Genomic DNA, 72,089 nt, shown 5'->3' with positions numbered 1-72,089 from the left:
ACCAAGAACAATTTGCTTTTACCTGGGAAGGGTACCAATAAACCTTTTTTGGTATTGCCCTAGGGATATTTGCATAGTCCTACCTTGTGTCACTGCCTGTGGGCACAGGATTTGGTCTCCTGGCAGAAGCCTGAGACTCTATGGTTGTCCCATTGCATTGATGATGTCATGCTAACTTCTGATTTTCTTAAAGAATTAGGAGTAGCAAATGTAGTCTCCAAGCTGTTCTCCAGAGTGGGGGTGGTCTATCAAGGAAGATAAGGTCCAGGGACCTGGGTGCTCTGTCAGATTCTTGGGAGTTGTTTGGTTGGGTAAGACAAAGGTTATACCCAAAACACTAAAGATCGAATACAAGTGTTAGCAGTCAGACAATTACAAACCTATTTGGGTCTTCTGGGGTTCTGGCACCATTTATACCCCATTTAGCTATACTTATATATGCCCCTTACATAGTCTTGTCCATAAGGGGAAACTTGGGGTTGGAAACTTGAAGTAGAAATGGCTTTTATAGCCACCAAACGAGTGGTGGCACAGGCACAGACTCTGAGAGCAGTAGACCCTGCACTTCCTTTCCAGTTAACAGTCCAAGTGGATGACAAGGACTTTGGATAGAGGTTATGGCTGAAACAAGGCACCAGGAATAGCTCAACTAAATCTTGATCATAATTGTGGAAAGGGGCAAAGGCGTACTACTGTCTTGTTAAGAAACAGGGCAGTCTATGTTGCCTTCTTAGCTTGTGAGCCTGTTATAGGTACCGGGTGAGTGATGATTCATGCAGGCCACCTACTTCTACTTCTAGTAGAGGTTGGCTGAGGTCCTGGACTTGCTCTCCTCAGACAAGGGTAGCACAAACACCAACTCTGACCAAGTGGGGCACATATTTAGAGTAACAGGCATGATTTCCTAGTAGGCCTTTTTCTAAGCAGCTACAGACTCTGTTGGAGCCAATACAGTTCCAGGCAATAGCACTCTCAGAAACCACAGAAATAGAAGTCTCCCCAAGTCTCTCTGAGGAAGGGAGAGCCCCTGTACCCTCAGAAGCATGGTGTACTGATGACTCCTATTGTAGGCAGATACCCATATGGATGGCTATGGCCTTATAGCCTGCCACAGAGACTTTTTGGTATGGTTGATGCTGGATGCTGCCAATGGGCCAAGCTCCAGGCAGTTAGGTTAGTGTTCATGAAGGAAACTGGGCTTTTGCTTATCTGTACAGAGAGCTGGAAAGTCTATCATGGGTTAACCTTATGGCTTCCCTAATGGGCAGCATAAGACTGGTTAATCAGGTATTGCCCATTATGGGGTAAAGATATGTGGGAGGACCTCTGGAAACATCATGTTCCAGGGTACAGGCCTTTACAGAACCCCAGCAATAATGCAGCTGATGCTTTAGCACAAGTTCAGGTCCTCCGAGAACCCTTTGTACCCTTGTTGATAGCACTGAGGCCACATAAGAAGCTAGGACACACTGGTGCACATACTATGGGGCTAGTAGCCAAAAAATGGGCCTGCCTCTTATCTGTGCTCAGGCACAAGACGCTGTGAGGCAGTGTCCTTGGCACCATCCACAGTGATGTAGGGTTCCTACAACACTAGGACAGGCTTCCTGAGGTACTTAACCTTTACAGGAATAGCAGGTTGGCTCTATTGGACCACTGCCAACAACCCAAGGCTGTTGATACATCCTGATGGTTGTAGATACAGCTATGGGTTTAGGTTTTACTTACCCTGTGGTGCAGACCAATCAAAAACATAATGTAAACACCCTTATACAACCGTCAGTAGCCTATGGTCAGCCCTTGTTGGTGGCAAGTAACAGAGTAACTCATTTTACTTGCTAACAAGTACAGATCTGGGCTAAGGACAATAATATGCAGTAGCAATTGCATGCTCCCTACATGCCCCAAGCAACTGGAATGATGGAACACTTTACTTGGCTCTTGAAATAGAAGCTGAAGGCTTTGCCTCCACCACCACCACTAGAAGAGGTGGTAGACACAAATGCCTGTGGCAGTGCAGCTTTTAAATGAGTAACCTCACTGGGCAGGCCCCCTTAGACAAGGTAATAGCAGGAACGCCCTGCACTTTGAAGAAAACAAGGCATTCGGGAGACTTCCAGGTGTGACCAGAGGTGATAGAAAGCACCCTCTTACTTCCTGCACCTAAATCCTTGGCCCTATGGTGACAAGATGTCTGGAAATGGCCCTGGTACATGTAGGTTTCTCGGGAGCTATGGATTGCACTCCTAGAACTATGGGGACTGGGACAGAACACCCAGTTGCAGCTGCACTCTTGGATAGCTGCTTAGCCCTGCCTGACACAGGTCATGCTTTCCCCACAGGCAGAAGGTATGATTTTTAAAGATACTCATGTCATAAGACTATGGCCTATTCCATTGTATGCTATGGAAGATATTCCCAACCCCTTACCTCTTACCCAGTGTACTTTGATGTGATATCATCACCCTGGAGCAGGTATCATTCTGGCCATTGCTCTCTCACAAAATGAACATTTCACTTGCATCCTCCCAGAAGGGAAGGACTTACCTGCAATGGTTTCTTTTTCTGCAATGGTTTCTTTTTCTGCCTTGATCTACCATCCAGGTTAACAGCAGGGAACAGCTTGCTCTCCTAGGGATACACATTTGCAGGACTGCACAGCACCTCCCAATGCTGGGTCTGCACCGAGCTGCTATCAGTGGTGGCAGCTGAAGTTTGCTCCTGATGAACTGCCCCCACTATTATAGACAATTGGTCTATCTCATGAATCTGAAACCACAGCAACCCTGAATAGGATGAATGACATTATATAATAAAGGACTTGTTGCTCCATGACTGTAATAACGCCCCCCAATGGTTGGAATATGCTATAAAGAGGCAGGGCTGGTTGATGGAGGAACATATAGAACTTGTAAGCATAGCACCTTTGGGTATAGAACAAGTAAACTGGTCTGCGACCAATCAGATTGCTGGATGATTTCCCCCAAGAACTATGTCAAAATGTTACTCATTTACCAGATACCAAATTATGGAGGAATGAGCAGAAACTAATAGGAACCAAGCCCACTGATTTTTTTCTAGATATTTTTGAGTTTGCAGACATTATACCTTGCTGTATCTCCTTGCCTACTGGACAGAATGATGTATCTAGGGAAAGATGTATATACAGGGGGAGACATTCCCAACTCTTCCCCATGACTAATAATTGGGACCCCGTATATTACCGCTGGCAATGTATACATCAGGCTGCATGGAGGTTTTACCCATTAGCCTTGTTTATGCCAAGGAGTGGTACTATAGATGAAAAGCTGCAGGTGGAAGCCTTAGCCCAACATGTTGCAGAGGTTTTAAAGACATCCAACAGACTCTTTTCCTTGTAATGGACAAAGCCACCAGATGAGGAAGGTGCTTTTGCAGAATAAGATGATCTAAGGTGAAACGCATGCTCTTTTTCATGTAGAATGTCATGTGTACATTCCAGACCACCATCAGTGGGTACAGTAGAACTTAGAAGAAACAGATATGGAAGCACAAGCTATTCAAGCCTTACAGGAGGACCACTTACAACCTGGTATATCTCACTGGGCTCCTTTTGCAGACTAGTATTGACTATCATTGCCCATGTGGCTGGAAAAATAATGGCTAATGGTTGTGTCCCTTATTGCTTTTTTTATTGCTCCTGTGGGATGGGGTCCCAGTGTAATGCTCTCCAAGTCAAATCCCACAGCCACCCTGTAGGGGGTGGAGTGCAGGGCCCCAGAGAAAACACAGGCTGGCAGTGGGCACGTGACCACACCCTCAGTTTGCATATCTGCAGATGTGCACTCAGCCTACCCAGATGCAGATGTGCACCCAGCCCCTACTCAGCACATGCAGCCACAGATATGTATATATTTATGTAAGCATGACCGAGCAACATGCAACATGCCATCACATGCATACAATGCTGGAATGGACATGTGCTATTTTATACAGAATTCTATATAAGAAACCAGTTTATAGAATAAAGTTATCTGTATGGTGACTTCTTGTGCATTCTTTTGCTGGGGATCTCACTGCTGAAAGCTCCCCTGCAACTGCAGCTGGCCCACAATAAGGTCCCTGAAAAAATGCAGAAACAAAATTAACTGTTAGCTATTTACTTAGAACTCAGGATATTATTTTAGTTCTTTGGATTGAACTGCAAAAGGTATGAATATTTGTTTCTCATGACATTTTTCTTAATGAACAGTCCTTATGGTCTAACAGGGTAGCACTAAAAAAACTGCCATTCAACCAACCCTCTTCTGAAGTGGGGGATCCCATCAAGAGTCAGCCTCGGGTTCCTCTCGTATACCACTTCAGGAGCATAGTGGCTTTTCTCTTTTATCCAGTATTCCGCACAACCCTCACTTGGTCCTCTTAGATTCAGTTCCCAGGGATGTCAGACCTCTCTTGTGAGGTTCAACAAATGGACCAAGACATTATCTGTGTCTCTCTCTTGCTCCAGGACAGCTTTCTGCTATAAAGTTGAAAGATATAGGTCGGGAATCTTACATGCTACTTGTGAGGTTCTAAACTGCATGTGCGTAGTAAACATGCAAGTGTACATTGATACCAAAGACACTAATTTGTAATCAGAAATGATTCATAAAAGACTAATGCCTTGTTTTTTTTAAAATCTGAAAAGGTAATAAAGAAGCATTGGACATCACAGAAGCATGAGACCAGGTGAGTGTCTCTGCATACCAGCCTCGTGACCTGAGCAAGATTCAAGTTGGCTCTTAGAGTCTCCTGAAGACCTGTGTGCTATTCAGAACTCTCCATCTTAACTGTCATGCAAGCTGCGTAGGCAGGGTGAGAAATGCCAACTGCATGCCTCGTGTGATCTATCTGTTATGTTATCTAGAAAGTTCTTGGAAACTTACAGGCATTCCATTCCATTAACAAAGAAATGGAGCTGACCTGTCCTGCGTGACTTCAGTGTAGGCTCCGTTTCACAATCCATGAGGATGATGTAACCAAGAGCAGCTCATTAATCTCATCCTAAGTCTTAAATTCCAAGTCACAGCAAATCAAAATTACATGAGTTTCCAAAGAACAAAGCTAGAGAATGATTTTTATGGTGTATAGAACATTTTATTACTCCAGAAATTTTTTACAGTAAGCTATAGAAAACTTGCCTCTCCCTTTTTAAAAAAAATGGCATGTGCCCTTGATTGCTTATACATGAACAACAGCTGAGTTTCAAACTCAGTAAAGAGAATTTTAATCCCCCTTAACACACAAGTACAAGCTGTCAGTGAGGAAAGATATTTTTATGTGGTGCTATATTCAAACAAACTGAGAGTCCATCACTTAAAACTTTACACTAGTGCTGTGCAGTAGACTTTTCTACAATGATAGAAATGTTTGAATGGCTATGCTCTCTCCTCTGGTAGCCTCTAGACATGTGTAGCTGGTAACACTAGAAATGTAGCGAGTGTGACTGAACATTTGAGTTTATATTATATTATTTGATTTTATATTATATTATTTATTTTATATTCTTTATATTATATTATTTTATATTTTATTAGTTATTAGTTATATTAGTTATATTATTATATTAGTTATATTAGTTTATATTATATTATTTGATTTTAATGTAATGTATATTTCAGTAGCCGCATTGGCTAGTGGCTTCCATATTGAACAGAGCAACTTGGGACCACCCATTTCATGCCAATTGAAATAAAATCAAAATCATTATTTCATTATTAATAGTGATATCATTGAGCATGATATCACATATCTCAGGAACATTTTCAGACATGCTTACTCTTACTATTTTGCTTCTCCAGGTCGATGGGGAAACTACTATTATTTTCCCCTGATGTTCTTAAAATATATTAGGAGGCTGGGGTGTAGTTCAGTAGTAGAGCACTTGCCTAGAGCACACACAAGGCCCTAGATTCCACCCCTTACCAAAAAAAAAAAAGTAAAAAATAAAATAGCAAGCAAGCAAGAAAGTGTTGGTTTTGCATGATCTAAGTGACCCGTGATTCCAACCACTTGTCCTTCCCACCAAGTCTGAGAAACCATGAAAAAATATGGTGACTCTGATGGAGCTCACCAGTATGCTAATCTGAAATAGACTTTGATTAAGCTGAGAGGAGAGAGAGGAATGCGAACAAGGAGCCAGCATGGATGTTCTTACAAAGGAAGAGCTAGGCTAAATTTTGCACAAGTATGTACTATCCCTGCCAAAGCCAACTGAGGGAGGAGCCTGCATTGGTGGGGCCCAGCCTCAGAACCCAGAACTGTTGCTTCTGTCCATCCTCCGTGAGCCACTGGTTGTCTTTCTCTTTTTCTGCTTTTCATCTGTCTTGTTCTATCTGTTTTCCGGGGTCTGTACCACTTCTCTGAATCATGTGATCTCCAGTCAGAAACTTTCTTCTATTAAGATGGAACTTCTTACATACCAATTTAATGAAGCATTGGTAACAGTAACGGGTTTTCTTTGTCTTTGGAAAATGTGCTGGAACTCCTAAGAAATTCAAAGGTCCATCTTCTTCTTAAAATCAGCATAATGAAATATATTAAATTGAATATGTATGGTGGGTAATAGCTTAGAGGAAAGTGAATTGCACATCCTGCTGTCTAGTCAGTTTGCAGACATATGAGCAAAGACCCTATAAACCTGTCTTTGTGATAAGCCCGTGCAGCAGGCACTCAGCAAGAGACGAGATCCCTGTCACTGAGAAAGACCCCGGTACTGATGAACAGCTTATGTTTTATGCATTTACATTGGGAAGGCAAACGCTGAAATTGGCCCATCTAAAACCTCACCCTGTGGTTTCGTGGATTCTAGATAATTGAAAACAGAACTTCAGTACACTAAATCCACCTCTTCCAGGCTCGGCGCCACACCGCACTCCAATCTAAAAACACTTGTTTTAAAAGAAGCCCCCTGGACAAAGGCAAGAGAAAAAGAGAGATGGAGGGGAAGAAAAAGTATCATCATTATATCACTGCAAACATATTTATCACTTGCTAAAATACACTTTGCTCAGGTTCCTTGTCTGCTAATAATATTCCAGCTATTCAAATAATAGGGTTCCTAAAAGAGCCAACCTGCATTGCAAAGAGTAGAGGAAAAGAGCAGCCTGAGGATCTAGGACTGGGGCCACTAACTGCCAATTCCCCAGTGAACATAAATTCCTGAATCTCAGAAGCCTGGCTGAAGGAACTTTCTGCTGCAACCAAACCACAGTATCAGCAAGCACTGTTTTTAACTCAGTTGGCTGGTATGCACCACTGACATTGCAAAGGTTGTTGAATGCTGAGAAACATAATATAGAAAACAGTAGACAAAAAAGAATTTTTAAATATGCTTACAGGTGTAGGGGTGGAAAGGTGTAATACCTTTCTCCATCTATAATAGGGTCAACATTTCTATAACTTAAGACAGGTTAATACAAGAAAAACATAGAAAATTATTGAATTTTTAAAAAATATTTTATAGTCCTGGGTATTGAACCCAGGGGTGTTCTATCTTCAAGCTCCACCCCTACACTCCCAGCCCTATTTTATTTTTATTTGAAAACAGGGTCTCACTAAGTTGGTGAGAGCCTCGGTAAGTTGCAAAGGCTGGCTTTGAACCTGCGATCCTCCCAAGTACCAGGATTAGAGGCATGAACCACTGCTCCTGCCCATAAATCATTATTTTATGTGACACAGGAAACTTTAGACATAAAAACAGAAAAACTCACGAAAAAAATGTCTATTTTTATGTTTAGAGATTTGTTTTGGTTTGGGGTTTTGGGTTTTTGTTGTTTTGGTTTGGATTTGGGTTTGGGGGTTGAACCCAGGGCCATTCTACCTCTTAGCTACATACCCAGACCTTTTTATATTTTGAGACAAGGTCTTGCTAGGTTGCAAAGGATCTTGCTAAGTTGCTGAAGATGGCCTCAACCCTCCTGTCTCAGCTTCCCAAGTACTGAGATAGTTGTGCACCACCTGCCTGACTGTGCTTAGGTTCCACAAAGAATGGGCAATCATTTAGAAAAAGAAAGGGCGTGACCTGGTGGTAATAGACTGAGAGAGGAAACCCAGCAAGACATGTCTGTTCAGATTCTTCCTGGCTTCTCTGTGTAGCCCTCTCCCTCCCCAAAATGGGACAGGACCCTCTGGAGTGAGTCTCTTCATGTAAAAAGGGAGAAAGTGACCCTCCTAGTGTTTACAGCTTGCTCTGGGGGAGAGGGATTTTTATGTCTGTGATCTACCTTGACCAAAAGGAATTCTGGTTTTTTTATGACTCATTTCAGAAGAAGAAAAGGGGTAGGAAAGAAGAGGATGGGGGAAATCCGCAAGACCTTGCTTCTGAGGCCTCCAATCTCCTCCAGGTCCACACATGCCGTACAGCAAAGTGTCATGCTTTGGGGATTCATATTCTAAGCCAACACAGGGAATTTATAGTTTTGATTGGAAACAATAGCAAAATGAAACTACAGGGAATATACAAATATTATGTCTGCTGTTTTGGAGGTAGAAATAGAAATGGACTTAAGAATTTATCTTACAGTATAGAACTACTTCTTTCTCTTATTTGTTTTCATGAAATATTTATTTACTTTATTGACTTTATGACTTTTTTCAATGAAGAACATTCAGAGTAACATTTTAGTACTTTGTAAAGTTTAATTGGGGTCTTTTAATGGGTTGTGTGTGGGGGTAGAAATCTACAGCTACAATTCTTTTCCTCAAACTCATCTCCCCCTCTTCTTCACCAGATGTAATTATCATGAAGTAAACGTCATTCATTTGATATTGTAATTTTATTTTACTAAATATGTGCATAGTAATAAAATAACTGGCATTATTGCAGTGTCTTAAAGTTAACATCACATTATAACTATCTTTCTGAAACTTGATTTTTATTGCCCTTTTTATGTTTGAGGAATTTGTCCACCTTGATAACAGAATTCTAGTTCCTCTATTTAATTGTTGGGTAGTATACCATGGGATTAATAAACAATAATTTATTGATTCATGTGCCTATTGACAGACATTCAGGCTATTTTGATTTGTTTTTGCTGATAATAATGCCACAATGAACATTCCTGCATACATATCCTTGTGTGTTTTGAGAATCTGTTTTCTAATGCCTAGGATTGCAGAATTCTGGGGAATGCACATCTTTAGCTTTACTAGCTCTACATGTTATCAAATGTTATTTAAAGAGGTTAGCTAGCTAGGTATGATGGTGCCTGCCTGTAATCCTGGTTCTTAGGAGGGTGAGACAAGATGATTTCAGGTTCAAGACTAGCCTCAGTAACTTAGTGAGACCCCGTTTCAAAATAACAACAACAGCCAGGTGTGGTGGCGCACGCTTGTAATCCCCGCACTTGGGAGGCGGAGACAGGAGGATGACGCTGGTTCGAAGCCAGCCTTGCTGGCTCAAGAGACCCTGTTTCTAAATAAAAATATAAAATAGGTCTGGGAGTGTAGCCCAGAGGTAGAAGGGTTTCCGGGAACCCCAATAACACCAGAAAAGAAAAATAACAACAACAAAATAAAAAGGGTTGGAAATATAACTTAGATGTAGAATATCCTAGGTTCAATCTCCAGAACAAAAAAATAAAAACTAAAAATAACAAACTGGCTAGCTAGCGTTCTCTAGACTTATCCCCTTACAACCTACTTTCAACACTGTGCTGATCATGTCACATTTTTCACCCTTTGCTCAGAACCCTACACCGTCTCTCCCATTTCATTCTAAACCACTTATGAGGCTCTAATTCAACTCTGTCTAGCCCTGCCATCCATTGCCTGCCCTCCTTGGTTCCTTGTCCCAAGTCTCTACCCTGCCTCCCATGCTCTTCCTTAGACTCTCTTTTGCTAAGTCCTTCACCCTCTTCAAGTCTCTGTTAAAATATCACCTTAATGAGACTTCCCATAACTACCCTTCTCCCATACTGACTTGGTGTTTACTTGTTGGATGTTTTTCTCTTTCATACTACCAACACCCTTCTCAATCATTAGTTCACTAGATTTATTGACTAGTGTTATGCCCATGAGAATGTCAGCACCACGAGATCAGAGATCTCTCTCCTGATGTGTTCACTGATATATCTTAGCACCTATGACAGCATCTGATGGACGGGAGACATTTAACCAATATCTTGGTGAATTGTGTACATCTGTGATTCCACATTATGCTTTGCAGGGAATTGTCTAAAAAGACCTCGGATACTTTGGTTGGTAATATATGAAAGTTCATTTTTAAGAAGGACTAATACTCTTTCCTTTACAAGAACATGAACTCCCCTTTGAGGAGGAACCAGGTCTGTCTTTTCATCATTCTGTCCTTAGTGCCAACAACAGTACCTGGCACCTGGCAGATGCTCCTTAGGGGTTGGTCAGACAAAGAACGAAGGAACAGAGGTTCATTGAGTGGCTTCCTCCGTAATTTGGAAATTAATTATTTTGGGAGTTAAGTTTGTCCAAAGGTTTATGATTCAGAAATGTCTATCAGACAAAGCAAATGACTGCTGTTTCCCGCTTCTAAATTTACTCCTTGGAGCTATAAAGTATCCTGTTAGAAATATTTCCTTCTTAACAGTTTCTTCACAAAATACCACTGGGGAGAGAAAGGATGGAAATTCTGTGAATTGGACATACCTTAGTAGAATGTTTCTTTTATTTGTTTCATGATAAAAATCTCAGGGGGAGTTCTGTCGAAAATAACTATTCCGTAAATTGAAATTTCTGGAAAAGAATCCTGAGAAGAACCCCAGAAATTTTAATGAGCATGTTTCCCTAAAGAAAACAGAATCTTAGTTCACAAGGCCCATTAGCAGTGCAAATAAGAACTGGGAGTCTGAAATGTCAACGGGGCCTGTTACATGAACTCCCCTTTGAGGAGGGACCAGGTCTGTCTTTTCATCATTCTGTCCTTAGTGCCAACAACAGTTCTGTCAGCAGAACCTTTACAAACAATGTTTAAATTAAGGGCCAAATGGCTGGGGGAGGACATAATGCCCTTGTGTCTGACTTGAGTCTCAGAACCTTTCTTCTCTGCCTACCTAACATGGTCATCAGGGATCAAGGAATTTGGGGTGACTCATAACCCCATGTCTATGAATTAGTCATAGAGATCACAACCAGAAGGGAGGTTACCGCCCACCCTTCCTCAGCTGTTTTAAAATCCTGGTTTTTTAGCTTATGGGCTGAGGAGAAGAAAAGCTCTAGGTCACTCAGCAGAAAGGAAATAAAACTTTGCGAGACCCAAGAGCCAAAAGGACTGTGGAGCCAGCATGGTGGCACATGTCTGCCATCCCAGGTACTTAGAAAGTGGAGACTGGAGGGTCATAGGTCTGAGGCCAGTCTCAGCAACATGACAAGATCCTGTTTCAAAATAATATCAGGGCTGGAGTTTCTTTTAGAGGAGATTGTCCTTAGGTTCAATCCCCAGTATCAAAAAGAAAAAAAGAAAAGAAAAAAAAAAGACTACGTGATACGGATTTGTGAAGGAAAACTGCCAGGGTTACAACACAGGAGCCCTTTTTCCTATGCAGGTCAACTTGTAAAGGAGATTCCTCTCTTTAATGGATTCTGCCAGATCTGGACATGTATATCGAGGTTCTCACTGTAGCTTTGAATCATAATCCTTATCCAAAGGGAAGAGGAATTTAGCTCTGTGTACCATATCTTGTGTTCGACTGAAATTGCTGGTAGAGTTGGTTGGTGAAGGCAGTTTTATACTTGAGCTTTGAAACATTTGTAACCCAAGTCATCTTTCTCAAATCCTTCCAACAGAAGATATTCAATTAAAACTTATGGATAAAGCACACACACACACACACACACACACACACACACACACACACACATATATATATATATATATATATATATATATATATATATACACACATATATACCACACATGGGATCACACAAACATACACACACACACACACACACACACACACACACACATATACACATAAACACACATGATATTTTGGTCAGAAAAGAACTATAATTTTATCAAATGAAAACTCTCCAACTTTAAATTTGGCAGATGTTACAGATACTCATGTGTTTGGGGTCATTTTAATTATTTCATTTTTTCCCCATTTTGGCAATTGGGATTCTGTGAAGATAGGGGAAGGGGTACTTTATAGTCTCTGCAGAATTTCACAGCTCTGATGAAATCAACACATGTTTATTAAGAGGTGGGCATAAAACTTCCCATCTGCTTCTTTTCTCAAAATGCTGACAATAACATTCCAATTTTCAGCTTGAGTGATTCCTTCCTTCCTTTCTTTCTCTTTCTTTCTTTCTTTCTTTCTTTCTTTCTTTCTTTCTTTCTTTCTTTCTTCTTTTTTTGTCTTTTCTCCATTTACTCTGAGCAGAGGACTGGCCACCGTGTTCCGAGACAGATGTAAGATGATGCTTGAGTCTTCTAATTTGGCAATAAAAGAGATAGAACTACCCAAACTTGAGGTTCATGCGCATTTTTCCCAGCTTGCAAAATGTGTGTAAAATCCACCCAATTCTATCTCCTCCTAGGATTGGTCTTAACTTGTCCTATCAATTTGCTTCTTATCTCCCTGTTACAGGAGAAACTCAGCTCTTGCTATAGACAGACATCCCCGAGTTCTTCAGTAAAGGAAGTGGAGAGGGAAGACTTTGGGAATTGTCACCTGCTTCCTTTCACATTGAAAATGATCAACTTAGCCAGGCATGGTGGCACATGCTTGTAATCTCAGTACATAGGAGGCTGAGACAGGAGGATCGCAGGTTTACAGCCAGCCTTAGCAACTTAGCGAGGCCCTGTTTCAAAATAAAGGAATATTCATATATGTAAATATAGTCAATGGTAGCATTTCCATTCATGAACCTCAATCTTCCTCCTTTTCTCCCTCTGGCCACCCCTCTGGCTCCACTGAGGTTTCTCCTGCATTATCTGCAGTCCCTCTTGTATCCCAATTACTCCCTAGCTTCACATAATAGAGAAAACATATGACCCTTCACTTTCTGTGATTGGGTGATCTCACCAAATGCTGTGTGGATGTATGTCATTATCAATATGATTTACATTATGTGTGAGACCATAATGCGCCAATAAAAGCACATGGGGACAAGGTCTATGTCTCCTATTGACCATGTACCCAATGCCTACCACATCATCTGACACTGAAAAGCTCACTAAGTATTTAGCAAAGGACAGAGTGACTGGCATGAATCAATGGGAAGCTATATTGCGAGTTATAGAGTGCACATCTAACTTTAAAGAGAAAGTTCACAAAAATAAAATATAAAGCAGCCAGTCTCCTGAAGAAGTGTAGCTGATAAGCTGATCATCTTTTGTCCAGTCTTTTGAAGATGTGTAGCTGATCGGCTGAACACTGGTTTTTTTTTTTTTTTTGGTACTAGGAATTAAACTCATGGGAATTATACTTTTAAGCTCTACTTGAAAACCTTTTTAAATGTTGTTATTGTTGTTCTTGGAAATGGAATTCTTAAGTTACTGAGACCGACTTCAAATCTATGGTCCTTCTAGCTCAGCCTCCCAGGTACTGAGATTATAGGTGTGTATCACTGTATCTGGCAGTGCCTGGTCACTTTTGAAGGTACTTCCCTACCTGACAAAACATATCAGATGTGAACAGAGATGAAGGACTTGTAATAAATAAGTTTCCCTTAGACTTGTATCTGCTCTGAGGTCAGTCTGGTGAATTTTAAATTCTTCCCTCAAACCTTCCTGCATTGACTGATTCTTTTGAAAATTAACTTTTCCTCTTCACCACCATCACCCACCCTCATCCTGAGACCACCTGTTCTGCCACATGGGACTCAGCTGTCAGCTGGGGTAGCTCTGAACCATAGTGCTGGGCAAGTTACCCAAACAAAACCCAGCAAAGCTCCGGGACAGGCTCGTGATTCAGTGAGAAGCAGCATTTCTCCCTGAATCAGCCCCAGTCTGGCCACATCTGAAGGAAGGCCTGGCCAGGAGCTCAGCCACTGCCTGGCTGCCTGTGGACCCACAGCTCCTGTGCTGTCTCAGATGAGGAGACACCGTCTGCTGATTCACTCGCACCTGGACTTTCCTGGCTCGACATCTGGAAAGGATGTCTCTTGCAAGCTCGAGTTTTATTTATCAAAAGCCATCTTTTAAAACCCATCCTAGATTTCTTCCAAGTGTCTGGACATGGTATGGAATGTGGTTTATTTTTCCCACATTGTAGCAGACTGTGTGCTGTAACCTGCTGAGATGTGGGGTCTGCCACCAACATACAGACTAGCACCCACTTTTACTGAGTAGTGTTGGAAAGCTGTTGGAGGTACCTCTCTGAAATGGCATAAGACGGTATACTGTAGGACAATCAAGTATGTGAAAAAGTGAATGATCTGAAATAGTGTTTGAGATAATATGAACTAAAATCTGACTGCTGTGCTTAACAGTTTACAAACAGTTTCACATGCAGTGGGCTGTTCAACATCCTGACACACAGCAAGGTTGGGGGTACAGGGAACAGCAGCCCTGTTGTGGATATGAGGGATGAAAAACACTGGCATGCTAAGGAAAGAGAACTAGGTCCCAACTTCGGCGCTGGGTCTGCCGTGCGCTGGGAAAATCAGCCTTGACGAGTTTCTGCTCGTTCACCTGTGAAATGCAGCTACAACTCCTTTCCAACAATGTTATGGTTAGGAAAACTATGGGGATTTGAAGCATTGAAGACTCTGACTCCTCACAAGCTCTTTAGTTACTTCTCTTGACTCAGGGCTGGTGTTTCAGTTGGCCTCTAGAGCTTTTATTTGTTAATGACTAAGGCTTTAAAAAGGACCAAAGCCCACCCTTGGCTTCCAGATGCCTGTTAAACCAGGAATATTACGGGGAACCTTGCCGTCTGTCACCAGTGTCGCTCTCTCCAGGCTCCCCTCCACTTCAGCCAATCCTTAAGTCTTCTTTTTCCAAAAGTTCAAGATATATTGTTAAGTAAAAGAAGCAAGTTCAAAAATCACATTTGATAGAAACTATATCATTATTATGGGAGAAAGTTGAGATTATTATATACTATAAAACCATATGAGATGTAGGGACATAATAGTGGTTGTGTTTGATGGGATTAGAAGCCATCTTTATTCTAATTTTTACTTTTTTAGAGTTAGCAAACATTGTACAATAAATATAATTTGCTTTAGCAATATGGGAAAATTCCCCATTCTATCTATAGGCCTCTAAACTTTCCCTTGAAGGAAATAGGATCTTTTGTTTCTGAGTCCCTATATGTTACTACCTCTGGGTTCTGTGTGTGTGTGTGTGTGTGTGTGTGTGTGTGTGTGTGTTTTACTGGAGATTGAACCCAGAGACATTCTACCTTGAAGCTACATCCCCGGTGCCCTTTTAAATTTTTATTTTGAAACAGGGTCTCGCTAGGTTGCTGAGAGTCTCGTTAAGCTGCTAAGGCTGATCTTGAACCTGTGATCCTCCTGTCTCAGCCTCCCAAGTACTGAGATTACAGGTATGTGCAACTGAGCCCTGCTACCTTCTGTGTTCTTCCAAGTCTATCTACATCCCACTCTCTCTAGCCCATCCTTGTAAAACCAGTGTCAGTTTCATTTTTCTACATTCATCTTTAGGAAAAAGGTGCTCACTCCTTGCTATGGTTGAAGTAATAATTGTGTGTCTGTCTGTGTATGTGTATATGTGTGTGACTAAGAATTAAACCCAGGGTATTTTACCTCCAATATACACTCCCAAGCCTTTTTTTATTATTTATTTATTTATTTATTTAATTTTTTGGTGATACTGGTGTTCCTAAAAACCCTTCTACCTCCGGGCTACACTCCCAGACCTATTTTATGTATAGTTTTTATTTGGAAACAGGGTCTCTTAAACCAGTGAGGGTGGCTTCGAACCTGCGTGATCCTCCTGTCTCCACCTCCCAAGCGCGTGATCCTCCTGTCTCCACCTCCCAAGCGCGGGGATTACAAGCGTGCACCACTACGCCCGGCTTTATTTTTTATTTTGAAACAAATTTCTTACCTGAGAGTTTTGCTAAGTTGTCCAGGCTGATCTCAAACCTGCACTCTTCCTGTCTCAGCATCACATGTACTGGGATTGCAGACGTGTACCACCAAACCTCTCTTGGTCATCAATCTGATGCTCACTTGGAACAGAAGAAGCTCCAACATAGAAGTCATCATTCCTAGCCACGCCTCTCAGCATTCACCAGCTGTCCTTCACGAATATCCACTTGCAAATTCTGCATCCTGATATTTTCTCCTCCTAGACTGCAAAGTTCCTAAAGAAAGGAATTGATATTTTGATCTTTCATAAATTTCAAGAATCCCATGTGTTTCCTTTCTGAGCATTCAGATGTGTTTATGAACTGTGAGTAAATTATGCCTTGACAAATTAGCAGATTGAAGCGTTGGATTTCCACAAAGTGAGGCTTGTATATGCAGCCACTGTTAACATTTAATAAATGCTTTTTAACTTCTTTCCCTTCTTAAAATTTGGGGTAGTATTTCTCACTGAGGACTTCTTTAAGCCAAATTTAACCTTTATAGCTCCAACAGTTTCGGAAGTCAGACAGCCAGGCAGCCAAATACATTAGAGAGAAGAGTTTCCCAGATTTTCTTTTTGTGTGTCATGTTTATTCCCCTCAAAAGCAGTTGAAAGATGTTTCTCTTCAACATTTTAAAAGATCATCTATCCTGTGTATGGCACCTTCATACTCTGAAAGGATTCTACTGTAAAGAAGGAAAAGCAGAGGTTTAACATGAAACTCTGAGTTAACCCACCATTTGTCCCTCGTGTCGCTTCTGAGGGTACCGTCCCTGTGTGACAATGGAAAAGGAAGAGACATGGGGAAAACAGCAGCTGCCTTAAGTGTCTAAAAATTTTACAGAGTCAGCAATAGCCTCTTATGAATTAGCATTGAGTCACGCTCCTTGAGAAACCCCGAAACACAACTCCTGTCAGAGCGGTCCAGCGAAGCATCTACCCCCCTCTCTGAAGATGCCTTCCAAATCTTCAAGCAGGATCCCTGCGTGCCACGGTGTCAGTGGGTAGAGGGGTGGCCTGCCTGGGACGGAGTGGAGCAGGTACTCATCCAGAAGACATGTTTTAAGGAAACAAAGATCCATCTGTAGGCAGATGGATCTTACCTTGAGCCTGTCAAGTTCAGTTTTCACCATTGAAGTTAATCATCAGAATTAAAAATATATATATGGGTAGGTTGGCCTTTTAAATTAGGATCATAGAAACACACTGAGACATAGTGTCCTTCAACATCTTTAGCACCAAGCTGTTACTCAGTCACCCATCAAAACATTTGAGTAGCACAGAGCAGACCATCTCAGATATATTTATTTTTTTGTTGTTGTTGTTTTTTGTTTTTTGTGTGAGTCTAGGGATGGAACCCCCGGGTATTTGACCTTCGAGCTACACCCCCTGCTCTATTTTTTGTTCTTTATTTTGAAACCGGGTCTCACTGAGTGAGTTGCAGAGGGCCTCACTAAGTAGCTGAGGCTGTCCGCGAACCGCGATCCTCCAGGTCTCAGCCTCCCCAGTGCTGGGATTACAAGTGTGCACTACCACTCCCGGCTTATCTCGGATGAGTTTAAAAGATTAGAATGTTGCCTGAATTGAAGATGTCAGGCTCGAGAGAAGGCATCAAAGAACAGGACCATGTCCGTGGAGACAGCAAGAAAGCTTAGACAATATAGTGCCAAACTGGAAAATATAGTGCTAAAGGGAAAGGAGTGGGGACACCAAAGATAAGTCTTACTTGACTCTCAATTTCCTCCAGATGAGTACCAGAAAGACTCTCTTAAAAAGACTGTTAAAGAAAAAATAAAGAGGAATTGGAAATATTGGTTGAAAGGAACTTGTGTATATGTGTGCATGTCACTGGAAACTGAGCCAAAGGATATTTTACCTCGAGAGTTAAGTTGCTGAGGGCCTGCTAAGATGCTAAGGCTGGTTTCAAACTTGCAACCCTCCTATCTCAGCATCCCAAGTACTGGGATTATAGTGTGTTCTACCACACCCAGCTTATTGAAAGGAATTCTAATACTTTGGAAAGATTTTTCCTACTTTGATCTTATTTAATCTACAGTGTGTGTGTGTGTGTGTGTGTGTGTGTGTAAAACAATGCTTGGAAGCATACTTTTTCCTCACCATGAATTCAATGTTGTCACCATTTTATACTGGAATAGGAGGGTCCTCTGCCTACTTCTTTGCATTCTTAAAATTATTTTAACTATCTAAAGTCAATGGTATCTTTTGCCGCAAAATATTTCTAGATAAATAACTGGCTGTCAAGTAATCATTCCAGTAGGATCTACTGAAAATAAATTCACCATGATATTCTAGATGTTTCAGATTACCTACAAGAAGCCAACTGTGCCTTACATAGTCAGAAAGCATTTTGTCTTTATATAGAAACTTGGTGCCATCTTTTAAGAATAGTTATTATAGAAAATACACTGGAAAATCATTATGAAACCAGTGCTTTTGTTCCATTTTAAGTGTCTTTCTCTGTAAGTCACTAGGATTTCCTATCATTGAAGAGCTATGTAAAACCATGCTGCCTAAACCCCTTTTAGAACAGTTTCCCTGGCATCTTGCTTCAGAGCCCCTCAAACAACTCATTTAAATAAGATGGGTCCCCTAGACCCAAGGAAACAGCTAAGTGAGTGACTAACCGTTCATACTTGAGAGAAAAAGAGAAATTAGCTTCACTTTTATCATTTGAAAAGACACTAAAGAATCATGACAAAGCCCTAGGAGTTACTGAGTCCCAGGAAATGTTGATCACCTATATTTCCTTACTGTTGCTATTAAGTTTGGGTGTGCCTCAGTTTCTAAAAGGGGGTTAATGATGTTATTATAAGACACACAAAAATAATTGATGAATGTAATTTGGATTTGAGCATTTAAAAATGAAAGTATAAATTACTGGATGGAAGAAAAGAGAACTCCATTTTATTTTGATTTATATTTTGCTTTTGTTTCTCTGATCAAATAGTACAGTTAACAAAATCCTTTTCTTTTACAATTCATTACCTCACTTAAGTCCAAGTCAACAGTGAAACTTTTCGATTTTGGTACATCTTATGTGTTTTTTATGAATTTTATTGAAAAATTTTTAGTAAAGAAAGATATCATGCTTTCAACAAAGATAGCCATCCATGCAGCAGTGTTCTAGTCTTTCTTGCCGTCTATAAAATTCCCATGGTAATGTTGTTTTGACCGCAGTATCTCCGTCATTCCTAACCAAAAAAGCTAAACTTTTTAGTTATTGTGCTTCCATAATTCCAAACTTAACCAGATAATCAAGACAACACAGCACATAAAATAAAGTATTATGCGATTCATTTTTATTAATTTTGTCAGGAATATTATTCTGAGTTTATCTATTCCTACTGTCGATTGGATTGTGTCCCTCTTTTCATCGAAGGACATTTCTCTACCTGTTCAGCATTCCCCCAGGACACGCTTCACTGTGCAGCAATAATAACAGTTGTGTCTAGAGTAATATCAAACAGCCAACCCTTCATTATCTTTGCTATCGGGAAAGAGAAAGCACGGTTAAATTGAATCTGCTGTTCCTTCCAAATTACACTTTTGCTCAGACTTTTAACATTATTTTCCACCAAACCTGATGATAACATGTGAAAACATATCTTTTGTTTTCACCTTCTTCTCTCCTTTTCTTTGCAGATTTATTGTAGACAAATATGAAAACAGCAAAAGCCTGTGATCTCTTAGATTAGACAAACAGCCACAGACATTGTGCTTGCTGTATCTCCTAAGCAAAATTTTGTTAAATAATAACAGAGGCGACTGTCACTTCAGATAAATGCTCATGTGCTATGAAGTTTTCTCTACTCACAAGGCCTTTCTCTAATATTCTCTAGTTGTCACTAGGAAAGTAGATTCTGATCTTTCCATTTCTAAGTAAAAGCAGTGGCAAAGCTAGTCCTCATGTCTCTGCAGAATCCTTTATACACAGTTCAATGGGCCGAGAGTCAAGTATGCCTATTTGCAATTTAGAATAAAAGCACAGCCAGTTTAACAAAACGAATTAGGCATTTTTGGCTCTCTCCTTTCAGATTCCATAAATTCTGAATTATTTATGATAACTATTCGTGTATCCACCCACAAATGAGAAACCAAAACCAAACCCAAACTGGATTCTCAGCAACCCTATGAGTAAATTAGTATCTCTCATGTATCTTCTTTTTGTTTTTCATCTTCTTTCAGGTATCACCCTTACTTTCTTCCATCTTTCCAAAGTAACCCACAAAGTGATCCCGTTACACACGGAAACTCAATCATTCCTCAAAGTTGACTTCCCCTTCATCCCATATTCTCAACACTCTGTTAAACTAGTGATGTAACCTGATGCACTCTTCTTCTCTAGGGCAACACGAGCTTCATAAATTAGCCCTTATGGATGACATCTTTGCATTCCAGTAAAAACTCCATTACTTTAGGCCAATATTTTCCACATTGTATGTTTGAAGAACAAGACAGACATCCTGACGTGTAAATATCCTACTGAATTTCTGACGCCTTGCAAGACTGGTAATAAAAAGGTCAAGCTTAGAAGAGTCCTGACATAGTCAACAAAAATGCTGAACCTGCCATTCTCCTCTCTCTTAATGAAGGCACCAAGGTTACTGGGTGCCCTGGGCCACATCATTGGTGTACTTTGATACATTTCCCATTTTCACTTTTAGACTTGTTACTCCTCACCTCAACATTTTCTCTTCCCATTCATTCTCTCTCTCTCTCTCTCTCTCTCTCTCTCTCTCTCTCTCTCTCCTCTCTCTCTCTCTCTCTCTCTCTCTCTCTCTCTCTCTCTTTCTCTCTCTCTCTCTCTGCATAAAGTCACTTTTCCCATCCCTTGCTTCTGAATGCAATTTTATTAGCTTCTGGAAGAAAAATGGAAACACTAGCAACTAAGCTGTCTCTCTGAGTTCTGAATAGTGTGGGAGTAGAAGAATGATCATTCCAACTGATTTAGAAAACACTGTAATTTCTGTGAAAATTACTGTGTATTTATTTCAACATAAGTAACTCAACAAAGGGAGAGAAAACAAGTAACTGGGGAAAGTCCCAAGAGAGGAGAACATTTTGAGAATGACTATCATAGTTCATAAGCGCAATTTGACCTATACCATTGGAAAGAAATACTCATCCCCAAAGACTTAAATGCTAATCAAACCAAGCTTCTGTGAATGTGGGAACGTGGACGGTGATATCTTTCAGTCTGCACGTAGTCCATTTGCCAGAGATCCAAGATCTGCTGGCACCACAGGAAACTGTCCTTCTAACAAATCCCTGCAGTCCAGGGAGACTTAGTCTAGTCTTCAAAGGTGATTGTGTTGCAGAAGCCCTGAAAGGAAACAAAAGCACATTTAATTCTAGAGCAGTAGCCCACATTCACTCATGAGTGACATTACTTTAGGAAACAACTTTAGAAATTAAAGGTGAAGTCGAGAAATAGTACATCACATGGGAAATCGCTGCCAGTTTCAGTGGCTGGTTACAGAGAAACACATTTAAAGAGTGTTTCTAACATACTGTTCTCTTCTCTGACAGCATCCCGGTCATGGATGTAGCACTGATGTCAGGTTATTTTTAAATTATACTTTAAAATCACATCTGGTAACTAAATCTCTGGGAATATGCATACCCCTTTCTGCTAAGTGACTTTCCAAGTTTGCAGCTTTAAAAGGACGTGGGAAATCATGCACACCAAGGGCATTCTCTTGTATTCACAGCCAAAATGTGTTACTTCCCCCAACTCCTGGTTGCCTCCAAAGCACCAGGCACATAAAGTTATAAATGAAGACCTTTTGAAGGTGATGAAGAATTCAAAAGATAAGTGCTACCAGCCATGAAAGTGATGTTCCTCGTTGTCAAATCCCAGCAGAGGAGAATGCTTCCAATGCTGCTTTGGGCTGCGTGGAAAATTTAATGAGACGCCTGATCAATGTCCAGTGCTCACCCACAGTGAGGTGGCTCTGGACGTCGCTGCCTTATAGGCAGTCCGTGCTTGGCACGCACATTGTCCTCTTAGGAGAAAAAAAAAACCAGCTATTTTTTACACATGATAACAACCCCCAGGGAAACCTCACTTTTGGAAGAAAAGGCTGGAGAGGAGTCAATGACGCCCTGCTAAGGGCACCAATATTTCCCGAATGGCTCCTTTTATTTAATGATAATGAAATCTGGTCTCCGTCCAACTTCCTCTTTGCAGCCAAGGGAGGCTATATGCTCTTTTGGCACTGGTGATACAAAAAGAAGCTGGGGGAGGAGCAAGCCACCAAATACAGCATCTTTTTTCTTGGCTTTCTCTCTGAGCAGTGACAGGTTACACCAACAGTTGCTAACATAAGCAGATGACATTTCAGATTAATGCTTTAACCGGGACAGCAAAATCTTGACAGAGAATTTGTCAGAAAAATGTAAGAAGGCCTGAAACAAATTATTTATTACTTGAGAACCCTGTAGTAGTCTCAAGTAGACCACAACAGAATAATAGGGTTTGATTGTAAAGACAGAAGGAATGAAAAATTAGGAAGAGCATTTTTTTTTCTCTCCACAATTTTCTACCAGCTGGTTAATGTAAAGGATAAAATGATATCCTTCCATTCTAGGGTAGCAATAAGCACAAGGTAACTTCAAAGGCATAAATGCACAGAGCACTGAGATTTGACAGCCTTGGCTTAGCGTTCCCGGTGGGTCGGGCTGCCCTTCCTTTTAGGGGCTGGCGGGGTTGGAAAGGGGAGGGTGTATTTACAGGGGGAAGGAAATAGCCATCCAAGCTGACCATGGATATCAGAGTGCTGAGCAGAGCTGAGAGGACAGCTGAATAAAAAGGCTGGGTGTGGACATGGTGAGGTCTGGCAAATCACTATTCCCAAGGCACGAGCCTCAACCTGGTTCTCTTCTCTCAGCCAGCAGCAGATCAGGCAGAGAGAAAGAAAACCCAGGAGAGAAGAAAAATGGGTTGCTTGACAGACAAGGGAATTTGAATACTCAGAATCAGATCACCCTGGGTTGGCTCTCCTGAGGCGTCTATTAGCTTCCGAGCCCTGGTCATTGTCACTAAAACAAAGCACGTTTGTTGTCCTGTGGTCAGCTATGAGCTTCTACCCAAGTCTTCCTCCTCAGTTGTGACCATCCATCCACCCTGCACAGGAGTTTTGGAGCAGGAAGCATGCCTGCCTCCTTAATGGGCTTTTTCACTGGGTCTGGATGCTGCTTTACTGTATTCAGCAATGCATTTGAGGAGATAAAAAGGAAATAGGCAGATAGGGAAAAGGCCTCGGTAGAAAAAGTTAATTTCCTGAGTTTCCTGAGGGGTGACAAATACCTGAAATTCCAAAGGCTCAGAGATAAGGCCAGAGCTTCACAAAACCATCTGTTTACTAATCAACAAACCCACCAAGCAAGTCTGGCATTCCTGAAAGAAGACCCTTCAAAGGACTTGCAAATGCCCTATGCAAATTCTGAGAGCTACTTCCCAGAATTCTCCTTGAAATCCCAAAGTCACCCTAATCAAAAAAGGACTTGCAAGCAGTCATGCCTTTGCCTTAGTCAGACCACAAATAGGACTTTCCCTCTCGGGACCCCCTTCCCTTTTGGGGAGCTGTTCTCTCTCTCGCAGGTCTTGTTGGCCCTGAGAGAAGGAAGAGTGCATCTGAGGGCACGTGGCTCGGGCTACTCGAGTAGTGACCTGAAGGCCTCTGCTGGACATCAAGGCTGGCCAGGCACCTAGGGGTGACCTGCACCTCTTTTCTGGCAGATCGCGTGGACTCTGGGAGAAAGTAGTTTGCAACTGATGGGCATTTGGCTCGGGCGACACTCCGGTAGTGACCCTGAAGGCAGTTACTGGACCCTGGAGTTCCAACCACCCCTTTGGGGTGTTTGGTCACTTTTCTCTATTCCCTTCTGGCACATCGTGCGGACTCTGGAAGAAAACAGCCTGCACCTGAAGGCAATTCGGCTGGGGCTACTCTCAAGTATTGTCCTGAAGGCAGCTGCTGGTCCCCAGAGTTCCAGCCCCTTTGGGGGTATTCAGCCACCCTTCCCCATTCCCTGCTGCTTCCAATAAACCTTTTACTCCCCTTCCTGAGGTCTGCGAGTGTCAGTCTTCTCTCACCGTAGATAAGAACCCGGTAAGGAAATGTCAAGTTCCTTCTTAGGGAACTCTGTTTCATCTCAAGGAAATGCCGGGTTTCCTCTCAAGAAACCCCCCTTTCACATTTACTGTTTTGGGGGATACCTGGAAAGTGCCTCCCAAAATAACTGGGGTCTATGCACCCAGCTTCCCATAAATTTGCAGCATAGAATGGATGGAATGCCCTCTACTTACCTTTCTGAACTTAGTAAAAAGACTTCCTGGTCTACTCCATGTCAGTCAAGAGGCCCATAAAGGGAACTGCTCATCCTTTCCTTATTTTCCATAGCAAGAAAGGCTGTCTCTTTCTGGGATGATCATTGCAAACAGCTTCAGGGAATCTCTGCTTCAAGATTTTCAAAATCCCTCTTTTAGTCTTTTGACTTTTAGGAACTTTAAACTTGCATATCACTGCAATTTATGATGAGAAAACCAAATGGAAACGCGTTCCAGAGTGAAATGAATGGAGTTATTAAAATAAGACAAATGAGGCTGCATTCAATGACAAAAGTTGGCTTTCAGATTCTGTTATCTCCACCTTAATACGACCTATCAACCCTGGAGCTGAAGAGCTAGCCTTAGTTATTACATAAACATGGCTACACCACGGCACCTTAAGTCAATGTCTATTCTGCCTTTTGGCAATGTGAAGGAATGGCCAATCACTCTAGATTCATTCTAAGATTTCTAGAGCAATTTGGGATCAATTAACAGCTGCATTTTTAATTCTTACTATAAGCCAGTTTCTGAAAACAGTCAAACCTTTGTTTCTGGAAAATAGATACTTTTTAAAGTACAGAATGCATAAGGGGAGTTTTTGAAGACTCATCTCCCCCAGGGCTCACATCCTCTGAACAAGTCATCAATCCCTGTAACTACCACTTGCCAGATCATTGTTCCTGAGAGCTTGGTGACGAGAGGTGTTACTGGATGAATGTAGCAATGTTCTGCTCTCCACTCTATTAGATTATTAGTGCTAGTGATAAACTGCTCACCGCTGCAGTTGTCTAGACCCACCTATCAATGCTGAAGTCACAGAATAGGCCCTGGCTCTAACTATAGGTGCGATCTCTGTTAGTAATACGAAACCCTAGTGAGGTCACTTAAGAGATTTTGCCTGTTCATCAACAAGATTCACAAAAATACATTCCTGCTTTTCTACTATACGAAAACAATGTGGAATTGACCATGTGTATATATATTAATAAAGCTACCTGAAATAATCTGTGTCTGCTGGGCATGGTAGAGCATGCCTATAATCCCAGTGTGTCGGAGACTAAGTCAGGAGGATTGCAGATTCTAGGCTAGCCCCAGCAATTTAGTGAGACCCTGTTTCAAAATAAAATATAAAAACGGGGCTGGGAGTGGGAATACAGGTTCAATTCCCAGTATCCCCCCCCCACACACACACACACATATAAAAGGGCTGGAGGTGTAGCTCAGAGGTAGAATGCCCCTGGGTTCAGTCCCCAGTAACACACACACACACACACACACACACACACACACACACACACACAGGCTAGGGGTGTCTCAGAGGTAGATGCCTCAGGTTCAATCCCAGTACTACAAAGAAAAAAGTGGAAGGAAGGAAAGAAAGAAAAAGAAAAAAGCTGTGCATAAATATATTGCTCTGCCCTTGTGTCCACACCATCTGACACCATTAGAAGTTCTGACAGTGTCTTAGGTCACTCTTGACAGCACTCATTGCCTTCCCTTTGCCTTCCGCACCCATCTCTTGTCCTTGAGAGTCACCTTCTGACCACGCCTCTCATCAGCTGATGCTGACCCTGCCCCCTCTCCTACTTCTTCATTCTTTCTCCTCGTTCATCCTCCAACCATTCACAGGAGTCGATGGAACAGTCACCTAAACCAGCACTTCCCAAGCATGAGCACAAGAAACAATGGTGTGTAAATCCTTTTTGAGGTGATTCCGGGCCCCACCCCAGAATTTCCCATTTAGCACGTCTGGGAAGAGGATTTGAGACTTTTCTAACAAGCTCCAAGGTGATGCTGAGGCTGCAGTCATCTTGAGCAGTGCTCATCCAAATAAGGAATCTTTTACTACTTCTGAAACCACTGGGGGATGAGAGAAGGTGGAGAGGAGGTGGGAGGGGGGTCATTAGAAGTGAGTAGGAAAACTTGGGAGCCAAGATCTCAACAGTAAGGGAAAAAAGAAAATGCGTAGTTCTACTATGGGGGCTCGTGTGAGAGTGGATAAGCAGCTGAGGATTTCTGTGCTTTTCTCACCCTGAGAGTCCAGGTCACCACACACATCTGAGTGTACAACTTGGGAACCACATACCGTCTAGTCCTGACCATTATTCTTTTTATTTACTGAACACTACTAACTTTAGAATGTCTGAGAATGTCACTAAAATAATTTTCCAGACACAAGCTGCCTAAAAGAGAAGTAGAGCAGAAAGAGGACTAAAAGAGACTATACTTTAAGGCTTGGAGGCCAGGCACAGTGGTAAAGTACTGTGTGGCATGCTTAAGATTCTGGGTTCAGCCATTAGTATCACAAGGAGAGGGGAAAAGGAAGAGGGAGAGGGAGAGGGACATATTACATTTCAAAATACTATTAATCTATGATTAGAAACTTTAGAAACTCTCCTCAAAGACTTTGAGCAACTATTATAACCATCTCCATAAGTTAAAAAGTGAACCCTAATGAACTGCATAAAAATATAAATTCACAGCAGAAAAATAAAAACCAAATAAAAAAGGAAGCTTTCAGAACTGAAAAACCATAATACTGAAATAAGCAGTTCATTGAACAGTCTTGCTGGTATAACGGTTGATGGAGTAGTGAACTAGCAGATAAGTAGTATAAATTAATTTACCCAATATCCACTTGTAATTGATCCCTGTGAATGTAAAAATTCAATTCTATTTTGTTCTTAATTGGCAATTGTCCTAATAGCCTGCACTGAAAGCATACCCTTCACCACTAATTAGCAAGACCACCTCTGCTTTGTGTTTTTGTTCTGTAGATATTCTTGTCTTTCATCTACCACTACTGCACATTTTATTATTAAAATTTTATAATGATGTGTGTGTGTGTGTGTGTGTGTGTGTGTGTGTGTGTGTATTTTACTGGGGATTGAACCCCGTGGTGCTCAACCACTGAGATACACTTCCAGCCCGTTTTTATTTTAGTTTTTTATTTTTTTTTTAAATTTTATCTCAAGACAGGTTCTTGCTGAATTTTCTAGGTTAGCCTTGAACCTGTGATCCTCCTATCTCAGCCTCCACGGTTTGGGGATTACAGGAATGTACCACTGTACATGGCTTTATAATAAGGTTTTATGAGCCGGGTGTGGTGGCTCACGCTTGTAATCCCAGAATTCGGGAGGCTGAGACTGGAGGATCGCAGTTCGCTGACAGCCTCAGCTACTTAGTGAGGCCCTCTGCAACTCAGTGAGACCTGGTTTCAAAATAAAGAATAAAAAATAGGTCAGGGGATGTAGCTCGGAGGTTCAATGTCTCTGGGTTCCATCCCCAGACCCGCAAGAAAAAAAAATAATAATAATAAGATTTTATTTATGCTAAGACAAGTACTTCTAATGTATTCTTCAAAATTATTTCTTACATATTAGTTATTTTATATATTTATTTTAAACTGGATCATCATGTACTTTACAGAATTTTTAATTTGGAAGACAGTGAATTTGAAGATCTGTGTATGAAGAAATATAACATCCTGCTAATATAATATGCTCCTGCATTTTTTCTTTCACTTTACTGATTTTTGTAGTTGTTCTTAGTTTTGCAAGTTAATTCATATGTTTCATATTATTGATCATTTGCTTTGTTTTTAAGTGGGGTGTGTGTGTGTGTGTGTGTGTGTGTGTGTGTGTGTGTGTTTTGCTGGGAACTGAGCCGTGGGCCTCGTGCACTCTAGACAAACGCTTGACTATGGACCATGGAGCTCCACCTGCAGCCTTGTTCTACACATGCCTGAGGAACTTAGTGAGATTCTGTTTCAAAGTACATAAAAAATAAAATAGGGTTGGGGGGGTAGCTCAGGGGTAGAATGCCCCTGAGTTCAATCCCCAGTACTATACACACACACACACACACACACACACACACACACACACGATAAATATTAAATAATTTGAGTGGTTAGAATGGTATTATGTTGTGGAAGGGATGAATGTGGGGATAGCAAAGGAGAATCTTTAGTAAAGGAGAACGGATTTTTAAATATTTAGGGTTTGTAATGATAGGTTTATCATTTAGGGTTTATAAACAGATTTGCAAATGTATTTTTCAGGAATTTTTTAGGATGTAATGCGATGTCTTGTGGAGGCCTTTTTGGACCTAGCAAAGGACAGAGGGTTTCACACACGACAGCACCTAATATTCCACCCACAAATGATTCATCTGGCCCTATCTGACCAGACTTTCCTCCAAAGAACAAAGACAATGGAAGGAAAGAAATGAGAGATGAGATACCTCACAGGGCAGTGACTGTTTATGTCTTGATAATTATTATATTCCCAGGAGCAGGGACAGTGCCTAGTATAGAACACGTGTATCATTAATATTTGTTACAAAAATGTAAATTTTTACTGGGAGGAGTGAATTGACCCTACTTGGGAAGCTGAGATAGTTTAGTAGAACTGGAATTTGAATGTAGATCTAGCTCTTTCTTCTACATTACATGGCTAGAAACTCTTCTCTCCAATAAAAAGCTCAAGTCATTCCAAGAGACCTCATAAATAGAACTGTACCTTGTCATAGCTTGAGTGACAAAAATTTGTGGGCAGTCAAGCACATGTTAAAATAACGAAGCCAATGCAAATCTAAGTTCTGTAGATACTTTAGAAAGCACCCTGCTTAATTTCTCACCCCATGAGAAAGAAAAGGTATTACTTTTCACAACACCTAGCACACAGTAAGTGCATAATAAACATTAATTCTTCACAATGCAAGAAGCTTATAGTAGGTAGCTCTTCTAGCCTTGGCCAGAACAGCTTTATTTGCTTCTTACAACTTTATGAGATGTTCTTCTTCTGTTTTAATAATAAATATTTTTCCCTTGAAAGGCAAACACCATGAAATTAGTGACTTTGTTCTATTTAATGCTGTATTTCTCATGCTAAAAGATATTAAACATGTCAAGTGATTAAAAATATATATTTTGAAGGTATGTAATAATATATGAACAAATATCGGAAAGGTGCTAAAAATGATAGTTGTTTGGGAGATCGATTGGGAATTCAGAGGAAAAGCAGGTATCCCAGAGCAGCAGGTTAATCCTGGAAGAAATAATTTGAAGTCCTACTTGACAATATGGTAAATGGATGGTTGGTTCTCAGGCTATGGTCTAAGTATAAGATGAGCTTATATCTGGAGAAAATTTACAGATAGCAGAAGGCAAACTGCTAAACACTGAAAATTCACCAACCACACTCTGGAAAGATAAGGAGGACTGTGGTCTTTCCCTCTTATTCTTTCTGTTGCCCATCCCTACTTCACATAGGTCTCTGATTTGTAGGTAGTAAACCATATCTGCAGCATGAAGTGATACAAAATTAAATCATCATGGAATCCAGAGGATGAAAACTGAGTAGACAAATCTATTCTAATTGGTTTTGTGACCATATGGGGTTTTGTATTTTTGGTAGCTGATTCTTAAATAATGAGCCAAAATGGGAATATTAAAAAAGTAATAACTGATTTTTCAAAAGAGATCAAATATCTTTGTGTTATCTCCCATTACCTTTATAAATCCTTCCCTGGGGGCAAGAATTCTGCGGAGTCTCTGAAAAATGTCATATCACATAATAAACCCACCGGGGTTCATAACTAAAGTCAAGAAGCATCTATCTAGAGGGACCTTCCCCCCACCCTGATATTACTTGGTCACAGAACAGAAGGGTCTATTGTGTCCCTTGGGTATTTGTTGATAAAACTTGTAGTCATGCTAACTGAGGGGTGTTCTGTCCTGTTTTCAAAATGATTATTAAGCCACTTTAAAAACACTTTAACTTGTGGGTTTGCCTCACTCTATTTGAGTCCAAATTTCACAATAACATACTGAAGCAAGCCCTGTGGGACTGTCTATGTCATCTTAATTTATCGGGAAACCACAACCTTGCACATCTTTTCCAAGTGACTTTATTTTGGACATGATAGCCATGTCCAGTGCTTGTCTGGCTTCTTTCTGGCTCGGTGCTTGGCCCCGGTTCCAGGAATGTGACCCACTACACCAACTTTACAAAGTTCAGTTCTCCTTTGACACTCTAGACCCAGCCTGCTCCCCATTTCTGCTGTTAGGTTTCAAGCACTCCTGTCCCCTCTGAGTAATCATAGTTTTATTGTAAAAACCTATTTAAGTCCCCAAAGAGCTTTGAAATATTCTTTTTACTTTTCTGTCTGCTCTGATGAGTATTTTATGTGAATTATGAGCTTGGGAAACATAAAAAGGAAAAATTAAAAAGAAATATGTAGGATCTGTAAGAATCGGTATGCAAACCATGAACGGTGTTCCAACAAGTAAACCCTGACTGCAGAATGCATTTAACCAATTTGATATAGTCTTTCCATTTTCTTTGTGAGTTGCTCCTGTTGTGATGACTGAACATTTATTTAGGCTTTTAATACAATCTTCTCATTGTTTAAGCACTTGACTATTTTATTTTAGAATTGTTTGGCCAAATTAAAAGATACTTGGCTAAAACACAGAAGGAGAAGGTACATATGTTTCCTCTAATATGCTCAAACTAGGAAACACAGAGGATACCAGTGGGACTCCAGATAATGGAGGGAAAATATCAGCAAAGTTTGAATGGAAAGATAGGAGAGGAGGAAGGCTTATCTTGATTAATGAGGGTCTACATCTGAATATGTGTAAAATTATGAATATGACATGGTTAATCTGGACAACCATTGGTGGGAGGGGGAAGGGAAAACAGGGGCGGGGGGGGGAGAAGGCACCGAATATAGTTTAAATGTATACTATTTATGTTCCATAAAAAAATTGTTAAAAGAAAAAAAAGATACTTGGCTATATTAAAAGTGTATTTAATAGCAGTCATTTATTTCAGAAGCACTGATTTCTGAGATTTTTCTGACTGGTCCACACAATGTAAAGAGATTGAATTTTTATTAATGATTTTGTAAGAACTACATTTAAAAATATTTTCAAATGCTATAATTACAGATATTTAATGTTTCTGAAACAATTTATAAGATAAATTCAGAAATTTACAGATTATTACTGTTCATGTATATGAGGTCCTAGGAGATAAAACCAGGGGTGCTCTACCTCTGAGCTAATCCCCCCAGCCATTTTTAATTTTAGAGTCTTGCTAAGTTACCCTCACTGGCCTTGAACTTGCAATTCTCCTGCCTCAGCTTTCTAAGTATTGGGATTATTGACATGCACCATTGCAACCAGCATAAAAATTATTTTTAAAATCTAATTTCTATAATGATAAAAAAAATTCAATCACCTATATTGTGATAACAGAGGACAGAAACAACATGGCCCTCTACAGTGCTTTAGAAGCCACTGCCAAAGTAAACACACAATGCAATTGAAAGAGTGAGACTGAGACTCTGAAAACTGGAACCTCCTGTTGATCCAGGGAAAGCCACCTGACCTTTCTGGGCTTTGTTAAGATCAGAGAAGGTAGAGAAGCTCAAATCACTCACATCATTTCACTTTTTGCTGTATCTGCATTAAAAAAGACTTACCTTTTTAAAGCCAACTCTGGGAAACAGCCAAGTAAATGAACTTTAGTTCACTATTACTTTAACTTAACCTTTCTTTGGGAGGGGTTGTTACTGGGGATGGAACCCAGAGAAATTCTACTGCCAAGATACACCTCCAGCCCTCTTTATGTTTCTTTTTTTTCTTGGTGCATTGTAGCCACGCATCTTAATGGGGTACAAGATAGTAGAAGCATAGGTGCACACATCACTCGTTCAGCCCTTCCCCAGTTCCCACCCTGCCCCTCCCCCGCCCTCCTCCTCACGTTTGGCTTAGTGATGGACTCTGATATGTTTGTGAATGTCCATCACGTGCATTAGAGAATTTCCCTTTTCTCCCTTCCCACCCCCCTCAGTTACGTCACTTATTTGCTAGGCTTTCATTAAATTGCTGAGGTCGGCCTCAAACCTGCAATTTTCCTGTCTCAGCCTCCCAAGTTCTGGGATTACAGGCACGCACCACTGTGCCTAGCTTAACGTACTTATTTTTAAATGAAAAATAAAAATTACGTACACTTATGGTACAAAACAGGGTATTATGAAACGTGTAACATTGTATAATGATTAAATAAAACCAGTTAACAAATTCATCACCTTTCATACTTATGTTTTTTGGTAAAAGCATTCAAGTGCTGTGTGCACATATGTCATGGTCAACATGATTTACATTGTGATGTGAGACTATAATGCACTAATATAGGCACATAAAAGCAAAATCTGCTCTCTTAACAATTCTTAAGTCTTACAACATACTATTGTTAACGCTAGTCGCAGTGCCATGGAATAGATCCCCAGAATTTGTCCTTCTTGTCTACCTGCTTCATACCCTTTTCACTAACATCTTCATCTCCTCCCTTCCATCCCTACCTCCAGTTCCCGGTAACCACGTTCCATTCTCTGCTTCTGTTTAGATTTCATGTATAAGAGAGATGGTTCGGTATTTGTCTTTCTAGATGTGGCTTATTTCACTTAGCACAACATCCTCGAGGCTCATTCATGTTGCTATAAATGATGGGGTTTCCTTCTTTTTCAGAATGAATAGTGTTCCATTATATACATATACATAGACATATACATATACATAACTGGAACCTCCTGTTGATCCAGGGAAAGCCACCTGACCTTTCTGGGCTTTGTTAAGATCAGAGAAGGTAGAGAAGCTCAAATCACTCACATCATTTCACTTTTTGCTGTATCTGCATTATAAAAAGGTGATATATATATATATATATATATATATATCACCTTTGCTTTTTTCCTTTTCATTTGTTAATGGATACCTAGGCTGATTCTATATTTTGACCATTATGTATCATGCTGTAGTTAACAGTTGAATGCATATATCTTCATACATATGAATTTAACTTTCCTGAGAAATAGACCCAAAAGTGAGACAGCTGGATTTTATGGTTGTTCTATTTTTACGTTTTGGAGAAATCTTCATACTGCTTATCATAATGGCTGTACTAATTTATCTTTTCACAAATAATGTACAAGTGTTACCTTTGCTTCACATCCTCACCAACACATTTTCCTTTTTTGAGGATGCTATTTAAGTGGGTAGGAGGTGCTATCTCACCTGGTTTTAATTTGCAGTTTCTGACCACTAGTGAAGTTAAATATCTTTTGTGTATCTGCTGGCCATTTGTCTGTCCACTTTTGAGAATGACTACTTAGGTCCTTGGAGACTAGATGAATTTAATATTCATATTATTTTGTTTTCCTCTTTTTAAAATCACTTTCTGTGAAGTTGTGGGATATTTACAATGCAGCTGGAAGTCCTGTCCTTAGTCTTGACCTGATTAGGTAAACAGTATACTATTGCATAGAAAAAGCATTTCTCCGCAGCATTCAACTCATAGTCTGAGAAAACAGACTGTAAGCAATAGAATGAAACAGATTATACACTAAAGTGATACTCTTTGATCTTTTTTTTTTTTCCTAGTCAGAACAACTACTAACTCCCTTAGCTGAATTAGCCAAATTGAACAGATCACTTTATTTCTAAGAACTCATATCAGTTCCATTCTATCCTCACATTGGCTTTAATCTCACTCAGCGTGTAAGTCGAGTTCCTCACCGCTATTATTTCCTGATAGCCTTTGTGGCCCACAGTCCTTCGAGTTTCTTATGATGTCTCAAAGAGTTCCCATTTTTGGACACTTTTAACTTTTGCATTTGAATGCTGACTTGTTTCTGTGAAGAGAGGAAGTAATCAGTGCAAGCCAGTCCATATGAATTTTCAAGTCTGGAAGTTGTGAAAGGAAATTATGGGAATGCGGAGAAAGCAGCAGAATATCCTACAGGAAGCCAGAAATTAAGCCAGAGAGGGTCAGAAAACCTCAAATGTTCCAGAAGTTTTGCATGGCACTCAAGAATTATATATATACATATATATTTTTTTTGCTAACTTATCTATTATGTTGATTTATTAATTTTTTTGGCATTGTTGTTGACATACTCTCTTCCCTATAAATATACTGTTTCTACCCTTTTGTGAAAAGAAACTTTTTCTAATTTTCCTTAAGACTTGTGTCATTGGATTGAGGCAGAGCAAGATGAGAGAAGAGAAGGACATGAGATGGGAAGACAGGGTGCTAACCCTGAAGCAGCCCATCCTGTGATGATTGGTGTGAAGGCCATGACACCAGCTCTACGGCCTGGAGTTTTCTAACAGAAATAGTGAACCTGCATGTTTTTTGGTGATAGACTTGTCCTGAGATACATCCATTCTCTTGTCTGGATTCCACTGAGAAAAAGGGTACAGGTTAAGTATGTCCCTTGGTCTATTATTAGTAAAATCATCTTTTAACAATTGAATTAAATGTAAATTTTAGTATTAGAAAAATAAGAAATTGGTACTATCAAGGCATCATTTAAGCAGAGGTTATTATAAAATGAGAGGGGGAGACACACATACAAAGAGAGAGAGAGAGAGAGAGAGAGAGAGAGAGAGAGAGAGAAGAGAGAAGAGAGAAGAGAGAAGAGAGAAGAGAGAAGAGAGAAGAGAGAAGAGAGAAGAGAGAAGAGAGAAGAGAGAAGAGAGAAGAGAGAAGAGAGAAGAGAGAAGAGAGAAGAAATCACCTTGACTGAATTGGAACCTTGTCATGGACACTGTTTTAAAACCCCCAAGCTAATTTAATATATAACTAGATTTGTGAATCATAGAGAATTAAGACTGATTCTTAACTGTTTTTATTTCATTATGGTCATAATCATTAAGTGTAAGGAAGGGGTTTCATGTTGTTGTCGGTGGTGTGTATGTGTATGTGTTTGCGCACGTGTGTGTGTGTGTGTGTGTGTGTGTGTGTGTGTGTGTGTGTGTGTGTGTTTAGGTATTACTGGAGATTAACTCCAGGGGTGCTCTACCATTGAGCTATGTCCTCAGACCTCTTTTATTTTATTTTATTTTATTTTGAAATAGGGTCTCACTATGTTACCCAGGCTAACCTTGAACTTTCTCTCCTCCTGCCTCAGCCTCCCAGGGACTGGGATTACAGTCCATGTTTGGCTTAAAGTATGTTTTTAAACAAGGTGATTGCTATGTAAATATTTCCATAATATTTTCAACCTGTTCTGTAAACTATGGGCTATAATTACCAACTCAGAACATTATTCTTTTAAAGAGAGGTCAAAAGCCAACCTTGAACCCATCTTCTATCAAATCCTATATGCTATTTTTTTCCCCTCCAAGTGAGTTTAGAATTCTAGGATAATAGTATCAAAGAGAAAAAAAAAATAAACCTATTTACAAGCCTGTGAAGAAATATCACAAAGAAAATGTAAATTCCATTTTATACCCTGAGTAAAATTAATTAACTTGAAATATAGCCAAGTTCCTTACCCGATGAAGGGTATCTTTCCAATGTCATGCAAATACAACATTTAATAAGAAAGTATAAGGAATATTCTTTAATTTAGAAACAGGACAAGGATATCTGCTAGAAAGCTTTCCATTCAACATTGTTTAGTAGTCATATTCATTAGAGTAAGGCAAGAAAAGCAAGTTATAAGTAATGGGAAGAAATAAAACAGTAGTATTCACAGATGATGCATACAGGAACCCATGAAAATATACTGACAGGACTTTAGAATTAAACACAAAATAAAACATGGTTCCAGAAGATAATTACAAAGTACAAAGAACCATCGCCACTGTACTCAGGCGCCACACGCCACTGTCAGAAAAACAAGAAACATCTCTATTGTTCTTCCTAAGAGAATCTAGAAAACCTGTGGCAGGGTAGGAACCTAGACATGGATAACAGTGTGGACAGACTGGCTCAGCTCTGAGATGAAGAGTGCGAATAAAATAGAAGAAAATAGCTGCACATAATTTCCTGATTGTTGGCTTTTATCAGTTTTTATATCCACCCTGCAGGTTGGTGTGATTTACAAATCTGATGGGCTTTGAATTCTATTTTTCACCTTTTAGTTTCAGAATGGAATATGACAGCTTTGGGCAGGACAGCATATAAGTTGGAGTTAGCTTGGGGTCTTTCTATCTTTCATTTTTTCTTCTTTTTATCTTCCTTTTTTCTCTTTCTTTCTTTCTTTCTTTGTGTAGAACACTAGAAAGAGAGTAAATAGGTTGTACTTTGTATTTATTCAGTTTGCAAAAGGCTGATTCAAAAACAAGTTTCTTTGTTTTACATCAAATTCTGAGTTTTATTTTCAGTAGAAATAAATCAAAGGGCAACAGAGAAATGTGAGTTGATTTTTTTAAGGAAACAGACAGGAATCTGGCATCAGATGTTTCTGTCCTGAGTTCCCCATGTTAATGATTATTGAGCTGCTTGTGAATGCCTAGGAAGTCATTATAACCAGATTTGTTTCTGTAATATTCATATTACATCCCATTTACCCACCCTTCATCACCCTTCCAACATTTCCATCTCCATGGACTTGATTTTTTTCTTTCATTGTTTTGTCCTTGTTATTGTTACTGCTTGTGTGGTTTTGTTTAGCTTTTTCCAAGGATAGCCACACAGGAAATCAATGGACTTAATGCAAACATCGGAATAGTCAATGGGGTCTTTAGTAAAGTAGGAGCCCTGTAAACTTCTGCTTCCCTATTGAATGAAGAGTGTTTCTCTTATGTTGAGCTCGTAAAGATCCATATTTTTAGACACTGAGCCAAAAATAATGGGCTTGCCTGTCCTTATGTGGGACGTCGCCCTGTGATGGAAGCTGCCCACTCAGCCCTTGAGTAATCATTCTTTTAGAGAAACATGGTGAAAACAAGTAATTGTACCTCCAATTTAAGGATATTTCTCTTTCTCCCCATGAGTCTTAAGTCAGTAAAAGTGTTATGAAAATGCACTGTGGTTTTAGTAGAAATATCAAAACTATTATATGTAGCAATAGAAAAGCATTCCTAATTCATGGTTATTTCTATCTTTCATGTCAAAAATTTCAGGGTTTGGAGAAAAACATTTGTGTTGATTTTTTTCCTGTAATTTAAACTATTTCTCTTTGAACAACTATAAATATTATATATCACTAACCTAACAGAAGCCAGAATTCTGTGTTCAGTTACAAACATCAGATTATATAACTTTGAATAGTTCCACCAAAACAATGGCTAAAAGTGTGATTTTTGTCCTTCTGTGTCAATGTATTTCAAAATTATAGGCTGTAATTCAGACTAATTCTACTCTTCAAATTCTTCCTTTTTTATTGCTCCTCCAAAAACAAGAATCCAGGCTCCAATTCTTAATGCTTAAGTGTTGTTGGAAAAGTTACATAACTTTTTGTTTGGTCAGTTTTCTTATCCGTCGAATGGAGCTAGTTGATCCTGCTTTGTAAAAGTAGAATGAGAATTAAAAGTCGTTAGAATGATATCTGCCACATGAAGGTACCCCATTGTTGGCTAATTGTACAAATCTCTTTGTAACTTTTATGACTAAAGTAAAGATCTGAAAATAGTTGAAGAAATCTGTAAAACAGTTTTTTAATCTTGGCACCATTGACATTTTGAGCTGAATAACTCTGAGGAAGATTTTCTATATGTTGTGGGATATTTAGAAGCTCTGGCTTCTACCTCTACCCATTAGATGCCAGTAGCACCCCTCATCCCAGTCATGACAACTTGAAATGTCTTCAGACTTAGCCAAATGTCCTCTGGGGGTATGAGGAAAGGCACAGAGACAAAACTGGCTCAGATGAGAACCACATGTCCTAAGTAGATTTCTTTACCAATGGAATTGTCCAAAACATTTCCCAAGATTCCAATAGCATCTATTTCATTTTAAAAGTATAATTTTGACAATGATAATTTAGTAACAATTTAGGAAAAAATGCAAAATGAGAAAAAAAGACGAAAGGCAGGCAGGCAGGAGAGAAGACAATTTATTATCCAAGAAGAATCTTTTACCATTTAACAAGAGAAAAGTCCCTCTCTTCCTCTAAACTACAGCAATTTCAGATTTTTTTATCTAATGCACAGTCACTGAAACTTTGATGCCTTCTCTAAAAAGCTTTTCCATTAGAAGAGGCAGGAAAATCCCATCCAATGGTCAGAGAATTGTGATTTTTAGTGATATGTTCCATATGGGCTAAGTTCAAGATCAGCCTTTTCTTTCTATATTCACTTCTGACATGGGTTTTGTTGGAGATAGAAGTAAATGGACAAAAATCAAAGAATCTTTACTCAATGATTTGCTTGGCCTTGACTAGTGGCTTAAGGGCTCTGACACTGTGTGGCAGAGCAAAAGCAAAAATCAGAATCAAAGTACTACACCCAGAGGAAGAAATTCCCCTGATTTAAACCTGAATCAAATTGGGCAGGTACAATCTACAGACAGACATGCATCATGAGGCAACCCGAAGTCCCAAACATTTGCTAATCACAGAGATATGCAGAGAGAGACATAAAACCTGATTATTCAGCCAAAATTGTTGAACTTCTGTCTTTTTTAGATGTATAAATAATATTTTTGGAGAAAAAAAGATTTTTACCAACCTAGGTAATAAAACCTGAACTCATCTTTGGAATGAAGAAGTAGAAAGTAGGTTTATCTAACAATAGTAACATCTCAGATATTCATACACTATGGGATCAATCCACATTAAAATGCTATAAATTTATATAGCATTAACCAGAAGCAAGGTGTCTCTGTTGTTTGAGGTGGTGATTAATGTTAGAGTGCTTTGAAAATCTGGAATAGGTAAATCCATTCAGACAGCGAGCAGGCTAAACGTTTCCAGGAACTTGGAAGAGAGTAGACGAGGCATGGTTGGGTGATGGGATTTCCTTTTGGGATAATGGAAATTTCCTAGAGCTGGAGAGGGATGATGATTGTACAACATTGTGAATGTGCCAACGCCAATGAACTGTACACTTATATATGGTTAATTCTATGTTATGTGAATTTTATCTCGAGTAAAAAAATGTTAGATCAGCATGTACCTATGACATTTGAGAATTCCTTTCATATAAAAAGTTTGGTATGGATATACAAATTCTAGAAGATGGATGATAGAAGGGCCAGATAGCCAAAATCACTAACTTCCAATCATATCAAATTGCCATAGTTTAAGTACCATCATACTTAACATGTCAACACATAGTGAAGAGTTTTCAGATATAAAAGCTTAAATATGTAGCTAGAATTAAATTTGTACAATATGACCTAGAAAAGAGAGATGAAGCTGAAAAAACAAGGCAATTAGTTTAAATATGAGATGTTGCCTAATGGTGAAGTCAACTGTATTCTGAAAAGAGCAGCCAAAGGAAGCTATCCAAATATCATAATTTGGATCATTAAAAATAGATCAGAAAAGGAAAAAATAGAGATTTGGAATAAGGGCTGGAAAATACTCTTTGCACACTGATTTTTACACTGGAATGGTGGGACGCCATGACAGGATGGATATTTTAATTTCTGGGTTCAATAGCCAATGGCTCTGGCTTTCTTATGGCTTGTACATAAAACCTCCAATTTGTTTAAATCTTATTCTAAAGACTTTTAGGAGGAAATTTTGAACACGGAAGATGAAAGACAGTTCAGAAAATAAGAATTTCCTTAAATTCAACTGCTAAAACAAATCAGATTTATTTAGCTGTCACATAGAAGACTTTGGTCTTGACATAAATGGATTCTATGTTTTAACTTCTTCCTGTGATCTTTTTAAATAAAAAGCCAAAGTAATTATGTTGTATCAGATGAATAACATTTCAGGTCACATAAACATATGAAGTCACCAGCTTTCCTTCAGAGGGGAGCAAGAGCTCTTGTCTGGATAAGCAACTGAAGGCAGAAAAGGTAAAATAAAAGGAGGGAAGAATGGATCTCCACACCCACTGCCCCCCACCCTCAGGAAACTTATCTAAAAAAAATTGCAAGAAGGAGAAAAGAGAAATTTGCATTGCTCCCTCATTCAAACATTTCTTGCTGCCTTTGAAGATAATAATGAACCCAGAGCAGAGATCTTCTCAACTCCTCTCAGAGATTGCTGGGAAGGAGGCGGACTGCAAATTCACACTGGAGAGAAGGGATACTAGTGATAATAACAGAAGTAGGCAACATTTATTGAATTTTTTGTAAGGTAGAGAGAGATGAGCTAAGTACCTTGTACAGCTGGTAATCTATAATTCTTCTTGGCTAAGCACTTAAATGGATTGGGCATCAACCACTTAGGCATTCTGCCTCCTGGAACATAGTAAACACAGATCACCTAGCCAAATCTAGAAGATCAAAGAGAGCTTCCCTGTAGAGCTGATGCTTCATATAAACCTTATAAGATAAAATTATATCCTATTCAATGGATAAAATAGGAATAAAAGTCTGGCCCAGAGTAAGGAATGCTGTAAACAAGTATTCCAAAACTATGAAATAACAATGTGTTTTGCATTATTGGACTCAGAGAGAAAACAGATAAATTAGGATTTATGAAGAAAGGTCAGATCGTAGACAACTTTTATGTTGTGCAACAAAGCTTACATTTTTTATCCTAGGTTTCTCTTGTTTATCCTAAGGGTAAGAACCACTGAGAGATTTTTAAGTGGAGGAAATTAAACTTTTTTCATAGATCCCTTTATAGCAATTTGGAGGTTGTGAAGTTGGAGAGGCAAGACTGGAATTAAGGCAATCAGTTGAAACAATTATGATAGATTAGGTAGAAGAAATCAAGGATATAAAATATGACATCAGGATGGCGAGAACAAATTCAAAGAATATTTGAGAGGTGAATCAGTACAAATAAGCAATATAAAGAATGATCAAATGTAAAGGATAGTTTTTAAGTTTTTGATGGAGGTCACTGGATAATACAGTAAAAGAATATGAGACTACATTAGGTTGAGTTAGGGCTATTGTGGTTTAGAGAGGTCTGTACAATGCCCATCTGGAGCCATCCATTCACTCATTGAATAAACATTCATTGAAAAAGAACAGCTTCTTGCTTCAAGAGCAGAGAATTTTATAAGTCATGACAAGAAAGTTCAATTTTTCTTCTAGTTAGCAATGATGGGATTAAGCAAAAGAGAAATTATCTCAATTTCATGTTTTAAAAATATCACTTTGATAAATATTTGGAGATAGCCAATGAGTGGAGAAGGTAGACCCCAGGAAGTACAAAGAATAAAATGAGCAGCAGCCATAGAAAGGGACTTCAAGGATCATCAACATCAGCTGAAGAGGCAAGAAGGAGAGGAGGCTCACCAAATGCTGCTGCATATGTGTCCCTATCACTCTGAACCACATTATGATGTGACACTGCAGTGCACAATGTAAACATAAAACTGTAAAATGCAAAAGTGCAATTAAAATTTCAGTGAGACAACCTTACACCTCTTAGAATAGCTTTTATCAAAAAGAAGAATGGTAACAGATTCTGGAGGATGGAGAGAAGAGAGAACTCTTGCATATTGTTGGTGGAAACGTAAATTAGCACCATCATTTTAGAAAGTGTATAGTAACTCCTCAAAAACTAAAAGATGGAAGGAAGGAAGGAAGGAAGGAAGGAAGGAAGGAAGGAAGGAAGGAAGGAAGGAAGGGCAGAAAGAAAGGTCCTAAAGTTAAATCCAGCAATCTTACTTCTGGGCATATATCCAATGAAATTGAAATTAATTGTTGAAGAGATGGCACTCCCACATTCGTCACTGAATTATTCATTATTCACTATTATAACCAAGAGATGGAATCAATCTGAAGGTCCACAAATGGCTAGATGGTTAAAGAAAATGTGGTATACATACACAGTGGGATACTATTCAGCCCCAAAATAAAGAAATCCTAACATTGCAATAAGATGGATGAGCCTGGAGAGCCTTATACTAAATGAAATAAGGCAGGCACAGAAAAACAAATACTGCACTGATGTTGCTTGTATGTTAAATCTTAAAACGTTAGCTCATAGGACTGAAGAGTAGAACTATGGTTGCCAGAGGTTTATGTGGAGTTGAGGAAAAGAGCTGTCAGTAACAAGCGTATGAAGTTTCAGATGGATAGGATGAATACGATTTAGGATATGTCACTCAGCAGAATGACAAGTCAGTAGTTGCATACTGTATATTTCAAAATAATTGAGTACATTTCAAATGACTCACCAAAACAAAGATAAGTAAGCAAGGTGATGAATATTAATTGTCCTGACTTAATCACCCCGCATTGTTTACATTCATCAAAACGTCACATCATACCTCAATAAATACATACGGGCATACTTTGTCTATTTCAAATAGCACTAATAATAAGAATGAGTTTTAATTACTTTTTATAGCTCGGTTTTAATAGAAGAGATTTGATCATTTTTATACAATGAGAAGAAGAATGCTTAAGAAGTAGTTAAGGATTAAGAATAAAGGATTGGTAAGAATGCAGGGAAAGAAGGTGGCCTTAAAAAAGTTGCCTTCTTGTCTTACTGACTGCATCTTTTTTTTTTTTTTTGGTCTAAGTTACAAATTATCTTTCCAATGTAAAAGAAAATGGCGCATCTTTAGAGGATTATTTAGCTCAGTGGGTTTGGCATGGATATGTCATCTATCACAGATCAATCCATGTTTTGGACTGTTCATAACAAATCTCCTTTGTTACGTTCTCTGCACTTGTTAAGTGTTTGTGGCTGGCTTCTGTTTAGGAGCGTGCCTGAGTGTGAGGAATGTTTTACCTACTTCTCCTTCCAGTCCTCTCCCACTCAAAGTCATTCCAAGTCCCAGACACCCTGCTCTGCGGCAACCTCCTTCCATGATGAACCATTGTTGTTGTGCATTAATTTGTGCCTGTGGTTAGTAGTTTATGACAAGTTTGAAAAATGCTAGTGCTACTTCCAGGGTCATGGAAGAATTCCTTATGAGAGAAGCAATCCAAGAGGGGAGATTTTATTCATCAGATGCTCCACAGACTTCATTTTGTGAGGATGAAGGGATTTCTGCAAGCAGAGTGAACTGGATCTCCTGTCTGTCTTGAGGACCCAGGTGTGGTGATGGTGGTGGGAGTAGAAGTAAATGTTTCATTATATTTTCCAGCTATTCCACTTGTTGGTATCTTTCCCAAAGAATTAAAGCCAGAATACTATAGTGATACATGCATGCCCATGTTTCTAGCAGCACAATTTACAATAGTCAAATAATGGAACCATGCCGGGCGTGGTGGCGCACGCTTGTAATCCCCGCACTTGGGAGGCGGAGACAGGAGGATCGTGCAGGTTCGAAGCTAGCCGTGCTGGCTTAAGAGACCCTGTTTCCAAATAAAAAAGTTTAAAAATAAGTCTGGGAATGTAACCTGGAGGTAAAACTGTTTTCAGGAACCCCAGAACTAATAATAATAATAATAATAATAATAATAATAATAATAATAATGGAACCAACCTAGGTTTCCCTCAACAGATAAATGGACAAAGAAAATATAGTATATAAGCCAGGCATGGTGGTGCACACTTGTAATCCCAGTACTTGGGAGGCTGAGACAGGAGGATCGCAGGTCTGTGGCCAGCCTCAGCTACTTAGTGAGGCCCTCTGCAACTTAGCGAGACCCTGTTTCAAAATAAAATATAAAAAATAGGGCTGAGGATGTAGCTTGGAAGTAAAATGTCCAAGGGTTCAATCTCCAGTACCAAAAAAAAAGGAAAGAAAATGTGGTATATACACACACAATGGAGTTTTACTCAACCATAAAGAAAACAAAAACATTCATAGAATTTGCAGGAAAATGGATGGAACTGAGGTCATCCAGTCTCAGAAAGGCAAGGGTTGTATGTCTCCTCTCATACAAGAAAGGTAAAGAGAAAATAAGAAACCAAGACAATAGGCAGGTTTGGTCAGAGGCCACTGCAGGAAGATCAGACTTCCTGAGGATCAACAAGCTTGACCCTCCTGACAGTCAACAAGGTGTTGACGAGCCTCAAACTGTTCCAGCGGCCACCATCTAATCAGGAAACTCCCTCAGGCACAAAAGATAAATAAATTACCTGAACGGGCATGACCCCTCAAAGTGAGCCACAGCTGATGGAACAATTCAAAAGAAAAACTGATATGGATTGAATGTTGCTGGAACACCGACCAAGAGAGGGAAACTCAAAAGATATACATTCCTGGAAAAGCCATCCCCAAACAGTTACCCACTCTAGGATCCCTATGTTTGGGAGCTTTTCTCTATCTCACAAATCACGTAGACTGTGGGAGAAGGCACTGTGCATCGGACAGTGGTTGGCCTCAGCCACCCCAGTTGGCAGGCTCTAGGTACCAAAGTCCCCCCGCCCATAAGGGTAAGGTGATCTGACTCTTTTGTTCTTCCGCTCTTTTTACAATTAAATCCTTGCTCACTTTCCTGGTGCCTGCGGGTGTCATTCCTCAAACTTCATCAGACACAAACCTCAATGGAAGGTTGGGAGGGAGAAGAGGAAGGGATACTTGAAATAATGTCATGTCCATACATGAAGATATTGCTATCAACCTCATTACTGTGTACAGGGAGGAAGGGGAGCGAGGGGGAGGGAGGGAAGGGGGAATACAGCTAGTGATTTGTGTATGTAAAATGCATCGCTTTGAATAATGTATTATGATGCTGCACTGTCATATAAAAATAAGTAAATAGAATATAAATTAAAGAAAGAAAGTGTTTTCACTCATGAAGAAGAATAGAAAAGCTCAGTAGCAGTGTGCAATGTGAAAGAAAAGGAACAGAGAAGTAAAAACAGTCTTGTGAAGAAGGGTCTCTGTGGGGTTCTTAATGCTTTTAAAGAGGTGCAAACAGTACTGAAATTATTTCTATTCCTTTTAGCTTGCTTGCAATATTATTCTTATCAATGCATTAATCTGAGATTTGACCACATGAGACTCTGTGGTTATTTGGTCTTGATCAGGTAAAATGAAAAGATGAAAATAAATCAAAATTTTCTCCAATTTTTTTCTTTCTTTCTTTCTTTCTTTCTTTCTTTCTTTCTTTCTTTTCTTTTTTTTTTTTTTTTTTGGTGGTACTGGGGGTGAAACCCAGGGGCTTCCTACCTCCAGGATATACTCCCAGCCCTATTTTATATTTTATTTGGAAACAGGGTCTCACTAAGTTGCTGAGAGCCTCGCTAAGTAGCTGAGGCTGGCTTCGAACCTGTGCAATCCTCCTGTCTCAGCCTCCCAAGTGTGGGGATTACAAGTGTGAGCGACCACGCCTGACTCCTACTTTCTTTTTTTGAAACATATTTTATAAGTAGCTAGGCATGTTGGTATACACTTGTAATTCCAGCATTTGGGAGGCGGAGATCGTGGTTTGCAGATAGCTTCAGCTACTTAGCGAGGCCCTTTGCAACTCAGTGAGACCCTGTTTCAAAAAATAAAAAGACTAAAAAAATTCTTATAAGTAGATAAGTTTCACAATATAAGAGCCTCAACACTGACCCTGAAGGAAGTTGGAGAAGTTAAAAACAAACAAAAAAGGCTAAGCTTGAGAAATTCACTGGATTCTGGGGCTTCCTTCAAAGCATGGTGATCAAACAATCCAAGTTAAACTCACTTAGGTGTCTTGGAAACACAGGGCCAAAGGGAGATAATGTTAATCCAGGACACGGCTAAATTTTTCAGTGTAGTTCAATAATGTGCATTTGGACTGGCATTACATCCCAGCCAACAAACAAAGAATAAGCAACAAGTTGCAGCTCTGGGGACGTGAGAAGAGAGAAGAAAAAAGAAAGGCAGAATACAGTAGCTCAGGGAAGAGTTCTTCTGAGCAGAAGCAGAAGGAAGGCATACGGGTACACCCACTCCCGGGGACTGAGCTGATGTGCCAGTGAGCAGAAGAGTGAACTGCCATTGAGCCATCCTACATCTGTACATGACCACTTGTAATTTCAGACCTGATACAATTATCTTAGTGCGTAGCTAAGTCATAGAGATGTGAAAGGGACTCTTCTCTGTACCTTCCCACCCATGTGGGTGCATCCCCACCGCTTTCATCCTAAAGAACTGCACTTGGTTTGGCACCATCCTAGGTCCTGGGTCTTTGCCAATTGTCTCTTCTTTGCCCCAGTCAACACATTCTCTTTATTCTCTACTACCCTCCTTCGAAGTCCTGCAAGAGGCCTGACAAGGAAAAAAAAAAGAAATAAAAAATAGTCTGAAGACAGATCTCCCAGTAGGTTAGTCTTTCCAGATCACAATGACATTTTAAAAAATGTTTTCAGTGCAGAAGAGAGAATGTGGTGAGAAAGTTTTAGGCACCAGTAGGGTGACTGATGGCTGATTTTCAACACATTAAAGAGATGTTTATACTTCTCAAATGGAGCCATATAAAGCATTGCCTAATTTGATTACAAGTAAGTCTGGACTGTGCATTCTCTCTCTGTGTCTCTAAATATCTATGTCCCCATCTCTCCTTCTTCTGTAATATGTACTCCCCCCAGCCATACAGAAGTATTGAATACTGCATGTTATTTAGTATTGCTCTATACATTTTATAATAACAATTATTTGAAATGTGTTGACTTGCTCTATCTTGGTATATAGGTCAATTTTCTGTAACTATTCCCCCGATGCATGCTTAAAAAGAATGGATATATGTCCAATTGTTGGGTGTGATGCTTATTAAATCTAATATGTTAATTGTGTTTTTAAATTTTCTATATCTCATGTTTTTTGTTCTTTGATATACAAATTATATATGAAGGCATGGTAAAATTTCCCACCATAATATATTTTTATGTTTCTGTCAAGCTTTGTTTTGTATATCTTGAAATCATATTATAAGGTGCATATTAATTTACAAATGCCATTTCTTTCATGTGAACCAAAATATCATCATGCAGTTATCCTACAAACTTGTAGTAATACTGTTTTGGCTGATCATGATAAGAGTGTACCAACTGCATTTTTATAGTATTTGCCTAATGCATTCATTATTTATTACTTTATAGTAAATTATCCAAAAAGTCAGTGGTTAAAAACAATGATTCATATTTATTGCTCTACAGATACTGTGGGTCAGGAATTCTGGGGAGACTTAGCTGGGGATTACTTGCTGGGGGTTGAAGTTAAGATGCTGTTTGCGGATACTGCCTGTTTGGAGCCAGAGGCTCTGTTTCCAACATGACTCATCCACATGGCGGCTGAGTTGGTGTTAATTATTGGCAAGACTCTCAGTTCCTCTTCACAAGTGGCCTTCCCATAGGCTGCTTACATGTTCTCACGACTTAGTGGTTGGATTCCCCACAGATATCATTTTTATGATAGGAGAATCCACCAATTTCAGCACGTTCTGTTAGAATAGTCTGGGCCCACAGAGAGAGGAACTAGACTGTTTCTTGTGGAAGGAAGGGTCTCAAACAATTTTCAGATAAATTATACAATCACAATTGCTTTCTTATAATTTTACTTTCTATCTTGTCATTCTCTTACTTTTTTTTAGTGTGATTCTCATAGACTGGGATAGCTGGGATTTTCAGTTTTCAGCCTTATCTTCTTTTTAACCTATTTATTTATTTATTTATTTATTTATTTATTTATTTTGTGTGTGGTACTGGGTGTGGAACCCAGGGGCTTTTCTACCTCTGGGATATACTCCCAGACCTATTTTATACTTTATTTGGAAACAGGATCTCACTAAGCTCCTGAGAGCCTCACTAAGTAGGCGAGGCTGGCTTCGAACCTGTGAGATCCTCCTGTCTCACCCTCCCAAGTGCTGGGATTACAAGTATGAGACAGCACACCCGGGCAACCTTATCTTTTAACTGGACAGTTTAGTGTACTTATAGTAACTTTTGGTTACCAATGGATTCGGATTCACTTACATCATTTTAGCTTGTACCTTCTATTTTTCTCCTTTTTTATATTTCTTTTTCTTCCTTCTCCTTTGTTGATCCCATTTGAAAAAAATTATTCTACATTCCAAATCTTTCTCCCTATTCTATTTGTATTTTCTTATAGGTTACTGTATAAATCTAAGTATGCATATTTAACTTCAAAAATAAACTATTTTTGTGAATTTATGTTCATTGAAACTTTATAGCACTTATTTTAGAATTGGGTTTAAATCAAACTCTTTCAGAAAAGACTTGTATTTTCTTCTTATCTAGGACACTACCAACCTACAACCCTTTTAAACTTGGGGATTTGGAACATGTATATAATATTAATTCATCATATAAGTTTATATAAGGGCTGGCTATTGATTAGGAACTCTCAGAAGAGACTTCCTGTTTCCATTTGTGCTAAAAGTTTTGATTGTCCAATCTTTGCTTTTTTGTGTTGTTTGCATTTATTTTAGTTCATCCTTTAAATAAAGGTACTTTTTGTGGGAGTAGTCCTATATGAGGAGAAAGATTTTCCAATCTGACTTCCCTCCCAGTATAGACACTAGTCTTTGCTACTTCTTCTTCCTCCAAAAGTTAGCCCATTAAAAATGGTAGAATATAGCTGGGCATGGTGGCGCACACTTGTAATCCCAGCATTTGGGAGGCTGGGACAGGAGAATGGCAGGTTCATGGCCAGCCTCAACTACTAAGTGAGACCCTCTGCAACTTAGTGAGACCCTGTTTCAAAATAAAGAATAAAAAATAGGTCTGGGGGTATGTCTTGGAGGTAGAATGCCTCCGAGAGGTAGAATAGTTCAATCCCTAGTACTGCAAAAAAGAAAAAAAAGGTAGAATATATATCAGAGAAGGATTGTTATTTTTTGCCTCTCCAAGCTCATGACTTTTTTTTGAGGATTTCTTTATTTTATTTTCAGCTTAGTGAGCTGCTTAGAAGGCTTTTAAACTATGTCAACTAAGGAAATTACAAAATATCCTAAAAATGAAACTTAACATTCAAGCCACAACTCACAGAGTTGTTGGTAGAAACTTATAGCCTGAATCTAACCAGGGAGATTGCCTGCTAAAACAAAAATACTGACATTCTTCGTGAGATTCAAATAAGATACAGAGCCTCATAACAAAATGTTTAAAATTCCCTGGTGATGCATTACTATAATCCCAGTTATTTGAGAGGTTGAGGCAGGAGGATAGCAGATTTAAGGCCAGCCTAGGCAACTTTGCCAGACCCTTTTTCAAAATAAAATGGAAAAGGCCAGGAATATTTTCTCAGAGGTAGAGCTCTTTTCTAGCATATGGAATTCCCTAGATTCAATCCTCAATGCTGAACAAAAGTGCCCTTGCCAATATAAAAATACTGGGTTACTAAAAGTCAGTAAAATGTCAATTTGTATGAGAAAAGACAGCCAGCAGATATTAATTTCAAGATGATACAGATGTTGTGATTATCTGAAAAATACTTAAGGAGAGACTATAAAATTCTCGTATAAGTAAGGGCAAATACTTTTGAAACAAATGGAAAGATCGAAAGTATCAGTAAACAAATAGAGAAGCAAAGAATCCACTATACATTCAAACATTGAAATATAGACGATCTTAAAATTCATAAGATGAACTCAATAGTAGCTAAATTATATTAATTAACATTAAGAATTTTATACATGGAATATTTTTCAGAAATCAGATTGGTTTATTGTTGGAAATAATTTAGAATCTACTTACAGATTATTCAGAATCATGCCCTTAATACATGTTTTCTGAATGAGTGCTCTAGTGCATGCATATGGCCCCAACATATTTGAAGCCCTACAAATTCCCATATCCCCAGGGGATATGCTTCTCAAAATATATTTGAGCTATATCCTGGAGATTAAAAGAATATCTACCTCTCAGGATTTCTGTGAAAATTAAATGAAGTAATGCATATAAAATGTGAGGATTAGGCTTGGTATATTGTAAGTGCTCATCCATTATGAGGTACTCTAATTGTTATCCATGTTGTCACTATATAATGCATACGATATTGTATCAAAATCTAATTTTGATATATTTGTCTCCCCAACTAGACTATTATACCTACAGTTCTAGCAGCTAGTAAAATACCAGATTAGAAGTAGTCAGTGGCAGTTAATTGAGCAGAATTCATGATTGGAGCAAAGAAATAGGCTTATATATTTTTGATGGTTAAAAATACTTGGGGCACAGCACAAAGCAGATCCACCCACAAGGCAATGGGAATGGAATGGGGCTGGAAGGCATGAGATACCACTCCTGTTGTGGTTTCCGTAGTCTTGTTTTGTTTTTTGTTTTGACATTGTTTTGATTTAGTTTTGGTGAAGAAAATCCTTCATGAGAATCAAATCCAACTCAGAATTTTAAACAAATAAAAATAGGTTTTCAAAGCCACCAGTATACTTTTTGGACTGAGGACACCTGCTGGTCTCTCTTTTCTCCCACTGCAGTGGGGTAACTAACATGACTTTTAGGGAACAAGTGTGAAAATACCCAGACAAGACACTCTTTAAGGCCATTCTCAGCTCTAAAATTCCATGAACTGAATCTTGCTGTGTGAGTATGGATGGGATCATGCAGATCCTTCATGATGCCAAACAATGGCATTCCTGGTGAAGAGGAGAGAGCTCTCAGTTCTGCATTTGATTGCATCATTATTACTATATATAAAAATCTGTGCATTTCAGAGGGAAAGAAGACAAGACAGAGTTAATAAGCTGGAAGGAATATTCAGTTAAGATACTCCTCACTAGAGGCAACCAAAGACTGCGCTAGACATGGCTAAAGAATTGGCAATTTGCTGTTTTATTTAAAGAGAAGGCCAAGGACGGAGCAATGCCAGAAGGAATCAGTGACAGACTGACCTTGTCAGGGACCCAGATCCTCTTTCTCTTTCTTGCTCTGCCATCCTCAGCAGGCAGGAAAGGTCTCGTGTTGTTGTTGCAAGATGATTCAGTAATTTCACATGCAAAAATAATCACATCTAGTGAAGAAAAGGAGTGTTGCTTTCCATGTGGCTTTTCTGGATAGGGATGACTTTGAAGGATAGAGCAGAAGCCCTGTGACTTCTACCAATTGTAATAAAAGTAGAAAGTAAAGTTCACTAAGTTCCCAGTTACCAAACAAATGGAGAACTGTGACCACTCAGAACACCGTGATTCCTGATCTTGTCAGGCAAGATCTCAACAGCAAACAGATGGCACTAAATAAGAAGATTGGGATGATCAAAATAGTTAAATCAAGAGACCATTTGAAAAAATATTATGAAAATGTTGGGAAACTACAAAATATACTTCAGTACTCCAGAGTTCTGAAATTTTTGTCCACCTCCACATACACTTGAAGAGAGGAAGGGGGAAGAGGAGAATGAACATCACTAGAACTAGTAAGGAGAATCATGTAAAACAAAGATCAACAGACTTTTTCAGTGAAGGGCCAGATAGTAAATATTTCAGTCTCTCTTAACAGCTCCTCTACTACTGTAGTGCAAAAGCAGCCATCGATAACATATAAATTAGTGTGTATGGCAGTCTTCCAATATAATTTATTTATATATATATAAATTTAAATTTTACATAATTTTCATGTACAATGAAACAGTATTTGGAATATTTTTTTCATTTAAAAATTTATACAGCTTGCACACAAAAAGTGATGAATGGATTTCATTCATGGGCCGTGGTTCATTGAGCCCATGTGTCGAGAGGTGCTGTGAACTTCACCCAAGGGAAGCAGTCACCCTTAGTGACACAGTAGAGAAGAAGCCAGAGAAATAAATACCCTAACCTGACTCCTCTTTCCCCATCCTGAGCTTCTGGCACAGTTTCCCATTTTAAAACTCCAGCCAGAAACCAAGGAGTAAGCAAGCCCGTTGATGTGGTCCATATAGATTCTTTACCATGACAGCTGGGTAGAGAAAGGTAGAGAGAGTCTCTGGAGGGACAGCTAGGGCATGCCTGACACAGCAGCTTTCCCATTTTGTCAGTTTATTATTCTCTGTTTCAACCCTTCAGTTGTTAGCATAAACTCATAGAGGAAAATTCAGAGAACAAAAGGCTTTCCTCTTTAGGGGCAGCAAGAGAGTGTTCTGGCTTGGATTCAAAATGTCCCCAAAAGCTCACAAGCAATAGGTTTGGTCCCAATGCAGCAGTGCTCAGATGGGGTCTTTAGAAAGTGATTAGAACACGAGGCTCTAAGTTTGTCAATAGATAAATCTACTGATGGATCCATAGTGGTGTGTGTGTGTGTGTGTGTGTGTGTGTGTGTGTGTGTGTGTGTTTTGCTGTGGACTAAACTCAGAGGCATTCTACCTCTAAACTACATTCCCCCCACCCTCTGTTTTATTTTTTTTGTTTTGAAACAGGGTCTTGCTAAGTTCCTGAGGGCCTTGCCAAGATGCTTAGGTTTGCCTCATACCTGTGATCCTTCTGTCTCAGCCTCCCAAGGACTGGAGTTATGTGCCACCATGCTGGATTCATAACTGAAGAGGCTATTGGGGAGTTGGTAGAATATCCAGAGCACTTAAGTTGCTTACATTCTTGGAAATTAAATGTCCCCATCTCTTCCAACTTTAGTTAGGACTGCTGGCTTTATGAGTTCAGCATGTGTCTGAATCAAGGAAAGGGGTGAGATGTCATCTCTGCCTTGAGGCACTATAAAGGGGGACAGTCCAGTAAGCATGGTACCACAACTTTCTAAATAGAACACACTTTGGGATCAGACCTAAGCAAGAAAGCATGATACCCAAGAGTTCCCAGAAATCTTAACGAAGGAATTGGACATTTCCCAAGTTTTCTTATACAAATCTTGTCATGTCAGAAAAGTATAAAAGTGCCAGGCATGGTGGCGCACGCTTGTAATCCCTGCGCTTGGGAGGTGGAGACAGGAGGATCGCGCTGGTTCGAAGACAGCCTCGCTGGCTTAAGAGACCCTGTTTCCAAATAAAAAAGTTAAAAAATAGGTCTGGGAGTGTAGCCCATGGGAGTGTATCCCGGAGGTAGAAGGGCTTCCAGGAACCCCAGTACCACCAAAAAAAAAAAAGAAAGAAAGAAAGAAAAGTATAAAAAAGAACGCAGTGAATATCCATTCACACCTCAACATCTTCAGAAACACACCATCTATCTAGTTGAAGCTCTCTGTGTGTCTTCTCCAAGGACACCTCCCTCGCATTCCAGTCATGATGTTGGTCAATTCCCAAAAGCACTGGAATTTTCACAAATAGCAAAATGAAGCTCAATTCAATCTTGCCTACATCTAAAGGAGAAAAGCAATTCTACTGTGCAGGGTATGAATGCATAATCTCTGTGTATCATCAGAACTAAGCAGGCACCATTTTGTGTGTGTGGGGGGGGTCCTGGAGATGAAACCCAGGGGCATTCAACCTCCGAGCTACACCCTCTGCCCTCTTTTTTATTCTTAATTTTGAAACAGGGTCTCACTGAGTTGCAGAGGGTCTCACTAAGTAGCTGAAGCTGACCGCGAACCACAATCTTCCTGTCTCAGCCCCCCGAATGCTAGGATTACAAGCGTGCGCCACCATGCCCGGTGCCACTTATTTTTTTATAATAGATTCAAACCAGATAATAAATACACATAAACGCATATACACAAATATACATCTATATTTACCCAAAACATTTATACAGAGAAAACACTCTGGTTTTAAATATAATGCACACATATATCTTGAATATCTGTTTCCTTGGCTATTTCGGGTTTATTCATCTCTTTTATTTAAAAAAATAAACACAAATTAATGCATTCATAAAAAATTTTCTTGAGTTAGAAAACAATTAAATATGCAATATACTGCGTGATTTCTCTGAAAGCCACTAAACTAATTTTCTTTTTGGCACCAGACACTCCATTACAGCATTTAAAATTAAAAGTTCAAATTGCTGGGTTTTCTGCTCAGTCCAATTCATTTTGAAATTCATGTTTCCACGGACAGGTTTCTCTCAGATCTCTCAGATATCAAGTAAGTGTGTAAGTACCATCACCCATTGTTTCATATCATCTAATTCACTGTTTTCCTTTGTGAACATGGAATACTTACAGAATACTACATTTAGAATATTGGGCTGGTGGGCGTGGTGGCACACACTTGTAATCCCCGTGCTTGGAAGGCAGAGACAGGAGGATCATGCAGGTTCGAAGCCAGCCATGCTGGCTTAAGAGACCCTGTTTCAAAAAAAAAAAAAAAAAATATATATATATATATATATATATATATATATATATATATATATATATATAATGGGTTTGGGAGTGTAGCCCAGAGGTAGAAGGGCTTCCAGGAACCCCAGTACCACCAAAAAAAAAAAAGGAATATTGGGCTGAGAGACAAGAAACACACAAAATTCATATATTTCCAAGTTTGTTCAGTGTATCTGGAAAAAAATACTTAAATCATTTTCTTTCTTAAAAAATGATACCAGCAACCAATACATATCTTTAAACAGTGAAGCAGGAGATACATGGTGTCCTTATCTAAGGAACTTGCATTGCATGATTGCTGATAAACACTGTACTGTTTCTGAAGGTGATTTTCAAAGTCAGAGCATGGATCCACCAAGTATCAGTGCATCTACAGGAATCTGAGAAACCACGCTCCAAAAGAAAAGAAACTTCACCCTGGGCATCTCTAATACAACATGGTAGGCTTCAGAAACCTTACAAATGTATCCCCTTTAGTAGAGCAGTGTACACATAGGCACTGTCAAATGTGCAAGCATTGCACTGGGGATCCTTAAGAACCAAAGATGTATTAAGCAGGCATCATTCTCCCACAAGTCACTCACAGGGCCAGTGGAGGAGATGAAACATGGCAAAAGAGTCAGCCATTCCTGACAACTGGAATGGTCAGACAAATGTTTGAGTTTAGGGTCTGTCTTAGATGGCGCTTGCTGCTATAACAAAATACCTCAGATTGGGTAATAAACAAACAATAAAAATTGATTACCTCATAGTTCTGAAAACTGGAAAGTTTGCAAGATCAAGACACCAGCAGATTTGGTATGGAGAGAAGACTTATTCTCTGCTTCATAGATGGCACCTTCTTGCTTCTTGAAAGAACACAATTAAAAGTGAGAGCTAAAGCCACACATGGTGGCACATGCTTGTAATCCCAGCATTTAGGAGGCTTAGACAGGAGAAGAAAGGAGGACTGAGGTTTGTGGACAGCCTCAGCTACTTAGTGAGGCCCTTTGAAACTCAGTAAGACCCTGTTTCCAAATAAAGTACCGAATACAGTCTAAATCCTTCAAACTGTGAAGTCATCTTTATGTGTGATCCAAGACAAGTTAATCAGATGAAATCATGATTCCCAGACCTTCTCTGCACTGTTCTATGGTATCTTTAGAAAAGGAGCTGCATGAATTTCCTTGTAGCTCATTTTGTGTCTGGTGTGAGGAGGGACACAGGAAGCAGAACCCAACCCCTGACCAGCATAGAGAGCACTGCAAAGTTGGGCCGACTGTGAGGCAGCCCCACAGTCCACTCCATTATGAATTTCCAAGTGGACTCATATGCCACGCAGAGAGAACCATGAGCTAAGTGGCCTTTTGAGCTGCATCCTCTGGGGAGCCTTCCCTGAGAAGGGTAGTAATAAAGTCACTAGAGCTGGCACATCTCATCTTTGAACTCTGCATAAAGGTTGAGTTGAACTGACTTTAAGGAGGCCCACTGGAAGAAAAAGAGCAGCATCAAGGCAGGATTGGTGGGCTAAATCTTGTTATACAAAGACCCTTGAGAATGTTCAGACACCCTGGAACCACACCCAGTAGTATTTGAACCGGTCTTTGCTTGTAAAATCCCAGCTTTGGGTTCTGCAGCATGCAGGGTTAGTTTTCCACTTCATCCTCGGGCACCAGGAAGAAAGAGAACTGTCTATGTGGGTTTCCTGCAAGATGCCTTGCAGTGCGACATTCCTTTGCAAGAGTCTCACTTTTCTGACACAGGAGAAAATGGGAAATTCACTTGGTGAAACAGAAATGCACATCCCAAAGCTGCCACCGAGGACTTCTGAATTTCCTGGGAATTCACTTCCAGAGGGTCCCCATGCAATGGTCAAGGGCACACCTGAAACAGAACCAGAAAAGGGAAGTTCTCCGAGGTCTTTTCTGGTCTATCAGCTCACACATTCCTTGACGATAGGAGCCAGGATACGCCCAGGATGTCCGTGCACTTAGCAAATGCTTGATCATTTGGTTGGTGCTGCTAAGATTGTTTTTAAAGATATTTGTCAAGTAGAGAGAGACTTTCATGTAGTCAGGTACTTGTTTATGTGTTCTGACTTCAAAGGCCAGAGGAGGGGCAAAAATGATTTAATAATTCTCAGTTGTTGAGTGAGAAACTTCTTAGCTGCCAAATTATGTTCCCCTTGATCCAGCCACAGGGCTTAAATAAAAATAATATTCACTTCTTTCTTATCTGTTAAACATAAAATATTGACCTTGGAAAGTTGAGGCTTCCCAAAGTCACAAAGAGAATAACTAAATTCAATCAATATATTTGACAAACATTCATTTATTCCCTTCTGTTTGCAAGGCATGTACAAGGTTTGAGACATAAGGGACTTACCTACAGATATTTGGGGGGGTACATGGAATTGAACTCAGAGGCTTTCTACCTGTGAACTAAGTGGCTGAGGGTCTCACAAAGTTGCTGAAGCTGGCCTTGAACCTGCAATCCTCTTGTCTCAGTCTACCAAGTACTGAGACATGCACCACCAAGTTCCACTGCCACCTAAATGTCTTGAGTTTATAGCCTAAAAAGCCTGAGGCTTTATGATATTTATCCTGGCTCAGCTGCTCACCAGCTGTATGATTTCAAGCAAGGTAGTGAACCTCTTTGAGCCTGTCTTCCCCACATGTAAAATGACTAATAATAACAACAACAACAACAACAACAACAACAACAACAACAACAACAACAATATGCACTCACAGGACTTCTATGAGAATTTATTAAATAATATCTAGGCTTTACACAGACTTTCACCTATTCCCAGGACTTGATGAGGGACAGTATTATAACTGTTTTTATTATCCTTTTTAAAATTTGTTCTTATTACCATAATGGCTGTTGAAAAAGCTTTCCTGAAATATTAGCAGTGATTAACCCTCTGGGTCAAATTCCTTGAACAGAGTAGCTGCTCAGTCATCTATCAGGGCTCTAAAGACCAAGGGACAAAAGTCTCAGCACTACCATGTAAACCTGAAAGGAAGTAGATCATGCTATAAACTGTTAGTGAAGGGTCATGGCCACTGGCCACTAGGAAGGCCCTGGGTGTTGGGGCTAAGTAGACTCCCCCAAAAAGCACTTGAGGTCATCAGGCGAGAGCTACTAGTTATGTCCCTTTGTGATAAGTCCTGCTGTAGTTACTCTTAAACAAGTATTATCATCCACAGGCACTTCCCCTCCAGTAAATTCTAAAGGTTTGGGGAGAAGTGGAAAGATTGGCCTTGTGTCATTTCACCACTGTGTGCTTCCCTTTTCTTACTAAAAGGAAATTCTGCAGGGTGCAGTTTGAGGTCAGGACACATAAGCATTTAAGACTGCTTTTCTTCAAATCCTTGAACAAATATTAACTCATTCATCATCTCATTACCCATGAGAGTTGGGAAAACAGAGCCCAAACAGAGGTTGGAATGTTATAATCCCATCTATAAATTACAGTGTTTGCAGTATTTATTAACGGAAGGGCTTAAGATTTTAGGAAGCTTTTCTGAATGTGATCTCTCCATTCCTATCACAGGATTTGCTCAAAATGCATTTGCAAAAAAATAAGTAAATAAATCAGTGTCACACTGCCATGATAAGCCAACCAGCCACCTCACAGATCAAAGGAGAATGGCGTGGAAGGAGGGGGTGAGTAGAGAGAGGAGTGGAAGGAGGAAGAAGAGGAGGAGGAGGAGGAGGAAAGAAGGAAGGAAGAACCAAGAGAAGAAGCTCCTTCTTACTTCAGATTTATGTTAAACAGTTAATTCATTACATTTTAAGTGGGGAAATATTGGTTGAGAAGATATGTATCAACCACAAACATTTGAAACCAAAGCATTCCAAAGATTTTCACTGTGTATGCTTAAATTATAGCATGTGCAATGAGAAGTCCTTCCAAATAACAACTGGAGATATTGCTAAGTTGGGATAGGACTATAAAGTGGAAAGAGGTTGGCCAGTTCCTGCACATGGTTGTTGGGGTGAAGCTGCACCCAGAACTCTTTACTACGGGTGTCCTCTGCAGACAGTGACAAAGTTCTGGAGGGTCATTGTAGGTTCTCAACTACAAAGCTCTTAGAAAACTTCTCTGCCCCAAAAAGGGACCCCTAATCTCTTCTTGGAGAAGAGAGTATGAGACAGGAACATTGCTGTTCTCTACCTTATAGACTTTGTCTCGTGATTTTTCCACTAGGCTAGAAATAGGCCAGGCCCCCGGATCTTCCCGCTTCTGTCCTTTTTACATACCTCCCTCATTCTCATATAGCTTTCCTTTATAGGATTTTACTATGATAACTAGAAAATAGGCTAGAAATAGTAAATATGGGAAGCCATGTCATTAACATAAACTTTAAAGTTATGTAGTCATTTTCCTAATTATGTAGTGAATTCATTTTTTTTTCTTTGCTTTTTTTTTTTTTTTTTGGCGGGTCTAGGGATGGAACCCAGGGGCATTCAACTTCCGAGCTACACCCCCTGCCCTATTTTTTATCCTTTATTTTGAAACCAGGTCTCACTGTTTCAAAGGGCCTCACTAAGTAGCTGAGGCTGTCAGCGAACCGCCATCCTCTGGTCTCAGCCTCCCAGATGCTGGGATTACAAGCGTGCGCCACCACGCCCGGCTGGGAATTCCTTACTAGTTATAAAGTCCATGACAAGATTTTTCTCACTGCTGGAATCCAAAGAAGCACCTACCCTTACTCTGTCCTAAGGAGAATCCAAGTCTGAATACTAATGGAATAGATAATGGGAAATTCTGATGTTCCAAATCACAGCTTCAGATGTCCTCAGTGAGTATAATTAACATGTCAAGGAAACTTCAGAGAAATGATTCCCCAACCAGTGCATCCCTTGGCCACTCAAAAAGTCACCTTAGTCTGGAGATGATAATAAAACTGAAATAAGTAATTTTTTTCCATCTCAGGCAACCTATTCTATTTGACTGCAGATGGATCAGCCTGGCTCTTTTGTACTGATTCTCCAGCTGATCTTGTGCTGCCTTGTGGCTCACAAATCATTGAAGTTTTGTGCTTTCTTGTGTCTCACATGGGTGATGCTTCCCTAGCCCATAGCATGGACATGGAGCAGGTTTCCCCTCTAGCATTTGTCACTAGCATCTCCCACCCTCTCCGAACAGATGTTGCACAGAGGCTGTTGAGGTTTTAAGCATTCAAGAAACTGGTGCAAAGCCATCAGGAGGAGGGAGATGCAACTTGGGCACGCAGGTAATAAAAAGAGAGAAACTGAGAGAAACCACACAGTCCTTCCCCAGGATCCTAACTCTCCCCTTTCCCTCCCTTCCCACCTCTTCTTTACCATAACAGCTGAGCCTCATTTAGTATTCCTCATTCTATCCCCCTCCTTCTGTTTGCCCGTTTGCTGGTTCTTTTCATGTTTATTGCACATTCTGTAGGATCAGACTGAAAGCCAATAGTTTTCATGTCTGCTTCATTTAGAGAGGAATGGGATCCAGACTCAAAAAGAGGGCAAACTCTATTTTTATGATGGAAGAGATGATAATGGAAAAAGCCCCGAAATGGAGTAAGATTTTTCCCATCAACCTAAAATCACCCAGTTTATCACCATCAGAAGTCATTTTCCACTGAAGACACCACCATTATTAACTCTACCTGAGAAATGCATATTCCTATCAACATGACTGACTTCCTTTAATGAATAATAATCTTGGCTGTATTATGCTAAATCTGTACTGCTTTTTAACTTTGATTTTCTAATAAAGATTGCTCACACTGATGAAAAATGAATAATGTAGCTGGGTGTGGTGACACATGTCTGTAATTAAGAGGTTGAGGCAGAATTATGGTAAATTTGAGGCCAGCCTCAGCAACGTTGTGAGACTCTGTTTCAAAAATAAAACAATAAAATAAAATAGGGCTCGAGTGTAGCTCAGAGGTAGAGCACCCCGGGTTCAATCCCCAGTACCATGCATAACACACAAAAAGAATAAATGATGTCAATACAAACCATATCTAATTCAAATGTCTCTCAGTAGCCACCTTTTACTTGCCACAAGTATAAGAATAAGATTCATTATCCTGCTTTGGCCGCACATGAAAATCCCCAAGGAAGATATTCTCATTTCTAGAGAGAAATGCTGGATGTGCAGAGACTAAGCCACTTGATCCAAGTCACACAGCTTTTTCCCCAGACTAGATGTGACTAGAAGGCAGAACGATCTGATTGTTACCACACTTAGGCTCCACTGAAGCATGGTGCAAGGCCATCAAGCACCCTCTCGCACCTGAAACAAGCATTACAAGTTCATCATGACACTTGTCTCTGAAGCTCGTTTTTATTCACCTGTAGACTCCTTCTCAACAGCTCCCACATGTCACTGCAAGTCAATAAGAGTTCCTGTATTAGGTTGTTCTGTAACTTTCTATCTCTGCTTCAGGCCAGTCCTTCAGCAGATCAGCTAAGAATCAATACCACTTATCTCCTAATAAAGATACGTCATCACATACCTCTAAGAAAGTGGCTTTCCTAGTTGAAGATCTACCTTGGTAGTTGAAAAGAACACTAACCTATGTCATAGAAAAGGCCTTAGCTACCTCCATCTCAGTTGGCCACAGACAGATCCCCCTGAAGAAAAAGAAACCAACGTGCAGCAGCTCAATTGTCTTTGGCTACCTTTAGCTTCTCTCTCTCTCTCTCTCTCTCTCTCTCTCTCTCTCTCTCTCTCTCTCTCTCCCTCTCTCCTGCTTTTGATCATTATTTGCACATGACATTCAGAGGGTGGGACAGCCATATCACCCTTGGTAAAATATGCTCTGTGCCTACTGTTATCATCCTTCATGAGATATTAGTAAGGGCAGTAAATGTCAGGTCACATTAGTCCCTTCTTATAGAAAGACAGACAGAGGAATTCAAAGTCACCAGTGCAAATCACTAAAGAAGCCATGGTAGAACGTAAAATTTCCAGCATGGACCCAGTTTTTCTTACATAATACTATAGATAGTCAAGAGAAATAATTTATCTTTTTTTTTTCCAGAAAATGAGAAGTCAGCCAGGCATGATGGCACATACCCATAATACTAGTACTTGAGAGGATGAGACAGAAGGCTCTCAGGTTCCAGGCCAGCCTCAGCAACTTAGAAAGGCCTTCTGCAACTTAGTGGGACCCAGTTTCAAAATAAAAAACTAAAATAGGGTTGGAGGTGTAACTCAAATTTAGAACACCCTTGGGTTCAGTCCTCAGTACCACTGAATGAATGAATGAATGAATGAATGAATGAATGAGAGAACACAACAGTTACTGCTAATCCAGGGAAAACCTTGTCTTCATCTGAATTAGAAAATACCATAATAAAAAATATTGCCAAATAGCCAAGATTTTGAATTTTAAAGGTTATAATCACTCTGCAAAATTAATTCCATCTAGTTCTGATTCATATACTATAAAAATTTCATCAATGTGTTGTTAGTTTAACAATTACTTTGATGCCTAAGGGAAGCTTGAATTTTTAAAAAATAAGTTTCTCACGCCTTTTTCCCTTAAAAATAGGAAGGCGCGTTTGACCAAAACTAAGCCCTTGGATACCAAACACTGGAACAGCCTCATGCATAGATGGCAAATAGGGTTCCTTTATGGCCAAGCTGACTATTCCTGCTGTGTTCCAGCGGCCATGCCACACTACCTCACCTCTGTCCGTCCACCCCCAGTTTGTCCATGGTGGTAAAGGCCAGAAAGAAGCTGATCTCATGTGTCTACCAGGCCTGTTACTCATAAATGTCCTCATAATTCCCAGGCATTCTCATACTTTCTGTGAAATAATATGCTATTTCTCTTTTGAGCCAACACCCTAATACCACAACTGATAGTGATTCCTTGCATGGGGGCCCAGGGACCCCATAATATTCCATCACAAGACCAAGGTGTTAGATCCATGGAGAGCAAACTTTCTCTCCAACCAGACACTCCAACCAATCTTCCTCAGAGTCCTTTCTCACCAGAGGCTTTGGGGCTTTCAGAGTTAGTAGACCCTTCCCTCATTAAAAACAGAGCATAAGAACAAGAACCCTTCAAAGCCCCTGTTAATATGATATTAATCCAGATCAAGATCAGATAAATGGGAAAGAACTGACCAAGAGTTGCCAGACTCACTCGAAAAATTGGATCCAGTTCAGTTCTGAGGCAGATAAGACTGCATTGGAAGAGAATTTGGCCCACTGAAAAGAACAGTTTTATGATACTTTTCTATAAGTCTAGACTAGCAAATGAGTCTGTTCTAAGGAAAGTCTTTGTGTTTATGCCTTAAGAGATATTTATCTACATCATAGGGTCTTTGAAACAAAGAGAGCAGTTTCCTCTTTCTACAAAGTTTGGCATCATTATTATTTTGAAAGAGAGTCATGCTTAGCCCTTGCCAGAAGACTGCTGAGTTATGCTCTCTATATATTTTTAAAAGAATTTGCTTTTGAAAAGATGGCTCTGGGGGTGAGGATGGAGAGAGTAATCCATGTCCTCTCCCCCACCTCATTCCTGGCTGTGAGAAAATTGCAGGCCTGGGAACTTGGAGTTTGTTTTCTATAATTCCGTCTAGTTTGAAACTGAAAGGATATATTTCTGGAGAACAGACCGCAGTGTGAAAGGAAGGATGGCTAAGGAGGTGGGAGTATAAAAACCCACTAGGTCAGCATTTGGCTCTAAAGGAGTCGAAGGAGGGAGGATGCCTCTGCCTGTATGTTTTTGTCTTTCAAGTCACACTTTTGTTCCTCACCATCAGGAAATGCAGTAGACATTTGTCACCGGCAGCTCTTTGGAGACTTCAATGTTCCTTCCTCTCAGGGTCCAAAAGGGGACTTCAAGCACGTAGGAATCAGATTTTGCAAACCAGCAGAATTTTTGTGCAGTGTTTATCAGTCAGGCAAGAGGCTGTGAAGGCAGACCTTGGGAAATCATTTAAACAGTTCATAAATCAGATCAAAATGAAAAGGATGGGGTCTACTTTCTGAAAGTCCCCATAACCTTTCTTTTATAATCTCTTTACTAGGGCAGAACTGAAATGTGTATAAGAACCAGGGGGCTAATGAAGTCAGGTTGCCTTGGGTCACTCAATGTAATTTGTTTTTTCTGGCCAAATCATGAAAGAGAATTGCATTCTGCTTCCCTTTTACATTCATATGATACCATCTCTTTTGATATTGTCAAGTGGTTTATGCCAGGCTGCATATCATTATTGATAACGGAATTCTTTGGATTTTTTTTTAACACACCAAGTAATAGCAGCTGAAATCAGCTGGAGTTCTTGGCTGCCCAGAAAGTAAAAAGTGCTTTTCCCTTGAAATTTCCAAGAAGCCCTAGAAACAATACAGTGCACTTTTACCCCTTTTGTCTTTAAACTGGTAGAATATATATGACTTTAAAAATTTATATTTAGAGCTGGGCATGGTGGTACACGCTTGTCTTCCCACTACTTGGGAGGTTGAGACAGGACGATTCAGGTTCTTGGCCAGCCTCTCTCTGCATTGATCCTGTTTCAAAATAAAGAATAAAAAATTGGGCTGGGGGTATAGCTCAGAGGTAGAATGCTCCTGGGTTCAATCCCCAGTACCACAAAAAATTATGTTTATTTTATTACTTGAAATGTAGTTTAAAATGAAGACTCTAAAGGGTTGTCTAACATTTGTCTTTCAACCTTAATTTAGTATCAGTTGTTAGAGCATAAGGAGTGGATTCGGGGGATTGATAATGTTCTTAAATGCAAGGAGAATCTAAGACAGCAGGAGCTCACAAGATCAGAGACAGTCTCAAAAGTTAGAATCAGGCAAATACCAGAAAGATCAGAGCCAAGTTCTGCCATGTAGCCATTTCCCAAATGCTATTTCAAGAGAACTGCTGTTTCCTGGCTGTAGCATATGGGAAATACCTGACTGAAGTTAATGACTGGTGAGTTGTTCAAGTTCTAGGGTCTGGGTCCCACCCAGTCCATTACCTTCAATATTTCTTTTGAAACATCATCTCTTCCTTAATGCAGCAGTCTTAGCAGATTTTCCCTGCTACATGATGGGCTTGTTGCTCAGGACAATGGATATTATGCCCTACCAAATTACATATTTGATAGAGATGTTTGGACCATGGAGATGCCCATTTGGGGGTATGTCAGACTGGCATGTACCACCATTTTTATAACCTGGATTTTCCATACAGCCAGTTGCTTGGGTTGACCTAGGTTAGCAAGAGAAAGAAGCCATGTTTAGCTCTACCTTGCACCAATGACCAGAGCCCTTTTCTGAGCAGGAATCAGGTGGGGAACAGGCTCTTTCTTTTAATGATTTCCAATATTCTTTTCTCAAATTTTATTTTTTTCAGGTGTCCACCTTGTCTTCTTTGTGGCTACTTCAAAATGAACTTGGTCTCTAGTGTGATAAAACAGAATCATCTGTTCAGATTATATGTTAAGACAAATTCAGGGTCTTATAGTCTTGTTATATGATTTATTTGGCCCCTGAGGCTCCTCCTAAAAGTGCTGAAATGCCATACTGACATTTCACTTCAGACTTACAACCACCCACACTCCAAGCAGGATTTATTTATGACCAGAGGGGTTCTCCTATTAAAACTCAGTGTGCAATGCCTTTACCTGCTGAGTAATCTTCTCCATACAAATGGGAAGACGGAGAGTAGCAGAGGAGTAATCAGAGGAAGGAGAATAAAAGCAGTGTCCAGACCCTAGGGGAAAGAGAAATCGTACTGGACAAGTACAGTGAATGCTTTCCAATGAATCTATCAGCTTCTACCTGTCCACCCAGAGTCATAGTTAGAAGAGTGATTGAAACAGGAGAACCACACTTGGGGCTCCAGGGGAGATTCCTCTCAAACAGCAGGTATAAATATTTTGTAACAATTCTGTACAACATTCATAGATGCTGCCATGTTCACTCTTTTTCAAATGCCACCATAAAATACTACAGGATTCCTTCTTCTGAAAGCTTTCAGGTCTCTCAGATGGAAGGCCAAAAAGGTTTAAGACTATCTGCTATTCTATCTGCAAATTTGGTAAAGTGGAGAACCTTCCTACCAACCCATGAATATAAGTTTTCCGCCATGTGTACACTGCTGTTCACATGGTGGGAACTCTGGCCCACTAGAAAGATTATTCAGTATTACTGATGCCTGCACCAAAACAGTGGCAGACTCAAAACCTTCTCTGGTGACCAGGCACAGTGGCACATGCCTATATCCCAGTACTTGGGAGGCTGAGACAAGAGGATTGTAGGTTCAAGGCTAGCCTCAGGATTGTAACAAGACCATGTTTGGAAATAAAAAATAAAATGGGATGGAGGTGTAGCTAAGAGGTAGAATGGCTCTGGGTTTAATTCTCAGTATAAAAAAAGCAAAAACAAAACAAGAACAAGAAATATATATTCTATGGTGATTACATCTGATGATGACACGGGGTAGGTAAAGGTCTTGTCTCTTCTTCCTCCGCCTCAACACTGAAGGCCAAGTCTCTGGATATCGAGGTTATTCTCCAACATGATCTCAAGCACCAACCGCCAAGGAAGCAGATGGGGATCAGCACTGCCAGGGTGAGGAAGATGTCAGGACCTGTGACTCTCAAGGGCTGTACAGGATCTACAAAGGAAAGACACTGGGAGCAGGTCGGCACTGAAGATATATTTCTGTACTGCTGTACTTCTAGCCCTGGTTATAATTGATGAAATTCTTATAAGACTCTGATAAGGTAGTTTCCTTCATAGTTCTTATCTATGCATACATAAAATTAAGACAAGTAGGATACTTCCATTATTAAGATGTGATGACATACTTTCCATTTATAATTTTTATCACTAAAAAAGTCTTATTTTTAAAACCAAGTTTTGTTCATTAAATTAGACATTAGACTAGCTAGTAAGAGAAATGCTTGTTGTGAGAGTAAAGCCACTATCATTAAATAACAAAATAAATAACAATTCCTGTAGGGGTACTAAACACTCCATCAGAAGACACCATGATTGTTGATTCAGACTCAGCTTTTTCACAGCCATAATAATTTCGTGTGTGTGTGTTTTAACCTGAAACTCTCCAAGTCTATAATAATTCAGGCCTTCTCATGCTTGAAATGGGAACCCATTGCAGAACTTTTCTGGAGTCTTCATGGTGCTTCACATGGCTCAGTGACTCGGGTCTTTTCTCCTTCCCAAGCACTAGCAAGGAGGATAAAGGGAACTGCTGGTCAGTTCCCAAGACAGCATCGTTAACCTTCTGCCAACCCCCAGATTACCAGCTGGCAAGGCACAGCATTCTTTAGGCCAGCAAAGAATCATGTATGTGTCACTGACGATAGACATAAGTTGTTCCATTTCAACCTGAATCATCTTTGTGAATAAACAGGAAGTGTATTACCCCTGCCGAAGTGGCTGGCAGTGAGAGCCATGAGGTAAATTATGAGGATGGAGAAGTTTTCTGCTTTGTGTACCTCCAGCGAGAACAGAGTGTTCAACACTTCTCAGCCACCTCCACTCTTGTTCCCCATGAGCCCCCCAAACCACATCCCCATCGCCCAGCTCTGGATTTAAATCTGCTCTTTCTGGGCAGCAGCCTGTGTTCAGTGATTCATAGATTTGATTTCAACCTTCACTATTTTTGTCCATAATATCTCTACTATCATTTCCTAGGATCTTAAAATCACTACCGTGATAAAATTCAGGTAAAATGTTTTATAATTAAAAGGGAACTATACAAATAAATTCATAAAAAATACTGCCATTAAAATTAACTTAACAACTATTACCTGCTTGAAGCTCAACACCTAAGTTCCTGTTCTGTTGTTGTTAAAAGGGAGGTTAATGTGGGTTACAAAGATGCTGAAGATGAACTATATAATACTGGGATTTCTCTAAGTATTATCAGAAATGAAAGAGAAATGGCAAGGAAAATCTGTCATCTGTGTAAATTTATTGTATTTAATACCATGCCAATTTTAATTAATCCTCCCAAGATCATATTTTGTACCAGATCACATTTTGTACTCTAGGGGTTGTTTGTTTTGTGTACTGGAGATTGAATCCAGGCAGGTTCTATCTCTGAGCTATACCTCCAGCCTTATTTTATTTTTAATTTGTGGAAATAGGGTTTCACTAAGTTGCAGAAGGCATTGCTAAGTTGCTGAGGCTGACTGTGAACCTGAGATCCTCCTGTCACAGCCTTTCAAGTATTAGAATTGTGGAAATATACCAGCAGGCCTGGCTTAGAATCTTCTCTTAAATTCTACTCTATGGAAAATAGAAATGAGCAGTGGCTTTCTATTTGTTTTCTTTTTTCTTTCTTTCTTTTTTTTTTTTTTTTGTACCGGGAATTAAAACCCAGGGACATTCCACCTCCAAGCTACATCTCCAGCCATTTTTATTTTTTAGTTAAAAACAGAATCTCACAAAATTGCTGAGGGTCTTATTAATTTGCTGAGGATGGCCTTGAATCTAGCAGTGGTTTTCACAGTGTGGATTTTGGACAGTCTGCATGATTAGCATGAAAATTCCCTGGATTCATTCACAGAGTATTCTGGGGTAGGTCTTAGGAATCCCTATTTTAACAAGTCTCCCACATTATACTTATATGCACAAATATTTGACAATCAGTTCAGATTTGTTGTTTTGGGGTATTTACTAGCCACCAAAGAATCCTTCAGAGGGGAGGGGATGGGGGAGGATGGAATATCTTTAAAACTCATGAGGTGTGTAAACAAATATATCAAAGATAATTACCAATTAAGCATGGGATCGACAGAGGGGGAGGGAATGGGATGGGGATTGGATGAGGGCTTATTGGATGATATATGCTTGTATATCCTCTCAAGTCTTGTATTCCAAAGTGATATATGATTACAAAAAATAATGATAAATAAAAATATATATATTAAAAAAAGAATCCTTCATTTCATTAAAATACTGCATACAAGCTAATATGCCAAGTAGAAAATATTCCTCTGGTTGAATTAAGAAAGTGGAATAGAAAGCAGAGTTGCAACTGACCTCCTCACATCCCTTGTTGGCCCTGGGAGCATCTCCATGAAGCTTTTAATGTTCTGCAGGACAGAGTAAGGAAGAATATGTTCTCAATCTTCTCCTTCACTTTTCCCTCCTACAACCTCTACTTCCTCCCACAATAAAAAAGTCACCCACAGCTAATTTGCTTTTAAATTGAGAAATCATCTGTATCCTCTACATTACCTAGCAAAGAATCAGGAAAGCTAAATACTAAAGCAGTGAACTGAGTTGAATCTTACTCATTATGTTACAAAATAAAAATACAAATGCCCCAATAGCTAAATTGATAAAAAAAAATACAGAAATTTAATAAGATAAAATAGTTAATGAACATATTAGAAAATTATCAGTCTTACAATAAACAAATGCAAATGAAATAAGAATCATTTTTTTTCTTGTAAATTGACAAAGATGTTTTGAACAAATTCAGTGCAAGTGAGGATGATGATTCCAGCATCTTGTATACTAGAAAACTGTATACTAGAAAACTAATGAATACCTTTCAGGATGTACTTGAAAACATTTTTTCTCTTAATATGATGCTTTATTATTTATGAATCTATTATTTAGAAACCATCTGAAATTCAGACAAATTAAGGCAAAGATTTACACACAGTTCCAGAACTAGATAGTGGTGATAGTTATAGAACATTGTGAATGTGATTCATTAACACCACTGAAATATCTACTTTTAAGTACTTAAAATGATCATTTTTAGGAGATATATACCTAGTAGTTCTAGGAATTGAACACAGGGGAATTATACCTCATAGTATTCCCAGTCCTTTTTATTTTTATTTTTTTAATTTTTTATTTGTGCATTGTATTCATTGTAGTCATGCATCTTAATGGGATACAAGATGGTGGAGACATGCATGCACACATCAACCAATTAGCCTTTACCCAATTCCTGCCCCATTCCTTCCCCCTTCCATCTTCTCATGTTTGGCTTAGTGGTTGACATTGATATGTTTGTTAAAGTGCATCTTGTACATTAGAGAATTTCCCCTTTCCCCTCCCATTCCCTCCATTAGGTTGCCTTATTTGCTCATTTATAGTATCTCCTTCTTTGTTTAGAGTTCCTCCTATAGCCCATTTTCTCCCTAGATTCTGTATATTAGGGAGAGCATCCGATTTCATATATTTTGTGACTGACTAATCTCATTTAGCATAATGTTCTCCAGATCCATCCATTTCCCTGTAAATGACATAATTGTGTTTTTCTTTATAGCTGAGTAAAACTCCATTGTGTACATATCCCATAGTTTTGTAATCTGTTGACAGACATCTTGGTTGGTTCCATAGTTTGGCAATGGGGAATTGTGCAGCCATGCACATAGATACATATGCATTAGTTTGGTAGCTTGATTTCCTTTCTTTTGGGTAGATACCCAGAAATGGTATTGCTGGATCAAATGGTAAGTTTGTTACCATTCTTCTGAGGATCCTCCATACTGTTTTGCAAAGTGGTTGCACTTATTTGCAATCCCACCATCAATGTATTAGAGTTCCCATTCCTCCACATTCTCAACAGCATTTGTTGTTGTTTGTTTTGAACGGTTGCATTCTAGTTAGAGTTAAGTTAAATCTCAGGGTAGTAAACTATATATATATATTTTCGTTTTTTTGTTTTTGCAGTACTGGAGATAGAACCAGGGGCATTCTACCTCCGAGTGACACCCCTGTCTTTATTTTTTATTCTTTATTTTGAAGCAGTGTCTCACTGAGTTGCAAAGGGCCTCACCAAGTAGCTGAGCCTGTTTGCAAACTGTGATCCTCCCGTCTCAGCCTCCCAAATACTGGAATTACAAGCATGTGCCCCCTTGCCCGGCTTCAGGGTAGTTTGTATTTGCATTTCTCTGATGCACTCCTCCTGTCTCCACCTCCCAAGTACAGGGATTACAAGCATGCACCACCAAGCCCGGCTTTGAATTGACTCTTGTGCAGGGTGAGAAAGTGAGATTTATTTCCATTTTTCTGCATGTGGTTAACCAGTTTTGCCAACACCATTTGTTGAACAGGCTATCTCTTTTCCAGTGTATGATTTTGGCCCCTTTGTCAAAAATCAATTAGCTATTTGTGGATTTATTTCTGAGTCTTCTATTCTGCTCCATTGGTCTACGTATCTGTTTTTGTGCCAGTACCATTCTGTTTTTATTACTATGGCTTTATAGTATAGTTTAGAGTCAGGTATTGTGATTCCTCCTGTATGGTTTTTGTTGCTGAGAACTACTTTGATTATTCTGGTTTTTTTGTAATTCCAAATGAATTTAAGGACTGAGTTTTCTATGTCTGTGGGGAAAGTTCTTGGTAATTTAATGGGTATTATGTTGAATCTGTAAATCACTTTTGGAAGCATGGCCATTTTGATGATATTGTTCCTGCCTATCATGAATATGGAAGATCTTTCCATCTTCTAAGATCTTCAATTTCTTTTTTCAGTGTTTTATAATTTTCTTTGTAAAGGTCTTTTACCTCCTTGGTTAAGTTTATTCCTAAGGATTTTATTTTTTGTGGGATATCCTGAGTGCAAGTGTTTTCTGGATTTCTTTCTCAGTGGATTTATGGTTGGTATACAGAAAAGCTTCTGATTTTTAAAGATTAATTTTGTACCCAGACACTTTGCTGAATTTGTTGATAAGTTCTATAAGTGTTTTGGTTGAGTTTATTGAGTATTCTAAGTATAGTACCAGGTCATTTGTGAATAGTGAAAGTTTGAGTTCTTCTTTTCCTTTTTGTACTCATTTGATATTCTTTTCTTGTCTTATTGCTCTGGTTAGAGTCTCAAGTACTATATTGAAGAGAAGTGGTGATAATGGACATCCTTGTCTTGTTTCTCTTTTTAGGAGAAATTCTCACAGTTTTTCCCCATATAATATAAAGTTGGCTGAGGGCCTATTGTAGATTGCCTTTATGATGTTGAGGTATGTTTTTTTTTTTTTTCTATTCTGATTCTCTGCAATGCTTTTAGCATAAATAAATGTTAGATTTTATCAAATGCTTTTTCAGCACCTATTGAAATGATCATGGATTTTTGTCTTTGGTTCTGTTTATGTGATGAATTACATGGATTGATTTTTATATATTAAACCAGCCTAGTATCCATGGGATAAATCCTACTTGGTCATGGTGAATGATTTTCTTGATGTGGTTTTGAATGTGTATTGCTAGTATTTTGTTTAGCATTTTTGCATCCAGGTTCATCAAAGATATAAGCCTGTAGTTTGGGTTTTTTTTTTCCCTTGAGTTATCTTTATTTTGTTTTGGTATTAATGTGAAGTTGGCTTCATAGAATATATTTGGGAGAGTCTGGTTTCTTTCTATTTTACGAAATAGATTGAGGAGTATCAGGGTTAGCTCTTTTATGAAGGTTTTATAAAACCTTCACTCGGGAAACCATCTGGTCCTTGGTTTTCTTTGATGGTAGGGTCTTTATTGCTGTTTCAATCTCTTTAATTGCTATTAGTTGGCTTAAATTTTTTATATCTTCTTGACTCAGTTTAGGCAGGTTGTACTTATCTAGAGAATTGTCAATTTCCCATTTTGTAGGAGTATAGTTTTTCAAAGTAGTTTCTGATAATCCTTTGCATTTCTACACTGTCAGTAGTGATATCTCCTTTTTCATCTCTTCTCTTTGAAATGTGGGTCTCTCTCTCTCTCTCTCTCTCTCTCTCTCTCTCTCTCTCTCCCTTCTCTCT

The sequence above is a fragment of the Muscardinus avellanarius genome, assembly GCF_963383645.1.
Source record: "Muscardinus avellanarius genome assembly, chromosome: 2".
Lineage (NCBI taxonomy): Eukaryota > Metazoa > Chordata > Mammalia > Rodentia > Gliridae > Muscardinus > Muscardinus avellanarius.
The sequence above is the reverse complement of the archived record's forward strand: the minus strand, read 5'-3'. Positions refer to the sequence as shown.